We start from the raw sequence: 72089 nt of genomic DNA, 5'->3' as shown, positions 1-72089 counted from the left end.
TTCATTGATTTGAGATTGGTTGTAAATTAGCTTCAGGATTCATTGCATAACTTTAGGATTTCGACCTTTCAAACCTGCTTATGCAATTCATCTTCATGAACTGAGGTTTTTTCATGAAATCTATGTTACCCATCATTATAATGAGTTTACCAAAGGGAGAAGGTGCATTATGGTATGAAGGGATAGAAAAAGAGAAACAATTCGGGAAAACCAATGTTTTTGCCTATGATATTCGAAAGAAGGTTTGATAAGAGTTGTTCATTTGGTCTAATTTGATCATTTCTTGGTTTATTATAGAAAGAGAAATGAAGTCTATTTATATTAAGGTCTTAAAAAAAGAAGTATATTTTATGGAGGAATTCATTCTCCTACTAGAGAGGAGAAACCCTGCAGAGAATAAGAGACAAAGTGTTGTGTTTCTCTTTGCATTGATTATGGCAGAGAGGTGTTCTATTTCAATGATGAGTAACCGATTCAATTTTCCAAGATCATGAAAAATATAGTGGGAGATAGAGTGCAAAATCTGATTGTAGAGAGACAAAGGTCAAGGAAAATAGCATGATTGCAAAGAGACAAAATTCATGGTGAAGACCTGTATCAAATCAATTATGGGTAGAGATCAATAGCTAAAAATTTGTTCATGCAAATGACATGCTTCAGTGACTCTTGTAGATTTTGATGGACAAAGTATAATTTTGTTGTATGTGCATGGTTATTGTATACTGATCATACTTATGTTTCTATCATATGTTTATATGGTTGTCCATCGATTGTTGGAAATGTGGATTTGTATGATCATATTAACGTTATGATGATGCTAATGTATTTGTTTAATTTCTTGTGTATTATTATTGTAGATTTGATGTCAGAGGAGAGTTTGGTTTGGATAGTTTTGCATTGCAGTGACATTCTTATGCCCATATGTACATGGGGTCTATTTTTAAATGTTATGAAATGTGGCCCTAGAGACAATGAGAAGTTAGTGGCCTCTATTTAGTGGTGGATCCTTCTAGAAGAGGCTAGAGAACTTACATATGGAGTAGAGGCTTTCTTCCAATGCCGGATGGAAAACTAGTGAGGTAAGTGGCGCTCAACAGGTGTTGTCCTTCATGGCTTATGGGAGTGGTGGCTTCCTAGCTAGTGGTGGCCATCAAAATGTATAAGGTGTTGTGGCTTCTAGCTGCTAGTGGTTATATGAATATGTAAATGAATTTGATTAAAGAAATAGTACAATAAGAGAAACAAAGGATTAGTAGTAGTGTGTCTTTTCTCCTGTTAAGGGTTTCTGAAAGATATATATATGTCCCTATATGATGTGATGATTTATGTCTCATTGTGCATGATTGATTTGTGTTATGGCTCTTATGTGCTAATTCTTAATGAATTTTCATATTCATATTTATTTATTATATATTAGGTTATTGATTATTTAATATATTAGTTTTTTTTTAAAGATGGATAGATATTATCACTACTAACTCACTCCCGCCTCTCATTAGTGACCTTAGCTTCTAACAAATGGTATTATATCCTAGTTCCTTCTTGTGAAACTTCACCACTAGGAAGTAGATCATGGGTAACTAGAGAGAATTTATAGCAAATGGAGTTTGTTTTCTTCATGGACTATATTATGCACTGCGGAAGGTGAGATTGGAAGGATACTTCATATATCTTGATCTGAATATTATTCTTTCAATAGTGTATGGTAAGTAGGATGGATTTAATGAGGAGTCCAATTAGATAATTTTGAAGGGATTTTCATATCATGATATAGCTAATGTGAGCCATTGCAATATTGCAACAGATATTTTGGACAAGGTTTTAGGATTCAGAAGCTGTTGAAGGACTCCACTACATTCTTGAGGAAAAGGAGAATAATGAATAATATTTTACATTCCTAGCAGCAACATATCTAGACTTCTCTTAAGGAGAGAGTGAAAGAAATCATGATAGTAATGATGTTCCAATCATTTATATAAAGAGATAGAATGAAGAAGACACCAATGTAAATGAGATATTAATCAATCAACTACAAGACCATGAATTTAATTGTGAAAAAATAGAAGCTAAATTACTCTCATTGAGATGTGAACTAGAAAAGGCTAACAACTGATTATCTCAATCTCGAAAGATAAGGAAAAGTACTGGAATTCTAAACAAGACCTCCATCAGTAAAATATATCCTCTTATTAGGATCATCTTTGGTTTTGAAGGAGAATCATGGTACATGAAAGAAAATGAGAAAGCAGAGGAAAACCATACTGCAAAAGCACATGAGTCAACTGGGAATGAAGCCCTAGGAAGCAACATCAACAAAGGAAATCAAATAAAAAAGGAAATTATTAACAAAAGTAAATGAAATCATATCACAAACACATGATGCAACAATATTCAAGAAGAGAAAAGAAGTAGCCAAGCCCTTATTCTTCTTATGCACCAAGAAATTAGAAGCTAAGGTGTGAATGACTATTTTATGGGTATTGTTTTTCTTGCAATAAGTTGGTCATCTAACTGTAGAATGTAAATATATTTCAAGAAAAGAGAGATCAGTGGATAACCATTATTTCAAGTGTGGAAATCTTAGCCACAAAGCAGTAACTTGTAGATATCACAGGATCAAGCCTATCAAAGGAGCAAGCACAACATTAAAGGCAAAGAAGGTATGAAGGATAAAAGATGAGCTATAGAGAGATAGTATTATTGAACCTTCAAAGGAATTCAAGGAAGGGAATTTTGTTATGTAGAAAGATAATATACTTATGGGGATTAGATCCTTGGCCTATGCCGAAAATAATATGGATTCAAGAGAATATAAGCATGATAGATGCATGCGGTAAAATTAAGAAATTCCAACATCATGCCTCTAATTATTTCCGGTCCACAAGATCAGTATGAGGCAATGATGACGATTTCATGAGGCGAGGGGTAGTTCTACAAGGTTTGAATAGTTTCATACCACTTCTATTTTTTCATCCTTTCTCACACATAAACCGCAAATATTTCAAGAATAGTCTCAAAACATCAATGATCTATGCATGAAAATCTGTTGGCCAAAAGCACTGAAGTATTAAGAAAAAGTTCCAAGATACATGAGTACAATGAACAACAATAGATCCAACAATGGAGCATTAGATCCACTACTTGTTTTCCAAAAGGACTATCTCTATCTCTCTAATTCCTTGTTAGAGAAGCCAAGGTAAAAGTATTTTTCTTGAGTAATGAGGCTTCTTTTATAACTAGAGGTGTGACTTTTCATATCCCCATGATTCTTGAGTTTCTCATATGAATTTTAAACTCCTAATGACCTTTAGGAATTTTTATAACCCTTGGACTTGTATATGACCTTTGAGCTTCTTTATGACTTTTGAAATTATGTATGTCTTTTGGACTTCTCCACGTGACTCTTTTTTCCATATATGACTCTTAGACTCCCACAACTTTGTATTTATAATAATTACATCATTATGTGGTGATAACATGACACGTCACTAATATTAGTGACTTACAGGTCTATAGTGACTGATGACATGGGCTTCCTTGAGAGTTGACAATGTTGCCACTTGTGTCTTCAATCTTGCATGCAAATTTAATGTTGTTGTTACATTAACCCTCCAAATGGTCATGGATGATATGGAGTCTTTATGGAATGCTTTGATCATCAGGATTCCAATGTTCTTCATCTTGTCACTTCATGTTTTCTTCGTTCTTGAATGATTCCTGAACATTCTCATTTTGATAGATATCTTCATGCATCCTCGCCATGATATTTTGAAACGCCTACAATTAAAATCATTCATAGAAAGTAAAGATCATCCTAAAACCTCCCATTCTAGCATATTTCATCCTAAACTTTATAATTATGGTTCATTAGTGTGCTCAAGGAGAAAAGAGGAAGCTTCTGCATGCAGGGGATACAATCAAGGGACAAGGACTATTCATTGAGGCTTGAGGATGCACTATGCACTTTATTGGGAAGATAAAACTTGAAAAATGGACCATAAGAGAAACATTCTCATTCTTTTGATGTCATTCAAATTGGTACCTTGCCTCGAGGCCTTTTTGGAAGACTTATTAATAGGTGCATCAATGTTAATATTTTTTTAATATGGATCTATTCATTGCTTTTCCATTTCTATGCATCTCTTGGGATATGATAAATATAATAAAACCTTCCAATAGTAGGAGAACAAAGAGGTCTACAAGGATAAATTTTATAGAGGATAGTAGGAAACTACCAAGCTCATAGGGCAAGAGTTAATGCCTTCATTTGGGAAACTTGTCATAAAGGGAGCAACTGGAGTATGAGAATGGGACTCATCATGAGAGTATACATTTGTGAAAGGCATGGATAAAAAGGTTGTGTCTCTCTATACCTAAAATATTGAATACAAGTTTAGTATTCGACCTTTGATCTCCTACTAACCTCGACTCACAAAATGATTCATTACTAATAGTGGTTGATGATGGAAGGTTATTGGAGATAAATTATGGTTCTTATATATGGATACTAATGAATGGGTCCTCTAAATATCTGACCATATCTACTTTAATTTCCTTTGTTAGATTTCCAAGTGAGCTACTACAACAAGGGTGGAGGTGAGAGAGGAAGATCCACCTAAGAAATCCTAGAAGGCACAGGAGGTGAGACTAGGCTTTCACAACTTCATAAAAAACCCCTTAAATTTCCAATATGTTATTTAGAGGAGGGGATCTTGTTTGAGAATGGAACATTCTATATAAATTTGAACCCAATGTATATAATAAGGCTTAATGTAAGTTATTCTTTAATCCATATTGAGTCTTAATACATGATAAAGTGGATGTTAAGATGAATTAACAATATGACAATATATAACCTCAACAAATGATTCAATAACAAGGTTTTGAAACTATCTTCCACTCTCTATGACTTGTTTTCTAGTTAATGGTTCTTCAAATGAACCCAGCCTATAATTGGATGTTGGGATCCTAACTTCTCATATCATCTAAAAATTAGATCCATTAATACCCTATTTATAACTCGTAACATGATCATAATCAAACGAAAAAATTGATTACTTCTAATCTATCACCTCTAGGGTATATGTCTATCTCTATAGAATTAATATTCAAGATATGATTGAAATAATTTCCTTGAAAGAATGTTAGCATTTCAATTCCACATGTTGCAAGAAAAATTAAAAGGACTACTCATCTTGCCTTTCTCACAGGGTAGAGGACCATTATCCACAACCATGTTTAGTGTGGCCAAGTCAAGACAACATTGAAGTTTGAACTCAATGAAGGAACTAATAATGATGAAACAACTATTTAGAATCACGTTTATGCATCTATCAACAACTCTCAAGCATAACTACGTGATATCATTAAATCCATATTACAAAAATGTATATATCTTTTTTAATCTAACCATTCATAATTTCATACCATTGGTAAATTGACTAACCATTATAAAAACGTATTTCTGATTTTCATTTGTATCAGTAGTACATGGGCCTCTTCGTTGAGGATTTTTCTCAATCCCTTTAACATTTGGTTACAATATCATATGATGCCTCGGTTGACTCCATTAGTGTACTCATTTTCTACAATATTGAATAAAGCATTTTTTCATGTAACATGAATTATGTTCAAATCTAATACCGATTGAGATGAATAACCAAAATGTAGGGTAGTGAGATGAAATATAGATTACCCATATTAACTAAAATGTAGATTATTAGTGAGGCATGAATGCTCAACATATTACTGGCATGGATTTGAATCTAGATGGATACCAAAATAATTCGTTTTAACATTTTGTAACTGCGACATATTAATTTTATGTTAAAAATTAAATGAATTACATATTCCCTCTTATTATTTTTATTAGGCATTGAAATAAATAAATATATATATATATTTCTTTGTTATATAGATAAATATCAAGTTGATATTAAAATAAATTAGTTAATGTTGATAATCAAATATTCTATCTAAGTATTTTATTGAAATATTTTTAATAGTATGAGAATTACATATTTTCCTAACATTTAAAAGTGAAAATATAATGTGTTTTATTTTTATTTTTTAATGTTAAATAATATATCTCGCATACTTAGTAATATAAAATTATGTAACTTCACATAGACATCAAGTTCTTTTATTTATGGCTTAGAATGAGAATGGAATATTTTTACTATGTTTTGTATAATATTTTTAATTAAAAATAATTAAATATATATATTATTTTTGTTTATTTATTATAGTAAACATTATTTTTTTATTTTTTATTTAAAAAAACACATATTTTGGAAATTGAGAATAAAAAAACTTATTATTTCACTCATCCTATCCTGTAAAATATACTTTTCAATATAATAAACTTCACTGTAACAAATAACATTTACATATAAAAAAATCACATAAGAATAGCAATATACTCTAAAGCTGACATTGTATTAACTACAGTCGTGAAACATCATACTCACTTTCATCACACAACACATAGGACTTGTAATATAGCATTGACGTGTTTAAAGCAATATTTTCACATCATATTAATTATAGTAATGATACATCAGACTCTTTTGTAAGAATAAACTACATGGGGCTTATAATATAGCATTGAATAAAATACATGGGCTTTAGAGTATAGCATTGAGGTGCCATAACAAGATTTACAATATGGCTGATTGGTTCAACAATTTCTATGACTATCTCGATAATTTTTCTAATATTTGCGTAAATATTATACTGTATTAATCATAGTAATGATACATTTCATCAATAGATTACATGAGGTACGTAATATAATAGTTAGGTGCTCATAACAACATTTTCAATACAATTAATTGATTGAATCCATTTCCTAATTATTTCTCGAATATTTTTATGAATATTTTCACATATATCTAAACTAATTTCATGTGATCTCTATTACTAGTTTCTCTCAAATTTTATGTATTTAATAATATATAAATTTTTATTACTTATATTTATTATGTCTATTTTGAAATGAGGTGGGGTTTCAAGAATTTAAGTAGAAATTTATCTCAAAAGTAGTTATGTCCTTTTTACCTTTTTACTTAAATTGATTGAAACCTCTACATGTTTAATGGTTAACATTGTGTAAATTTGGCTAGGTTCAGATCCTCTTATTTATCATGTGAATCATATATAAGATATGTATAACTTCACCTAAAAATTTAGCACTCCTCTACACAAAATAAAAATAAAAATAATAATTTAAAATAAAATTATACTTCTTTTTAATTTTACAACCTTTCCCACAACCATTTAATATATACAATTGTTCTAATCTAATTATAAATATAAAATATTCCTCACATTTAAACTGGTTGAATTACAAAATTCAACTTCATACAAAATGTCTCAATTAATACAAATATCTACCAACTAGAAAAATTCGCATTTACAAATACGGCAACCATAAAAGAAAATTGTTTTATTATAAACATACTGCCTGAACCATGTGAACAAGGGACTCTCGGAACCTATTTCATTCGCCAATTATGTTGGGAAACTATAACTTTGATAGCGAACGCACTGGCTGAAATATGTGAATAAAAGTCTCTCCAAACCCACCACTTTCGGCCACCCAGTTTAAGTTATGCCCCACAATATTTTTGGGCATGCCCCACAATATTTTTGGGCCTGTCAGGCTTCCAGATGCTTTTAGGTTGGAGGAGGACCTTCGGCTCACGTTTTGAAGAGGGATACATGTTCAAAGGATGATCAATGGCCAGAGTTAAAGCCGTCAAGGTTGTTATTGCGTTATACTGGCTACAAGCTTTATAGTTATATATTTTCGAACGAACATCTGAAAGTGGACACTTATCATCTCAATTAAGTGACTTTTAATGGTCACTAGCGGTACTAAAACTGCAATAACATGGCATATATTGGTCCTGGTTTCATAAGTTTTAACGGCAATAAATAAAAGTAGGCAGGTTTCAGCCACATAGACCATCAAGAAAATACAAATTTTTAAATCAGAAACGGTTCATATGCTTTAATAGATGTTAGAATAGTAAGCAGATTCAATGTATAAATTATAAACCATTCAGAAAATATCACTTTCTAAGTCTGAAAATTTCATAAATTTTACCAGCTGTAGATGACATTAAGTAGATTTCAACTAGACCATCAAGCAAATACCAGTTTTTAGATCAGAAAGCGTTCATATGTTTTAATAGATGTTAGAATAGTAAGCAGGTTCAATGTATAAATTATAAACCATCAGGCAAATATCACTTTGTACTCAGATTTATAATATATTTAGAAGACAAGAATTTATTTTGGTTCTTAATAGGTTAGGTATAAATTCTATATTAAATCTAACATGAATGACACATTTTCTTTTTATTAAATAACAGGTTATTCAAATATTTGAAATAAGATTTTTTCCTGTTTTAGATTAAAAAAATATTTATTACTCAAATTCATTAAATAAATGACGCATCTCATCTAAATTGTATTAGGAAGTAGAATATATATATATTTCATTATTTACAATTTTATATTGAATATGAAAACATTTTTATATTTTTCCTGTTGGAGATGTACAAGTTTTCTCATGCCAACCATGAAATGTATATAGAAATGATATTAGAATATATTGATTGAAATCTAATAAAATTTATAATAAAATATTTTAATCTTAATATTTAAATATTTTAGTAAAGCTAGAAAATTAACATTAAATACTATACTTAATATAAAAATTCTCTATAAAAAAATAATTTTTGATTTTTGATTTACCTTAACTTTATTTTTATTGAAATAGGAGTTCCACCACTTTTCATATTAAATTTGAAAAAAAATATAACCTTTTTAATATAATAAATATCTGATTTAACAACACAAAACAGGAAAAAATATTAAAAAGTATAAAAATTGATTCATAATTTATCTAAATACTTTTCCCAAAAAAAACTTTTTGATATAATAAATATCTGATTTCACAAACACAAAACAGGAAAAAATATTAAAAAAAACATAAAAATTCATTCATAAAATATCTAAACAAAGAAGGGAAAAAAAGCGATAAAAATAGACAATTTTCTAATGTTTGAAATTTACGATTAAACGATTTTACTGCAGGTGTCAATAAATTTAACGATTTTAATGCAGGTGACTGTTGGGAGTACCTTTCTATGCACAGAACATATTCTACATTTATCAAATAAAAGATAAATCTAAAAGCGACAAGATTTATTTTAACGTGTTAGTGTCATTATTGTCTTCCGATATAATAATTCAGTAAGGATACGATATGGGAGGCCATGGCAAAGGAAGTGCGAGTCCTTGCAAAAGCCAAGAAAAAATGTTACTCTTTTAGGCAATCGTGCTTATTAATTCGAAGATTTATGGACATATGCAACGCGGTGAATATGACGATTAATTCATATTAAACCGAAATCGGTAAATTCTAATAAAAATCTATTAAAGTAGAAAGGAGAGTGTCTAAATGTTTAGAGAAAATAAAAATCTATTAATGTAGAAGGGAGAGCGTGTAAATGTTCAGAGAGATGGTTTGTAAGAGAGAAGAGATTAAGCATCTAGTTAACCAGACTATGTTTGTAATTGTGATGTATGAGAGTTCTTTCACAATCAAGAAGAGATGTTACACGGTTAGTATGATTCATCACAAACAGCTAAATTATTTGTCTTTTGGGGCAATCTAAATGTCCCAATACGAGAAAGGTCCCCATTTGCAGTTGCCATACCATTGATGTGTTGAAATTATAATTTCAACTTCGAACAGCAGCAACTACTTTATTCATTTGTCGTGATCCGGCGCCCCACATTTTTTCTAGATCTTTTAAGTCACCGTCATTACCATTTTTTGACTCTAATTATTTTTGAGTTCCCGAAGGATGAAGATCAGATACAGCACTACATCATTACTTCTCAACAACCATGTTAATGAGCAAAACAGCTGAAAGAGAAAAGAACCAGCCTCGAGCCGACGTAGCATTTATCAGTCATAGATTTTATCACCACCGACTCAATAAATACAGCAAAATATCAAATTTGTTAATCATGAGCAGCAGAGACTTCATGAGCAAGTTAAAGCGGTGAAGACCCTTTCCCGCACTATAAAATGCAGACACAACAGTGTAGAAAAACATAAATAGATTGAAAGTTCTTTTGTAACACAGAGCAGTGTAGAACAAGAGAGTTTTTTTTTGTATTGCACAGCAGTGCTGAAATTTTCTGACATAGTTGTTTTGTGGAACTGAAGCGTTCGTGTTGTAATCCCTCTGTCAAGAGAAAGATGCTCTTTAGCATAATATTTTGTGAAGATCCCTCTACGTGAGGAAGACTTATTTTATCAGTTAGTTTATCGTTCATAAATAGAAGTTTCTTTTTGCGTGTTGCTGTTACACTGTAAGTCGAAAAATACTTGACGTCAAAAATCCCTGTTGTTGTTATACCGTAACTCAAAAAATATTTGACGTCAAAAATTTACGTTGCTACAACACAAGTTACAGCAACTGAAAAAAAATTGTGTTGCTGCAACACCATTTCCAAAGAACGAATTTTTCTGTTTTTCTGAGTTAAAAACAAAGTATTTTTTTGTGTCAAAAACAGAGTATTATTTTGATCAGTTTTTGATCCAGAGGCAAAGTAGACTATTATTTTATGCTCTGTTCTTGTGTTTTTGAATTATCAGAAAACAAAGTATTACTCTCTGTTCATATTTTTGTTGTTTCAGAATTTATCAGAAAATTCTCAACTGTGGAAACAGAGGATTTTTCCACTGTATTTTGTTTGGAATAACCAGAAATTCCCGACATGGTATGAGAGCTTGTCCAGGCTCTTTGAAGACATCAAATAAGCTGAAAGAAGATTTGTTGATGCAGCAAATTATCCAGCATAGCGAAAACGCTGTCAAGGTATTTTTCAGATTAGTTTTTTGTGTAGCTCTTGAAGACAATTAGGTGATTTTCTTTACAGTCAGGTATTGCAAGAATGGCCAGCACCAGCGTGGGTATGTTTAATACCCAGCTCCCACAGTTCAATGAGAAAAATTATGACTACTGGGAAATAACCATGAGAGCCATGAGAGCCCTGTTTGCCTCACAAGATTTATGGGAACTTGTTGAATATGGATTTGAAGAACCAGCAAATGAAGAAGAGTTTATTGGATTAACTTAGGCAGAGAAAGAGTTGTTGAAGAGCAATAAGAAGAAGAACTCAAAAGCCTTTGTACTTTTATATCAAGCAGTGCATGAGACTGTGTTTCCGAGGATAGCAGCAGCCAAGACATCCAGAGAAGTATGGAAAACTCTCAAGACAGCCTATCAAGGCATGGAGAAAGTGAAGACAACAAAACTATAGTTGCTGAGGAAAGATTTTGAGAACCTGCGTATCAAGGAGTCAGACAATATTGACTCATTCTTCACACAAGCAATTGGTTTGGTCACACAGATAAGGTCTCATGGATAACTCTTGAAGAAAGGAGGATTGTGGAGAAACTATTGAAGTGCCTACCCTCAAAGTTTGATGTGATTGTCACCACCATAGAAGAGACAAAGGATCTCTCAAATTTTTCAGTTGATGAACTTCATGCATCACTGATAAAACATTAGCAGAGGTTGAGTAGAAAAGAAAACTCATCTCTAGAGCAAGCCTTCAAGACCCAGATGTTATTTGGAAGAGGAAGAGGTCAAGGCAGAAGAAACAAGAGACGAAGAGGCAGAACCCAATACAGAGGCGGAAGAAACAGTCCAGCAAACGTTCAAGGAAGAGGCAGCAATCCAAATCAGAACCAAGGCCATGGCAGCAGTCAACAAAGTGGACAACATCATGCTCAAGGACAAAGGTATGAAAAATCCAATGTCCAATGTTATTATTGTAAAAAATATGAGCACTATGCAAATGAATGTAGGAAGAAGCAGCATGATATGAGTAATAGATCTAGTGCAAATATCACTAGAGAAAATATCAGTCAAAATAATGTGTTGTTAGTTTGTAATATGGCTGAAACAAACAGTGAAGATATATGGTTTCTAGATTCTGGTTGCAGCAACCATATGACAGGAAACATAGCCCTGTTTTCTGTTTTAGATCAGAGTGTGAAGTCACAAGTCACACTTGTGACTGATAGTAAAATTTCTGTTATGGGAAAAGGAGGAGTTAAAATATTTACAAAGAAAGGTGAAAAGAAAACCATAGCAGATGTCTATTATGTTCCTGGAATGAAGTGTAATCTCTTGAGTATTGGACAGCTTGTTCAGAAGGGTTACAATGTTTTCTTTAAGAATGATGTATTCACCATCATGGACAGATTACCCAGCAAACGTTGTATTGCTGAAGTGAAGATGACAAGGAACAGGATGTTCCCTCTCAGAATAAGAGCAGATTTGAAAAATAAAGAAGTAGTTGCAGCAGTGACACAAGAGGCTCTCCAAAGCGTACCAAAGAATGAAAATTGGTTGTGGCATTTGAGATTTGGACATCTCAAATTTGGAGGTCTTAATTTGTTGAGTAGAAGAGGAATGGTAAGAGGATTACCATTGATAGAAAAGCCAGACAGCCTTTGTGAAGGTTGTATATTGGGAAAACAACACAGAGAAAGTTTTCCAACTGGGAAAAGCATAAGGGAAAAAGCACCTTTAGAAATTGTCCACTCAGATTTATGTGGACCGATGCAAGCTCCATCACTTGCAGGCAGCCAATATTTTCTAACATTTATTGATGACTTTACCAGAAAGACTTGGGTTTATTTTCTGAAGAATAAGAGTGAAGTGTTTGAAAAATTCCAAAATTTCAAAGCACTTGTAGAAAATCAAAGTGGGCTGCGTATCAAGGTTTTGAGAACTGACAGAGGAGGTGAGTATATTTCGAAAGAATTTTTATATTTTTGCAGAGAAAGTGGAATTCATAAGCAATTTACAGCAAGGTACACCCCGCATCAAAATGGAGTTGCTGAAAGGAAAAACAGAACAATCATGGATATGGCGAGGAGTATGTTGAAGGCAAAGCATTTTCCAAATGATTATTGGGCTGAAGTTGTACACTGTGCAGTATATATTTTGAATAGATGTCCTACAAAAGCAGTGATGAACAAAGTGCCAGAAGAAGCATGGAGTAGGAGAAAGCAAGGAGTCACCCACATGAAAGTTTTTAGTTGTGTGGCTTATGCACACATTCCAGATCAGCTAAGGAAGAAATTGGACAGCAAAGGGGAGAAATGTATTTTCATTGGATACAGTGAAGAATCCAAAGCTTACAGGTTATATATCCCATCCACGAAGAAGTTTTTTGTGAGCAGAGATGTTCAATTTATTGAAGAGGAAGCTTGCGATGGAAGCATAGAGAAAACAGTTAATGTTAAAAATTGTTTGTCTCATGATGATGATGATGAGGAGTTGGCTGAAACACATCCCCAAACAACAGCGCCAACAACAGAACAACAAGAGACACCCTTGAGGAGAAATGAGAGTGCTTCTCCAAGCACACCACAAGGAGGAAATTCAGGTTCATCTACAAACACTTGCACACTCAATGAAAGAGGTAAGAAATTCAGAAATTTAAGTGATATTTATGATGAAGGAATGAATTCTTTGTTTGCCTTGTATTGTCATGTTGATGACCCTGTTCATTTCGAAGATGAAATTAAAGATAAGAAATGGATAGAAGCTATGGATGAGGAGATGAATGCCATAGAAAGAAATAAGACATGGGATTTAGTTGAGCTACCAAAAGGTAAAGAAGTCATTGGAGTTAAATGGGTCTACAAGACCAAAAGTAATGCTGAAGGCAAGATAGAAAGGCACAAGGCAAGACTTGTTGTCAAGGGATACAAGCAGCAATATGGGAGAGATTATGAGGAGACTTTCGCACCAGTTGCAAGAATGGAAACAGTAAGAGCAGTGCTGTCCATAGCAGCACAAAAAAAATGGAAAGTTTACCAAATGGACGTGAAGTCAGCATTCTTGAATGGAGTACTAATGGAAGAGGTTTACATCGAGCAACCTCTACGCTATGAGAAGAAAGGCCAAGGGCACAAAGTCTGCAGATTGAAGAAAGCTCTTTATGGGCTGAAGCAAGCGCCAAGAGCATGGTACAGTAGGATAGATTCCTATCTACTGGAAAAAGGATTTGAGAAGTGTGAGGGAGAACCCACTGTTTACATCAAAGAAAAGGACTGTAAAATTTTAATTGTTTTGTTATATGTTGATGATGTGATTTTTACAAGTAATGATGACTACCTCATTGAAAATTTCAAATCAGTCATGAAAGAAAAATTTGAGATGACTGACATGGGTTTGTTGAGATACTTCTTAGGAATAGAAGTAGATCAAAATGAAAATGGAATTTTTATTTCACAGGCAAAATATGTAAATGAAGTGTTGAGCAGATTTAACATGCAGGACAACAAGGCAGTAATCACTCCCACAGTGATGGGATTAAAACTCAGCAAAGAAGACAGCAGCAAAGATTTTTACCCTAGTGTGTACAAGAGCATAGTTGGCAACCTTATGTATTTGACTGCAACTAGGCGAGACATAATGTATGTTGTTAGTTTAATTTCCAAATTCATGGAGAAGCCAAAAGAAACACATTGGCAGGTAGCAAAGAGAATTCTGAGATATGTTAAAGGTACAAAAAGGTATGGAATATTTTATATTGTTTCAGAATGTTCAGATTTAGTTGGATACACAGATAGTGATTGGGCTGAAACTGTAGATGACCGGAAAAGCACATCTGGTTACATTTTTCACATAGGTTCAGGAGCCATTTCATGGGCTTCCAAGAAATAGCCAATTGTGGCATTGTCTACAGCAGAAGCAGAGTATGTGGCAGCTACAGCAGTAGCATGTCAAGAGGTTTGGATGAGGAGAATGTTGAGAAGTCGATGTCAGGAGCAGGCAACATCAATAGTTATTTTTTGTGACAATAGCTCAGTTATTGCATTATCCAAGAACTCTGTATTCCACAAGAGAACGAAACACATAGACACAAAGTTTCACTACATCAGAGAATTGGTGAACAATGGAGAAATCATTTTACAACATTGCAGGACTCAGGAACAGGTTGCGGATATTCTGACAAAGCCATTGGATCAGAAAAGTTTTGAGTTTTCAAGGAAACTTCTGGGTATGACTGATAACCCAGAAGTTGAAATTAAAGGGGAGTGTTGAAATTATAATTTCAACTGCAATGAACAGAACAGCAACAACTACTTTATTCATTTGTCGTGATCCGGCGCCCCACATTTTTTCCCGATCTTTTAAGTCACCGCCATTACCATCTTTTCACTCCTTGACTATTTTTGAGTTCCCGAAGGATGAAGATCAGATACAGCACTACATCATTAATTCTCAACAACCATATTAATGAGCAGAACGACTGAAAGAGAAAAGAACCAGCCTCGAGCTGACGTAGCATTTATCAGTCATAGATTTTATCACCACCGACTCAAGAAATACAACAAAAGATCAAATCTGTTAATCATGAGCAGCAGAGACTTCATCAGCAAGTTAAAGCGGTGAAGACCCTTTCCCGCACTATAAAATGCAGACACAACAGTGTAGAAAAACATAGATAGATTGAAAGTTCTTTTGTAACACACAGCAGTGTAGAACAAGAGAGTTTTTTTTTGTATTGCACAGCAGTGCTGAAATTTTCTGAGATAGTTGTTTTGTGGAACTGAAGCGTTCCTGTTGTAATCCCTCTGTCAAGAGGAAGATGCTCTTTAGCATAATATTTTGTGAAGATCCCTCTACGTGAGGAAGACTTATTTTATCAGTTAGTTTATCATTCATAAATAGAAGTTTCTTTTTGCCTGTTGCTGTTACACCGTAAGTCGAAAAATACTTGACGTCAAAAATCCCTATTGCTGTTACACAATAACTCAAAAAATACTTGACGTCAAAAATTTACGTTGCTGCAACACCACGAACACCGTTGCTGCAACACAAGTTACAGCAACTGAAAAAAAACTGTGTTGCTGCAACACCATTTCCAGAGAACGAATTTTTCTGTTTTTCTGAGTTAAAAACAGATTATTTTTCTGTGTCAAAAACAGAGTATTATTTTGATCAGTTTTTGATCCTGAGGCAAAGTAGAGTATTATTTTATGCTATGTTCTTGTGTTTTTGAATTATCAGAAAACAAAGTATTACTCTCTGTTCATATTTTTGTTGTTTCGGAATTTATCAGAAAATTCTCAACAATGGAAACATAGGATTTTTCCACTGTATTTTGTTTGGAATAACCAGAAATTCCCGACATGATGTTTACTTGAATGAAGGCGAGGTACATATATCTAAATGATTTGGACTTTTTTCCATTTGGAATTCCATCTATCAATTCTGTCTTTTGTATTTGGGTTCATTTTGAAAAGGTTTGATGTAAATGTTTGTTTAAATGGTGTAATCTAAGGGTTTCACATCATGCTTTCAAAACCTCCTTTTAATATCCTATTCAAGTTATTTTTCATTTTTCCCTTTTAGAGAAGTCTTTCCTTCTATATTTAAAATTGAGCATTCCTACTGAATAGTGTAAGAGAAATTTAGTTTTTTTAGATCAATTTTCATTTTGAAAAGGTTTTATTTATTTTTAGTAAAGTATTATAAAGTTTTAAGTAATAATATTGAGAAATCATAAATTTTAATTTTTATATAGAAAAATTATGAAATTTTGGTAATAGAGAGGAGGAATTTATTACATTCTTAGTATGTTTGGGATTTTCTGGTTTATAGGTATATAGAACCAATTAATATAATAGTCTAGAAATATTTGACAAACTATCAAAACAATAAAATCACATATAACAAGAAAGATTCAAACATGCTCTATGTCATTCAATATGGTTTGGATGAAAGTATATTTCCTAAAATATAATTAATGAAATTTGAAGATGAAGGAGTCATAGTTAATAGACCAATATGTGTCCATGTTATAGATATTGTCAACTAATTACAAATGAATAGTGAAAAACATTCACATTATATATTCACAGAAAAAGTTGCTTAAAAAGTTCGTAGTGGTTATACCCATTGAAAGATCCAAGGGCTTGACATGGCTATCAATAGATGATATATTACTATCCTTACTATCCCATGAATAAAAAACAAAGAATAATTATAATTATTTGGAAATTGTGACCAAATTGTAAGTTTCAATCTCAACAAGCAAAGAATGAGCAAGGACAAGTGTCTCGTGCACAAGCCATAAAATCATCAACCAAGAATATTTTCATAACACAAAAAGAGATTCTATAAAATCCTTATATTTTAGAACCTATCATTAGCACAAGCTCATAACCAAACCACACGCATTCCAAATCAAAGTTAGGAGCTTTGTAATAAGTTAGGTCATTATGCACATGATTGTAAGGAAAAGAAGATTAACCTTAGCATAAAGGATGTAATTATTCTTTAAGTGTAATTCTACTTAGGATACTACTAATGACATTTAGTTTATAGATAGTGGATATAGTAATCAGATCATTAGAAGTATCCTAAATAGTAATACACATAAGGAATAATGAATTTTCATAGTTCGTAGTGTGAAAAGAAAAAGATCGCGATTAAATATTTTGATGATTAGCAAGTATTAAAGTCATGTTGGGGTCAAAAAATATTTTAAACATTATAGGAAATGGAATGGTTAACATCTTGAGAAACCAAGGTTAGAAAATGCACATATAAAATTTGTCATATTCCCCAAATTTGATACATAATCTCATCAATAATTTCCAAGGGCTATACTATTATTTTCAACAGAAATGATAGTTTCATATATTATAGACCTCCTAGTAAACATTGATTGCTAAGATTAATATGATAGAAATGGAATTGCATGCTCCTTCAATGAATTATGATAGATAATATACCTCATTAGCTAAAAAAGAAACTTGTTTGATTGAACTTTTGTGATGAAATTTCAAATTTTCTCATTTGCATTTTGTTGCCTAAGAATACTATAGTAGAAGAAAATGGTTAAAGTTTTTCCTTCCATTTAAAAGTCATGTATTTCATGTGAGAGCTACATTCTAAAAAAGTTTAACAATGATGGTTTTCTTAAAGTAGTGGCTTAAAGAGAAAAGGCACCATTGTAGGTGGTTCGTACAAATGTTTATGGAGAAATGTGCACTGAGTCGTTGGGAGGAAGTTACTATTTCCTAGCACTCATAGATGACTACAATGAGAAAACTTGGTTTATCTTCCTAAAAAATAAATATGAAACATTTGACAAGTTTAGAGAATTCAAGAAAATAGCAGGGAAACAAAGTGATCATTAGATTAAAATTTTAGGATCACATATAGGAAGTGAATATGCTTCAAATGAGCTTCATGAATTCTGTAGGAGGCAAGGGATTTAACTCATAACAAAGTATAAACCTCAATAAAATGGTGTAATTGGTCATTAGATTAAAATGCTAGGATCACATATAGGAGGTGAATATGCTTCAAATGAATTTCATGAATTCTGTAGGAGGCAAGGGATTTTAATTATAACAAAGTATAATACTCAATAAAATGGTGTAACTAAAAGGAATAATAGAACCATTATGACCATGAATAAAAGAATTTTAAAGAAACATAATTTGACAAATGATTTCTAGGAGAACCAATAGCTTGCTCTATTTATGTTTTGAATAGATCTCCCATAAAAGTGTGACTAAAAAATTATCACAAGAAATATGGATAAGTTTAAATTGTAGTGTAGCATAATTCACACTTTTTATTGTGTTAGCATATTTCCATGTGTGTAAAGTGTTAAGTAGAAAACTAAATGACATAAGTGAAAAATAAATCTTTGTTCGCTATAGTGATCACTCCAAGGCATATAAATAATAAAATCCATTCACAAGGAATGTAATAACCAACAAGGAACTTAATTCAAATAATGGGAGTAGCAATACCTCGTCATAAATCATATGCTAATTAATAATAAATCCAGGTAACCATATTCAAGGTAAGGCATCTACTCCAATAGCCTAGTTTCACATACTTCTTAATAAAGTAATGAATCAAATACTAAATTTTCTTCCTTAATGCCTATAAAACTTCTAGTAATGAATCAAATACTAAATTTTCCTCTTTAATGCCTATCAAACCTGGAAGTTTGATAGATATCTATGAATATTTAGATGTGCATTGAAATTTGTCATTGCTTAGTTATCAACACACATATTGTTAATGAATGATCCATGGGATCTAGTGTAATTAAAGAAGGATAAAAATTGCATTGGTATTAAAATGATATGGAAAATATCTTGTAGTTGATTATGGAGATACTTTGTAAAATTTGTTAGTTTGGAACTACTTAAACCTAAGAATAGATGGAAAGTTAGTAAAATGAATGTAAAAGTATAAATATTAAATGATGTTTTAGAAGAAGAGTTAAATGTTGGGTAGCTAGTAGGTTATGTGAAAAAATGACATAAGAATGAGGTGTACAAGTTGAAGAAAGTTATTTATGGACTTAAGTATGATCCTAGAGTTTGGTATAGTGGGATTGATTCTTATTTGGTTAGTGATTGATTTATAAGAGCTAGTAGTAAGCCTATATTATATACAAAGATGAATAAACAACAAAAAATCATAATTGTTGGTTTATATTTTGATAACATTATCTTTATAGGAAATATGTCAATGAACAAGTTTAAATGAAATAAAAAACAAGTATTCCAATGAATAAATTGGAGTTAATGAGATAACTCCTTGACTGTAAAGAAATCCAATTAGATTGAGGAACTTTTGTGTTTCAAGAAAAGTATTCTATGGATGTGCTGAAGAGATTGAAGATGATCAATTGAAAACAACCAACAACTTTGATTGTGATACATGCAAAGTTAATACAAAGAGGATATGGAATATAGTAGCCATGTGTCTCTCTTTCCCACTAGGTCAAACATTTTGTATGTTCTTGGTTTGCTTTCCAGGTTAATGAAGTATACAAAGGAATCTTATGGTCAAGTTGGTAAATCAATGTTCAAATATACTATTGGAACCATAAGATATAGTATATTATATTGCAAAACTAAAAGTGTTTTACTAGTTGGATATATTGAAATGATTTTGTTAATATTATGGATGACAAGAAGAGTATCTTTGATACATTTTCCATCTTGGTTTAGGTGTGATATCATGAAAATACAAAAAGGTTCCTATTGTGATAATATCGTTTACTAAAACTAAGTATGCTACAACAATAATAGTAACTTGTCAAGTTGTTTGGTTGCATAAAATATTAAGTGATCTTTAACCAAGACAAGAAAAACCAACTCCACTGTATTTTGATGAATCTCTCCAAAAAAAACCATGTATTTCATAAAAAGAAAAATCTAAATATCTTAATATGAGAGGCCATTTCAATCTCTAAATGATAAAGAAGGATACTTTGAATCTTGTAAATCAAAATACCATTGAGATGGCATATTCCGGGAGAGTCTAGAAAGATATATGTTTGAGTAAAAGTAGATGTTGTAAACACTAAAGCTTTTGACCGTTGTAATCATGGGGTCATGTTAAAATACATGTGCATACATATACTAGATGCACGTAGAATAGTTTCATTTATAATTAGAATATTTTGAATTAGAATATAAATATCTATAAGAAATAAACCTGGGATATTATTAGAAAACTAGAATATATACATATATTCTTAAGCAATTAAATCATTTTAAGCTTGTAAGTTATAGTTCCTTCTGAAATTTGTGTGAGTATTTAAAGTTCTTTTTCCCTATTCATCATAGAATGGTATTGTGTTGTGAATCAAGATCTATTTCCATCATTGTAAAACAACGAAGAGTTCCCTGGAGCAATACCATATCATGTGCATTCATATTGGTGGATATATATTGAGAAAAAATGAAACAATATATTGAGCATATAAAGGGGATAAAGAGTTTTTATATTGGATGATATAGAAAATGAAACTCAAATTTAATGAAAAATATAAAGTGGTATAAAAAAATAAATACCTACAACATCTAATGAAAATAAGTATTTCTAAATTGAAACACTATATTGGATTATTATTAATAAAAAGTTAAAAAAAAAATGTTAATTTTAGAAATATTTTTCAATATGTAATCAAGTTAAAAATATTTGTCAGAAATTTATTAAATAAAACCCCTAATAATACTACATTGTATACTAAATTTATGTTCTTAAACAAATTATAAATAAATATAATCATATCGTGGCAATATAACAATATCTCACGTTCACCCGTACTCACAAGTACAACTGGTACTGCAACAAGACATACGTTAAACTCAATTGCATAATTTTTTAAGAAAATAAAAGATAGTAAATAGAGTATAACAGTACAAATCAGTTAGAAAATATCACTTCTTAAATTAAATTAAAAAAAAAAAAAACACTCTTCAAAATTATACTATACATGTATATATTAATTTGTCACCGTACAAACACGGGTGGGACTATTTATATAAAATCTATCTATATAAGTAATAACAAGAAGACTACCTTTTCCTACTTATTCTCAGCATTGCTGAGAGGATCAAGTTCATCCTGGACTTAAGGAAATTCATGAAGGTTCATCGTGTTTGTATTTATAGGAGTTGATTTACATATCGTTGATCCATGTGCCACCCCATACTCTCCACTACATAATTTTTCACATCGATCATCATATCTTTTCTCCCCTTCTTGCTTCAAGGTCGGGTGAAATTGTACTACGAAGAGGGTGAACTAGAAAGAGATGAAGGTAAATGAACACGGGTTGAAATATGAAATAGTGCAACTCAGGAAAGGATATTGACATAATAATCATCAAAATATTAGCACAACAATCTTCAAAATTTTGGTGTTTTTGGCGCAAGTGGATAAATATTACAATATGGTATGAAGAATGTTAAAATCATGATTGTAGGATAGATTTTGACATTTACATTTTTATGCATATGGCAGGTTTTGGAAATTTTTTATAATTAATTAATTAATTAAGTTTTTTGATTATTGAATTTTTTAATATTTTCAAAATTTACAAATTTTTAACATAACATTATTTAAATAAATAAGAATTTTTATTATTATATAATGAATACATCTATTACATTTCAATTTATATGAAAATCTTATCAAGACCCTTGTGATTGATGTCCTTATCCTTGCTTGATCACGTGATTGTAGGAATTTACAGGGTAAGTTCCTCAGACAGAACACCAAAGGACACCGTACACACAGATCATAGATCAATATATCAGTGTTTTGACGTGGTTAAAACCCTCAAAGAGGGAAACAGTCCACGGCCTGAGCCAACGCGCCACTTCAGGCAATTTATCAATAAAAGAATGAAATTTTACATAAGCTTCTCTCATGAACAGTTAACCTACAAATGACCCTCCATGCTCTTTAAATAGAGATCATGGACCAATCGGGTGTTAAGCCAAGGATCAAGTGTCGGTAATACTGAGGAGAGAATGAACCGTCGAATCACTACATATCGTGACCGTCACATTGTAAGTTACAAAATGTACATAGTAAAGAAACACACTTTACCTAACTCTATACTAGACCAAGTTATACTTAACTATTGCCTTTTTAGTCACTGAAGCTTTGGGTTGCGTGCTTGCTTGAAAAAACTCTTTTTTTCCCTACAAGACAAAAAATACAAAACCCAACATGGACATACAAAAAAAAACGAACCTTACAGCTCGAAGTTAGCTTTAGCCGGAAACTAAATATGTTCCTCAATGTTTCTGATTTTCCGAGATCACACTAAGGTGCAGCGGAAAAGAGCATACACGTGAGAAAAATCCTTCCTTTCTGTTTCTAATTTGCCCATATCGCATAGAGTCGCGGGGCAAAGAAAATACGCAGAAATGAGAGGTATAGATCTGGTAATAAAAAAAACAAAAAGCTAAATAAACTGAAACCGAAATAAACAAAGAGAAAATAACTGTAAACTGCAAATAAACTGTATACCTCCATATCTTAAAAATGACGTAGCTAGGGCTACCGGAAACCTTTTCGCGTGAAACGAAAGGGGTTCCTCACTAGAACAGATGCTCCCAACACAATAGAGCAGTCATCTCGGCCCGAAAGTAGTCAGAAACAGTAGATCTAGGAAACGACAGTTGGATGCAGTTCTATCGGCTTCAGATTTGTATCACCAACGGACGCGGCCCTCAAATAGCTATGGTACCATGTATGAAGTTACAGGGTAAGTTCCTCAGACAGACCACCAAAGGACACCGCTCACAGATCAATACACCAATATTTTGATGTGGTTAAAACCCTCAAAGAAGGAAACAGTGCACGGCTTGAGCCAACGCACCCACTTCAGGCAATTTATTAATAAAAGAATGAAATTTTACATAAGCTTCTCTCATGAACAGTTAACCTAAAAATGACCCTCCATGCTCTTTAAATAGAGATCATGGACCAATCGGGTGTTAAGCCATGGATCAAGTGTCGGTAAATGAACCGTTGGATCACTACATATCGTGATCGTCAGATTGTAAATTACAAAATGTACATAGTAAAGAAGCACACTTTACCTAACTCTATACTAGACCAAGTTATACTTAACTATTTCCTATGTGTGGGAATATCCTAACATCCCCCCTTAAGAACAACTTGGGATAGGATTGAAGGATTTACAAATATGACACAATAGGAGAAGGAAGGAAGCACTAGAGCCTATAGTGATCACTTCCAGATTTATCCTAAAATTACAGTAATCATGGCATAGTTACCAAATTCTTTGAAATTGGGGCAATAGTTACCAAAGTCGTCGGAATTAGGGTAAAAATTAAGGAATTTCCCCAATTCCGTTTGAATGTCAATTCCTCCGAAATTGGGACAATAGTTACCAAAGTCGTCGGAATTAGGGTAAAAATTAAGGAATTTCCCCAATTCCGTTTGAATGTCAATTCGCTTCGATTCGATCCGATGCTTAGGATAAGGGGTTAATATAGCATGTGAATTCTCCTACATAGGCATAGATTAATTAGTAGATCATGTTAATTAAAAATATGGACCTCATCCAAAATTATTATTCGTTAGACGGTTATACGTTGCCCCTGATCCGGTTCCTACGATAAGGGGTTTTTGATATAGCAGGTGGATTCTCCGAAATAAGTTAATTAGTAGATTATATTAATTAAAATTTTATAGTTAATCATTCTTTGGTGGTTGTTATACGTTGCTTTCTGAACAGAAATAGACATAGATAGAGAATGGCATATTACATAAAAACTAAAATAAGAGGAAAAAGGAGGGAAAACAGTGATAGACATAGATAGAGAATGGCGTATTACATAAAAACGAAAATTAGAGCAAAACGGAGGAAAAACAGTGGAAGTTGAAAGCGAGAGTGAAATTAGATTTTATATATATATATATAGAAATTAGAGAAAGAAAAAATTGTGAAGTTGGTTTATTTATATGAGTGGTTGTGTTTATTTATAAAAATATTATAAATAAATTCGTTTTGAATATAAATTTTATAAATATATATATCTATTTTTTTCCGAAGAAAAAAGCAAAACTTTTTATTGAGAAACTATAAACATTTTACATTCTGTTGAGATCTTGAGCCGATCTAATGGCTCATTTAGTTGTTGTTTTGTTCCTCATATGACCTGATACTGCTGATAAAAATCATGTAAAGTCTTCCTCCCGGCTGGAGGCTTATAAACAAGCTGAAACATTCATACTTTGGGGTCTCCTTCAGAGAAGAAAAACAACCCCTTACAGGATTTATAAAGAGTCTGAGTTACATAAAAAAACTGCATAAAAGAAGATTTGTTTACTATTTATACAGCTCATGAAAAAAGATAAAAACAGTGATATGATATAAGAAGCTGTGAACAAAAAATCAAAATGACCGAGGAACTGCTGACAAAAAAAATATATGTGCTGTGATCACTGAGGCGGAGCATAAGGGGGCTGATGTGAAATGGATGAATGCCCCTGTCTGATTTCTTCTACTGTCCAGCTGCCCAAATCTTGTTGTAGACCAGCCTTAGAAAGCTGGTCTACTTCCTCATTCTTATCCCTGTAAATGTGGCAAAAGGTAACCTTATTAAAAGATGTCTTTAAAAAGGTAATTTCATCAACAAGAGTCTTCAGAATCTGGTTTTGACAAGATGCATTTCCATTGACCCATTTTATGACATTCAATGAATCCTCGAAGATTTGAATTGTGAAGATATTTCTGTGAAGTAACCAGCATAGGAGAAAGCGCAAAGCAGACAACTCAGCATAGTTATTTGTGCCAGGTCCAAGCCCTACAGATGCTTTTAAAGTATGTTCAGGATTTAAGTGGATGCACAGGTGTTATAGACATTTTTGTGCCTTACAGCATAGAGCATGAAATGTCAATAATCTGAGGGATCCAAAGTCCCTAAACATGTTGTTCTTACCCTTAGAGGAACAAGGTCAGCAAACCACAGCACTGCAAATCAGTTCTCCACTGAAAAACACTCAAAAACAGGTCAATGTTGGATCAAAGCAGCTGCTCCACTAGGCATCTGCGCTGAAAGTCAAAAGCTCTGTGGTGTACCTGCGCTGCATAGCAAGTGCAACAAAGGCTACCTGCGCTGGGCGTACTTTGACATGTGGAGGAATCTTTTCTCAATGTGCCAGTGCCCAGGAAGCTTCCAAAATGACACTTGGATCAGAAGATTCGCCTACTGATGAGTTAAGAGCTTCTAAAACTCCAAGTGGAAGATAGAAACTCCGAGTGAAGGACTGAAGAACAACTGGAGTTGAAGAGGACAACAAGTCACACATCAAGCTGACTTATCTTCACTCCAAAACTCTATATAAGGATCTCATTCCATGGGATCTAGAGGGCGGAATTCGGTGCAAAGAATTGCTGTTGGTTTACAGTTGAGAGTATTGGGTGATTGCTTGAGGGAGGTGAAGAAGAGATTTCTCTCCGTCGGGAAGGTGATGCTGGATTGGACCTTTCATGGTTGTATCATCGCCTGAACCTTACTTCCATATATTAATAAAGCATTTGAGGTTCTTCTATTCGCATGTGTTTCAATGATGTTTTGTCTTACTTGCGTATTTGATTTATGCTAATCCTTGAATCAGTTATGAATGCATGCTTCTTGTAGTTTCCTTTCCTTGTCTTGTTTGCAGGATCTCGTGTAGCTGAGCCCGTGAAAAGGCTTGGAGCTGGGAGCAAGCGGCAAATAGAGGAGATTGGATCGACCATTTGCGCAAGACATCGGTAAGTGGATCTCTTCCTTTTATCTCTTGCATGTCATAAAGAAGTAACTTTAGATAGCTTTTCTTTCAGCTGTTGCTAAGGAACTGTCACCCTTAGAGTGGGTTAGGGTTATTCCGAGTTGGATACTTTCCCCCACAACAGACTGGCGACTCCGCTGGGGATCGTGTCTTGTTGGTAGCTTGTGTTTCTTGCTATTCATTTCTTAAACAAAGGGAGTACCGAATCGAACTGCATTCGAGTCCTTCGAATGCAAAGTAGAGGACAGCTACTCTAGCCCAGTGCTGGGCATGTTTATGATTTGAAGAGCTGATCCAAAAGGACTCTTTTTAGCTCTTTGTGATAGTGTTCATCTTCCTTTAATCATCCTCTAGTGTATACTTGACTGACAGCCTCTGATTTGGCCAAAAACCATTGATTTTTGAGCAAACTGTGACCCGGAATCTGAGAGAGACGAGAGTTGTCTCTTCAGTGCAGCTGCAGCAAAGGCTACCTGCGCTGCAACGCAGGTCCCGAAGGGGCTACCTGCGCTGCATCTCAGATTGACAGTGCAGCACCTGCGCTGATCCAGTTTTGCCTTGTGCAACTGGGATTCCCCAATGTCTGTTGCCCAGTTTTGAGTATTGCTTTTGCAGCCTGTTGTCAACCTGTATACCCAGCTGAAACTACCTTTCTTTGCCTTCATTCCGCCTCAGTTGTATGAAGAAGCCGTGATTGTTCTTATTGCATTTCTTGCTGTCATTCACAGTTTCCCATAGCGAAAGTGAACTAGTCTTGCTATGACCTCTTGGATCTAGACCTATGAGAAAGGGTCGTTGTGATTCTAAGAGCTAGTTTATTGCTGTTCATAGCTGCTTTAGCATTTGCTTTCGTTATATTGTTTGAATTTCAGTATTTCTTGTGTTGAAACAAGTGAATCTTAAGGTGTTCTTTTGATTATTGGACAAAACTTGTTTGCTTTCGCTTGAAATTGAATTCGAAATTATACAACAGCTTTCTTTTTGTAATACATCAACATTAAGGAAGAAGAAAAGAAATACTTGCATTGTGCATGTGCATTTTGACAGTTTGCATGTCGATTTAGGAAAAGTGCATCAGTGTGTGCTCTATGATCTGTTTGAAAAGATGATTTCTTTCTTTTCCTTTAGTAGTTAAGATTTTCATAAGTTGAAAGAATTGAAAAAGCTTGCTTATCATTCTTAGACTGCATTTAGGAGTTGTATCGTACATCACGTGGTGATCCATAAAGGCAAACTGCTAAGCAAGATCAACCTAAAAAGAACTGAATTTATCTAACAACGCTTTGAAACATAACGAAACACAGTAGAGGTCTAGGTAGAGACGTGAACCGGCGTCGTTAAACATAGTGACTGTCGATCTCTACGAAGGTGGGTGATTCCTCCTGAGGGACGATAGCACTAATACGGACTTGTGCCCCCGCGTACCGTTGCGTATATTGGGGGACCCCTATAGGAACAAAGCCTTTATCCATAGGAAGCCGTGTCGGCCGCCCTACTGATCGCGATGCAGTGAACACAGCATTCACGAAGATCGACCACTCGTACCGTAAAACGTATTCTGTGGTTTCGCGAAAGGTTTGGCACACCCTCTGCCTAGAACTCCAGAGTAGTTTCTTTTGGCCTTTTTCAAACTCTATAACTGAAAAAGTCCATCCGAGCATTTGTCACTTCGGGCTCGTTAATACATCGAAGGAGACTAGAGTCATCTTTAGCTTTTTCTCGACTCTTAAAAAGTGAAAAAGCAAGTTGTGTCTAAAAGCGTCGTCATATAAAATTCATCTTAAACGGAACATAATCACCCCTTATTCCTACGTTGATCTTTAGGTGAGAACATGGAACGCACCAACCAAGGGATTCCACATGATGGGACCCCTAGCCCTTTCTCCTCTTGGGGAGAAGTTGGTGCGCCCCACATGGCCACATTGTCGCTTCCAGGACTGACGATTGGCCTGCCAGTTTGGCTATTCTCAACCGCTGTAGTTCAGACCACCACGGTTCCTGAACAGTCGAGTCAACAGTTAGACCAGTCTAGAGCTACCCTCCAGCCTTCCACTTCTTATACGCATTCCTCCGATCCTTCTTCTTCGAAAGGTCAAGCCGCCAAAAGCGGAGCTCCCATAGAGAAGAAGAAGGAAAATAAGAAGAAAGAAAAGAAGCAGAAGGAGCCAAAGGCGCCTGGGGGCAAGCAAAAGGCATCTAACGAAAATCCACACACATCACGGACCGGGCCCAAATCGCCATGTGTCATATGTAGAGGAGGCCACCTCCACCGTGATTGTCCCAGTATTCCTCGGATACTAAGGGACTGGTCCCCTCGTTTGCACAGTTCGGAAGCGTCAACCTCTGACAACCAGGTTGAATGCTTACCGTCGACCAACGAAAGTGAAGGTCCCAGACGACGAAGGGGAATGAGATTCCCCTGCGAACTGTGTGAAGGCAATCACACCCTTCGCCGTTGTCCCTTTTTAGACGAAGCAAAGAGAGTTTTGGAAGATCAACCGATTGCACCGTTGCTACTTCCTCCTGGATACCAAAAACTCGCGCCAAGTCCTTCGTTGGTCGAAAATATAGCTGCCCCGCTTATAGGGCCAGCTGAAGTGTCAGTCGCTGAAAGTGAACCTACTGAATCCGGACCGGACGAAAGTCCAAAGGTCGAAACGGCGGTTGACCCGGTTCTCCCTTCAGAAGTTTCATCTTCACGTACCACAGTCACTGAGGATTCATCTTCAGTTGACACCCCTACCGAAGAGAGTAAGGACGACACCATCCAGATTCTTTTCATCAACACCGATTCTGATGAACATCAGGGCAATGTGCCCACTCCTTTATCGCAGGAAGGAGCATCGTCAGGGTCATACCCGGCCGTATATTCGGTCCCACCACCAAGCAACTTGGTTGTGTCCTTTGATTGGAACCAACTACGCAAACCCCGGTTACCAGCCAGTATACCATTTAGAATTATAGTCCAAATATACAAAATGGTGATGGCTGGAACTATCATTGATGAAGGGGCATCTGTGAGTATCCTGTCCTTTGTTGCTCGGAAAGCACTGGGTTGCCCAGCGCTTTTACCTGAGATAAGAAATCTCTCGGGTTTTGACAAAGGAACCAGTCGACCATTAGGGATTCTACCTAATGTGCCTATTACCTTGAAAGGGAAGGCTGTCAAGATGAATTTGATGGTCGTCCAAGGACCCTTGGATTATAACCTACTCCTTGGACGAGACTACATATATTGCATGGAAGCAATAGTCTCCTCACTCTTTCGAATAATGTGTTTTCCATACGAAGGAAGAATGGTCAAGCTCGTAGACCAACTTTCATTTCCGGGATCACGCATCGCAAATAGTCACATACCTATCCTGAATGGTCTATTTGATCAAGAAAGGTCTCTACCTCCGGTTCTTCTTCCTGATGAGCGCGAGTGATTCGGGAAAGTAGGGCCGGAACCCAGGGGGCATGCATCCTGGTCTGCTCTGGAGGCAGAAAAAACCTTGGGTGTAAAGTAGAATTTCCGCGGGAGAATATGACTAGTCCGTACCCCGTCCCCCCCTTCATCTTCGTAAAACAGAAGGGCCGGCAAGAGCTCTCATGCAGAAGAAGGGGCAGTTAGGAATGGGGTTGTTCTGGAAAAGGATTCTTTTGTTAAAGTTAAGTGTGTGGCGGAGCGTCGTCATTCACCTTTGTCTAAATAAGTGGGCTCTGCCAAAGGAGGGGATCCGTTTGCGGCAGCAAGTAGTAACCATCTTTGGGTAAAAGGCAAGCCTCACCCATTAAAACAAATGTTTTAAAGGATAAGTAGGGGCAGCCCCCAAAGAAAGAGATTCTATTGCTGCAACAAATTGTAACCATCTTTGTGTACCCTAATGATAGACATCGCCGAAGAAAGAGTTTCTTTTGCGGCAGCAAATAAAACCATTCTTTGGGTAACCAGAAAGAGGTAAGCCTCACCTGTTGAAAACAAAGGTTTTTAACGGAAAAGTAGGGGCAACTTTGAAATTAGACTTACACCTGGGGGCATGCAAACCTCTTGGAATGCAAGCACGGGCGGCTATTTTGTTTTTTAGTTTTTTAGGTCCTCCCTTTAAACCTGTAGGTCTAACCCGTTAAACTCGTAGGATTAGCCGATACCCAGCTTGCATAAAGAGAGGGTATGGAGCAAAGCGTAGGGAGATGAAGCTCCTTAAAAAATAGCAATCTTCCAGGAGACCTTCCTACTTTATGACTGGTAAAAACGAGCAGTTTTGGCAAAGTTCATGCTCGTTAAAAAATAAACGCAAGATCCGAGCATTTTTAACGCGGACTTCATGCTCGTTAAAAAATAAACATAAGCATGTGAGCAAGCTTCGCCCAGAGTTCAAGCTCATTCAGAAAAAATGAACCGGTAAATAACCATTTGAGACCGTAAATTCATCAGCCATAAAAGCCTTGGTCGTGTTTGTGCACCGTCACCTCCACTTTTCATTTGGCCGATCATTCACATCCACTTGATTGTTTACCTATTTTGAGGAACAGCTGCGAAGAGTGATCCCACCTAGCCATCCTTGTAATACTGCCGTGATTGGAAAATTCCAACCTGTACCTGGAATCTGCTGCTATCCCTGTTTATCACTCGTTCCTCAAAATACGAGTCTTCTTTGAGCTCTTTTCACTGACTCGTAAAATATGAAAAGTTTGCCGAGTTTTGGCCTTCCAGCTCGTTAAAAGGACCGGAAGAGCTATCCCTCCTCTAGATTTTAATCTTTTTGGACCTGAGGGATTATTGCACAAAAAGATCGAGCGCTTGTCTAGTTCGGCTCGATAAAGCTATCGAACATTCATCCCTTCTGTATTGTTTTATACTTTTTCGGACTTAAGGGATTAGATGACGAAAAAGACCCCTGGAGTCTACTCTATGTAACCTTTTCAGACTCTCTAAAAATGAAAAGGACCGAGTTGTCTTTGTTGCTGGGCTCGTTAAAAATATTAGATAGCGACAAACTTGTCTTTAGACGAGAACGAGTTTCCCTATCGTTAGGCTCGTTAAAACATAGCGATGGGCTTGCCCGAAGGGTAGGTTATAGAACAAGCATATGTTATCCTCCTCAAGCTTGACAAAAATAAAGAGGTACTGGTCAGAAATGACTGGGGAAAAATTGGGAGAACCTCAAAGCTTAATGGTAGCAAGTCGCTCTTGAACATGACACTCTTGCCTCCGTAAATATCGGGTTGGGTTATTATCATTCACCAGTCCTTTCACCATGGTCTCGCCATACCATCCATACATGGGGTAATGCTACCGATCCATCACATGAGTGTTGTTATATGTTCAAGAGATGTCATTCAGAAAGTGTCAACCGGGTCCCATCCACTACCATACATCATCTTTCATCCTTCCATGACCGCCACCCTGAATCATATTTCACAGATCGTTTTCACCATCATCACTAGCTCCGTTCCGTGTCACTGATGTGGGATTCATTAAGGCCCTCCTTTGACGGATCACTTCTTGTCGACATCAGCTCATTATCCAAGAAGTTGGTCTAGGAACACCCCCTCAGTACTTTGAAGCTTGCATGCCTCAATGGCAAGTTTCTCACTCCCGACGATAGGTATACATTAATGACCTTCGACCAGGAGACTTTGCGTGGTGTTCGACGTCAGATCCTATATTCACACCACGTGAATTGTGCTGCAGTACCTTGAGGGTCATCATCATTATCGGTGATTCCTCTCGCGCTTGTTAACAGTTTACATTATTGACTGGTAATCAAGCGATGTCTTTCCATGTTCGACTTCAAGAAATTCTCACATGGATCGACTTGTACTAGAGTGAAGATCGGACAAGTTTGAAGACCCCGGATCTAGTTTCATCCATCCGGGCTGCGATATATATTTAGGAGATAAAAACATAGACATGTGCAGCAGATGATCATCCTACTAAAAGGATGATAATTAAAAGCAGAGAATTATCAGTCTATTATCAGACGATCGTCTGTTTATGTACAACAAATGTATTTATAAAGCTGAGCATGGGAAATGCCCGCATCAGCTAGATCGTGAAAAGAAAGTATGAAAAGATAATGTATTGTATTGTATTTTGTTACAGGTCACCTCCCGACGATTGAATGAACTTCGGATCCTCCTAATAAAGCATTTCACCCGATAAACGACCTCATACTTTAGGGGGCAACTGTTATAGACATTTTTGTGCCTTACAGCATAGAGCATGAAATGTCAATAATCTGAGGGATCCAAAGTCCCTAAACATGTTGTTCTTACCCTTAGAGGAACAAGGTCAGCAAACCACAGCACTGCAAATCAGTTCTCCACTGAAAAACACTCAAAAACAGGTCAATGTTGGATCAAAGCAGCTGCTCCACTAGGCATCTGCGCTGAAAGTCAAAAGCTCTGTGGTGTACCTGCGCTGCATAGCAAGTGCAACAAAGGCTACCTGCACTGGGCGTACTTTGACATGTGGAGGAATATTTTCTCAATGTGCCAGTGCCCAGGAAGCTTCCAAAATGACACTTGGATCAGAAGATTCGCCTACTGATGAGTTAAGAGCTTCTAAAACTCCAAGTGGAAGATAGAAACTCCAAGTGAAGGACTGAAGAACAACTGGAGTTGAAGAGGACAACAAGTCACACATCAAGCTGACTTATCTTCACTCCAAAACTCTATATAAGGATCTCATCCCATGGGATCTAGAGGGAGGAATTCGGTGCAAAGAATTGCTGTTGGTTTACAGTTGAGAGTATTGGGTGATTGCTTGAGGGAGGTGAAGAAGAGATTTCTCTCCGTCGGGAAGGTGATGCTGGATTGGACCTTTCATGGTTGTATCACCGCCTGAACCTTACTTCCATATATTAATAAAGCATTTGAGGTTCTTCTATTCGCATGTGTTTCAATGATGTTTTGTCTTACTTGCGTATTTGATTTATGCTAATCCTTGAATCAGTTATGAATGCATGCTTCTTGTAGTTTCCTTTCCTTGTCTTGTTTGCAGGATCTCGTGTAGCTGAGCCCGTGAAAAGACTTGGAGCTGGGAGCAAGCGGCAAATAGAGGAGATTGGATCGACCATTTGCGCAAGACATCGGTAAGTGGATCTCTTCATTTTATCTCTTGCATGTCATAAAGAAGTAACTTTAGATAGCTTTTCTTTCAGCTGTTGCTAAGGAACTGTCACCCTTAGAGTGGGTTAGGGTTATTCCGAGTTGGATACTTTCCCCCACAACAACAGGCCCGCTCCAGCCTTATTATTTTGGGAAGCCCCATCAAAAAAAGCCCAAGGAATGCCCTCCAGAATATTAACAGGCTTTTGATTATTTTTTGGATTTTTTGCTTCAGGGATCGGAATGGCAGAGTATATAGCAGCACAATTGATAGCAATGGTGGAAGTGGGAGTGTCCTTGTCTTGAAATAGACTTTTGTTCCTAGCTATCCAAACTCCCCAAAAGAAAATAAGAGGCAAGTTTCTCATGTTTCCCTCCGGGTAGTTTTGCCACCATTTCCTCCAGGCTTCTTCCAGAGGATCATCACCCCACTGAGCCTTCACCTTGAGAATAAAAGTTACTTCCTGCCAAATTTTTTTTGAGACTGCACAGGCTGTGAACAGATGACTGATAGATTCCTCTTCAGACTTGCACAAGGGGCATCTCCCAGGCCCGACTAGGAATCTGGCTTGTAAGATGTCCCAGGTTGGGACCTTCCTTTTTAGAATGCACCATAGGAAGAGCCTGGCATTGGCTGGGCATTTTAGTTTCCATATGTTTTTTGACCAGCCTTTCTTTCCCATTAAGAAAGTATACCCATCTTTTGGAGAATAGTCCCCTGTTTTGCCTAGAGCCCAAATCAATCGATCTGGTTTGTCTTTAAGCCTGACATTTGAGCGTTGCAGTTCTTTGACATAAGCCACCCACTCGTTCTTCCATCTGACATTTATCCCTAGGTCTTCATCATTCTGCCAAGCCTGTCCCCAAATGGTAGATTGGCCTACTTTCTCCACCTGATTTAGAGTTGTAATTCCTTTGCTGTCAAGATGTCTGAGAAACCCAGGTGACAGGGCAAAAGCTTCATTGCAACCTACCCAGGGATCTCTGTCGATTCTGATCTGTCTTCCATCTCCCACTTTCCATGCTAGTCCTTGTTCAATCACTGAAAAGGCTTCCACCGTGGCCTTCCAAATAGCTGAAATATTCTTCATTTTCTTATCTTGACTCCGAATCCAGTCTTCCACAGGAACTGGATCGATGTACTTCCTTTTCACCACCCTTGTCCAAAGATTCTCCATGGAGATTAATCTCCAGCCTGATTTAGCTGCTAGTGAAAGACTGAACTCAGGAAGTATTTTTATTCCCCATCCTCCCCAATCTTTTGGTCTAGCCACCTTATCCCATGCCACCCAGGGTAAGACAAAGGACTCTTTTGTTCCTGCCCATAGAAATCTGCAACAAATTCTTCTGATTTTCTCCATCACTCCTTTAGGGACCCAAGTCAAAGTAGCCCAGTATACTGGGATGGCTAACCATACTGATTTGATAAGTGTCAATCTGCCAGCTCTGGAGAGCCACCTGAAACTCCAGTGTGAAATTTTGGCTTCTATCTTTGCTATAAGCCAGTTCCAGTCCTCTTTTTTGTATGCTGCTGGCTTTAGCCAAAATCCCAGATATTTGAAAGGAGAGTCCAGTGGCTGATGGGGGAAGGGGAAGAGATTAGCCATCCTAGTCCTTTCTCTTCTGTCAAAATCTGCCACACAAACTTGAGATTTCCTAAAGTTTATCTGCATTCCAGTAGCTTTCAGAAATAGATCGAAAATGCATTTTAACTCCTTAAGTTCATTGAAAGATCCATTGGTGAAAATCAATATATCATCGACAAAAAGCAGGTGAGTGATAAAAAGATTAATTGCTACCTCAATACCTTTTACCTTCTCCTCTCTTCTGGCTTTGTGAATCAATCTGCTTAGCCCTTCTGCCACTAGAAGAAACAGGAGAGGGGATAACGGACATCCTTGCCTGAGGCCTCTTTGGCTGTTAAAAAAAGGGGATGCTGCTCCATTGATCAGAACTGCAAAACTGACATTTGAGATGCAGCCCATAATCCAACTAATAAAAGTATAGTTGAAACCCACATGAGTAAGCAGCAACCGGAGGTAGAGCCAGTTTATTCGGTCATATGCTTTAGAGAGATCTATTTTGAGGACCGCTCCCTTCTTTTTCTTCAGTCTGACACTATGAATAACCTCCTGGGCTACTCTAATGGCTTCATGAATTTGCCTTCCAGCCAGAAAACCAAATTGTTCCATTGAGATGTTTCTAGACAAGATAGGAACAATTCTGATAGCAATAACCTTTGCAATGATCTTGTAAATACAATTGCACAAGGAGATTGGTCTGAAATCTTCAAAGCTCTCCAGATCATCCTTCTTTGGTATGAGGGCAATAAAAGTTGAATTGAAAGGTCTATAGACTTCTCCTTTCTGTCTTGACTCTTCTACTACCTCAGTGATTTCAGAGCCTATTTGGTCGAAAAAGAAGAGAAAAAGTTCTATGGTCCAGCCATCAGGGCCTGGACTTTTATCCTTGGCCATAAGCTTCATGGCTGCTTCAACCTCCTCCTTGGAAACAGGAATTGTAAGCTCTTCTGCTTCATCCTCCTCCATGAACCTTGGAAAACATTGAGCCGTTCTTATGACTTCTGCAATGGTAGCCTCTCCCGGGTCAGAGAAAATATTCTGCAAATGTCTCTGTCCTAAGCCAGAGAGATCTGAAAAAGAGTTTACTTCCCTCCCTTCTTCATCTTTAAGGCTCCAGATAGTATTTACAGATTTCCTGCCTTTGGCATAGTTATGAAAAAAACTAGTATTTTCATCCCCTGATTTTAGCCAAATTGCCCTACTCTTAAGCCTCCATTCTTCTTCCTTCTCCAAGAGTATTTTGTTTTGAAGCTTCTCCAGATGAAGGATTCTGTCCTTTGAAGCCTGCGAAAAATATCCATCTCCCTCAGAGCTTTCCATAAGCTTCAGCTCCTCCTTAATTATATTCAGTTCTTCATTCTGTTTCAATTTCTGGTCCTTTGCCCAGGAGATAGTTGCTTTCTTCAATCTTTTAAGATTCTCCATGAACAGGTAGCTCTTATCCTCTCTTGCATTTCTGTCAGGATGGATCCCAGTTTCGTTAAAAAGGTTATTGTAAGAAGGGTCTTGGAGCCAAGAAGAATTGAATTTAAAAGGGGTAGGAGGTTTTGGGGGAGGAAAAGAAAGGTCCAAAAAAACAGGGAAGTGATCTGAATTGCCTATTTCCTCAACCCACTGCGTGAGAATATGAGCTTTGGAAGTTAGGTCCTCAGATAATAGAAAACGATCTAATCTTTTGGCAATCTGATCCTCCCCTATCCTTCTGTTCCTCCAAGTAGGCTTAAGTTTGTTCGGGGAGGGATCTATGAGGTTGTTTTCCGAAAGAAGATTAAGGAAGAAAGCCGATAGAGGATCTTCTCTAGCTGATGGACCCCATGCTTCATCTCTGCCTATAGAGAAATTTAAATCACCCCCCATAATCAGCATAGAGGACTTCAACACGGATTTTGTCATTAAATCATCCCAAAAAGACTCCCTTCCTTGACAGGGACCATAAATATTAACTAAAGAGATGGGGAAGGTGAAATCAGGAGAAAAAACCTCCATACCCATAACTTGTTTCATCCCCCACTGATTAATGACCTTAATGCGCCCTTCTTTGAATCCAATTGCAAGGCCCCACGAGTGTCCAGATGAATCTATTGCAGAAAAAGTCCATCCTGGCAGAAGGGCTTTTAGCATTGATTCTATCTCGGAAGCCTTCCCCAAGGTTTCTTGCAAAAAAATAATATCAACATTTGAGTTAATGATCCACTCTTTCAAGGCCTGTTTTTTAGGTTTGCTAGCCAAACCTCTACAATTCTAGGATGAAAAAATCATTTAATAACAGAAACAGGGGGCTGCATAGCTCTAAGAACCCCAGGGATAGAATATTGTTTACCATCTCCTACATCCAACATTGCTTTAAGTTTTGCCTTGGACATGTCCGATTTCCTACCTCTCTTGTTTTTGGCACAGCTCTGAGAGGGTGACTGTCCTAAACCTCCAATAACCCCCGACATACCAGGCTTCCCTCCCAAAGATCTAAGGTTGTATGGACATGGGGTACGAGGAACTGGGTGAGCAAGAGGGGGCCATATATCTTCACAATTCAAATCAAGAGACGGCATGGCCGCCGATATAGAGTCTACATCCGGGGAAGTCTTTGCATGTTCCATGTTTTCATTTATGATATTTATATGAGATGGAATATTTGAAGGCGAAACATGCATTGAAACAGAAACATGCTCAGGAGAATTAAGAGAGGATAAAGGGAGCCCTGAGCACATACCCTTTTCATCTTCGCAGAGAGGATTTTTTTCGGTAGGAGCTTTCTTTGCGTTCTCCTCCACAGCTTCCACCAGATTAGATACATTGGTCTGTGCAACCTCTTGGTTTTGGAAGTCTTCAGCCAGAGGTTCATTTGTTGTCTCCTTGATCTCCATTTCCTATGTACCTTGCTACGCTGGAAAATCTTTCTCCTTGGGCATCTGAGAATAGTTTGGAACAGTTTCGATGAAAGCTGTAGTCCTCCGAAAACGTCTCCTTCTTCTAAGCAGCGAACAGTCTTTTGCCAGATGCCCATACTCATGGCAGCGATGGCACCTAAACAGCAAGTGTTCATAATCCAGTAGTTGTTCGAACACATAGTCTTTGTACTGTAAATTGATTTTTTGTGCCAAACCTCTGCTCGGGTTGAGGTATACCAGGATGCGGGCCATCGCTCTATTCTTCGTTTCCAGGAAGGACATATCTGCTTCCAAGAAAACACCCAGCCTGTTCCCGACGGATTTGAATACAGCTTCTGTCCAAAGAAACGATGGTAGACCCGGAGCTCTCACCCAAACTGGAAACTCATCAGTTCTCTCTTTGATAGCGTCAAAAAGGGGTGTCCATTTTTTCAGCAGTACTGGAATGTTCCCAATATTCCAGTTTCGATGAAGCACCCATTCTGCCGACTCCTTCTCTTCGAAACTGAGCTTAAACCACCCTTTCGCTAAACATTGAGCCTCAAACTGAAAAGGTCTATCAGAAACAAAACAATTTTCACCCCATGCTTGAAGAAATTCCGATGTGAATTTCTTACCTCTTGCCCTTCCGACTAGGGTACAGTCTGCAACGGCTAGGGTTTCTTCTATGGAGACCTCCATCCCTAGGACAAGGTTTCCTTCAATCTCCTGAGATCCAATTGGCCTTTGAGTTTTCCTTTTCGCTCCTTTGCTCCTTAACTCGTCCACAGAGGCACTAGTTTCCCCACGTCCATCAGTCCGTTCTGGGTCCTCCTGTGCCAAGTCCACAGGGGATTCTATCTCCGACTGTGACTGATACTGGGCGAAGAGACCGGGATCGGGGTTCCCTGACAGTAGAAGACCAGCCGCCGTTCCATCGAAAACTTCCTGCTCTCCTACTAAACTGTCACCGTGACCTCCTACAGAACCCTCTTTTGGTACAGGGGAATCTCTTGGCAGAGAAACCCTAGAGATCGTGGGGAAACCTCCAGAAACCCTTGTTGGACCGATGCCGGAAGAAAGCCCCAAATTTGTTATATCTTCGAAACCCTTTGATGGCGCAAACCGACTTGAATCTGCTTTGCCCTTTGTATCAGAAGAAAAAACATCTGCTTTCGACCCATCCCCCGCATTCTCCCTTACCACCTGCTTGGGAAAGGCTGGATTACTGGATCTGAAGGCCTCACTGCCAGAACCCTTACTTTGATGCAGAAAAGATGGTTTTGCCTCCTGGTATAAAGACTCCAACCTTGAAAGTTCGACAGCTCCAAAATACTGTTCCACGTTTTGAGCAGTGGTATCCTTCCCCCACATGGAGAGGATATCTTCCAATTCTGGGTCCAGGTCCACTAGTTCGGAGGGATTAACCATGGTTAAGGGCCGTTCCGAGAAAAAACGACAGCCAACAGACAAAATGATAGACACCCTTACACGACTTCTTGAGAACGGAATGAAACGGAAAAAACTGCAGCTGCTGTAGTGTGTAATTCTTTAAACAAAAATCACTTACGCCAAAGAAAAAGTCCACCTCCACCTGCCAGTCATCCAGAAAGAGAAAACCCCTGCGCCTAAAACTGCTCATGGAACCTGATTGCGTTCTTCCTACCCGTGACCTGAGCGCGGTTCCGCCCGAAACCCTCGTTTCAAAACCCTAGCCCAGTCCATCCCCTTTGGATTCAGTGATCTCAGGTAAGTCATAAATATATATATCTATTACATAAAAAAAGTTTCCAAATTAAAAATAGATATTACAACTAAATTTTGTAAAAAAAAAAATTGTATAATAATTGTTTTTAAAAGATATAATTGTATAATTGTTATATTATTTAAAATTAATTAAAATTATTCAAAATTATTCAAAATTTAAAATAAATCATGAAAAAAACTAAAAAAACTTAAGTCCATAAAATTTCTAGTATTAAATTTTTTTCTTTAAAATTCAAAAAATTTCATTCAAATTTTTATAATATCAAATTTGAATTCTATCAGTTCGAACTTGGTAATTCTGATCCATTGTCCACAAAGGAATTCATCATCACAACCTTAATTTTAAAAACATCAGGACCCTATTTTCCATCAAAGTAGACGCGTAAACTTTTTTGATATCCTAGTACTCTGTAATTCTTCTTGTGGCAGCCCTGCATTGGCTACATAACACAGGAGGTCAAATGAACAACCACTGAACAACGATTGAACATCAACTGAACAACAATTGAACAATAGCTGAATAGCAATTGAATAGCAACTGAACAACAATTGAACAACAACTAAATAACAATTGAACAACAATCGGTCCCATGTTGACTTTTCTCTTTTTGTACAAGTGCTTCACTCTATGCCATTGATCAAAGCGTGTTGGATCCAATGGTTCACAATAATATCGCACAAAGAACTTGCACGACACTTACCCACCTCATGGAGTTAATATGGTTTATAAACATTGATTTATAAAAATTCGGGTCCAGGTTTAGACTTAAACTCCGATCACTTTAAACCCCGATATCCATTTGATAACAAAGGCCATCAAATCCTATGGCCTGCGGGTCTACAACCAACACACAGGTTAAAAACATGCCTAACCCTGCCATTGACTATGACGTAAGCAATTGAAACTTAGATCGATGGTTAGGATGGAGTACGGGCCTTCAACCACGATCAAGCCTTTCTATGCTCTTCTACCCCTGTCCTTAATACTAATGACCGTGATTAACACATAAACACTGAGATTATAATTAAAATATGAAAAACAGAGAAAATACCCAAATGAGTTTCAGAATGCAGATCCGTGGAAGTAAATGAGAGTCTTCACTAGAATTGACACGCAATCAAACACTGAATCAATTTCTTCAATATAATGATAATTACAGATTCTTGGCCCTCTCTCTCAATTATAGCAATTTAACAGACTTCTATCTTAATATAAAAATCTATCTATCACTCAACTCTCAACTCTCACCTCTCGCTCAATCCTCAATCATCTCAGTTAATCCCTTTTTCTTGCCATTTTTTCTTTTTATGAATCAAATCCTATTCTAACTGTACTAACAACTCGATCTCTATTTTAATCATTCTAACAATCAAATCTCTATTTTCAAGTTCTATTACACACCTATGCTAACAACCTATCCTTTAATCTAAAATAAGACAATTTCCTAACTATTACAGTAATGAAGTACAGATCATTTTCGATAGATCCAACCCTCTCGACTAAAATTGACTTTTGACCAGTGAAATTCAACTCATTTAGCCACAACATGTGAATAAACCATCACATTACTGGTTAAGTCCAGATGCTCCTGCATCAGACTTTCGGGGAAGAAAAGAATCATCCCTCATACTTTTAGGGTTTAATCCATACTTTTGCAACTCTTTTGTTGTCAACCAACTAGCATCCTCCACTGGTTTTCCTTTCCATTTGACTAGATATTGATAGTAAACTTATCCTGTGGTTCTTTTGGATACTCTTTTCTACAAAACAACTTCCACCTTTCTCTTAACTATCTTTGGCATTTGTTCTTCCCAATTGAAAGTTTGAACTTCATCTTCTATAGTTTCCTCATGTAGCGCTGTCTTTGTCTCTTTGTATGGATACAAATCTACAACATTGAAGATAGGTGATATTCCAATCCCTTCTGGTAATTCAATTTCATAAGCATTAGTTGAAAAAAGTATTACAATTCTACATGGTCCTATCATTTTCATTTTTAGTTTATCCTAAGTCTTAGCATGAAATATTTCTTTTCTCAAATATACCATCACTAAATATCCCACTTGAAATTATTTCTCTCTTCTTCTCATATCTACTCTCTGCTTGTATTTTCCACTGCTTTCTTACAATCTGCCTTTGACATCTTCTTGTAGTCTTTGCATATGCTCTCCAAACTCTTCAGCGTTTTCACTTCTTGTCTCCTGTTTACCCAAATTTCTGAGCCCATACACACCTCTTGGATTCATCCCAAAAACAATCTGAAATGGACTCATTCCAGTGCTTCAGTTTGGAGTGTCAATATAAGCAAACTCAGCCTGAGCTAGCGCTAAATATCATTGCTTAGGATTTCGATACACTAAGCTTCACAATATATTTCCCAAGCTTCTGTTTACTAGTTCAGTCTTTCCATCTATTTGAGGATGGTATGCTAAACTAAAAATGAGGTTAGCTCCAAGTTGCTTCCAAAGAGTTCTCTAAAGATGCCCTACAAATTTGGTATCTCTATCAAACACAATACTTACAGGCAATCCATGTAATTTTACAATTTATGAAAAAAAATATTAGCAATATGTGTTGCATCACTAGTCTTTTTACATGTAATGAAATGTTCCATCTTTGAAAATCTATCTACCACAACATAAATGGAATCATTTCCCCTTTGAGTTTTAGGTAAGCCCAAAACAAAATCCATGCTAACTGTATCCCATGGTCAGTTCAGTATTCGCAATGGCTAGTACAATACTATATTCTGGCTTCTCCCTTTAACTTGTCATATCTTGCACTTATCAACAAATCTATTAACATCAGTCTACATCTTTGGCCAATAATAGAAAGAAATTACCTGAGCAAAGGTTTTGTCTTGTCCAAAGTGAACAGATAATCCTCCACTATGTTTCTCCTTTATTATGTTTTCACTCATAGAACATTTGGGAATGCACAACTTGTTGCCTTTAAACAATAAACTTCCTTGGATAAGATAATCTAACAACTGACTTCGATTATGAACTATTGAATTTTGTTATGTTGTGTAAATATCTTTAAAATTTGCATCGTCTTTATACATTTCAACCATTTCTTCAAATCCTATAGCACCAACATTTAATTCTTGAACAATGAAATTTACCCTGCTTAAAGCATCAACGACTTTGTTCAACTTCCCACTTGTGTGCTTTATCACAAAAGTAAAGATTTTCAAAAACTCTACCCACTTGGTATGTTTCTGGTTCAATTTTGGTTGGTTATTTATGAACTGTAATGCATGATTGTCAACATACAATATAAACTCCTCTGGTAGAAAATAATGTCTCCATTTTTTTAAGGCTTGTACAATAGTGTAAAATTCTTTATCATAAGGAGAATACTTATTCTTTGCTTTATTTAATTTATCACTGAAGTATGCTATTGGTCTTTGTTACTAACTCAAAACATCTCCAATTGCAACTCCACTAGCATCATTTCAACTTGAAATACTTTCTCAAAATTAGGAAAAGCCAGAATTGGTTGCTTCATGTTTTTCCTCTTCGGAAACTTAAAATTCCTTTCTGTTACCTCTATCCACTTGAACAACTAATTAGTCTTCTTGATTGTTTCAACAATTGGTACACAAATCTGGCTAAACGCTCTAATAAATTTCGTATAAAAACTTGCAATACCATGAAGACTTCTTACCTCAAATATATTCCTTGGAATATGCCAATTCTAAATTGATTGGACTTTCTCTGGATCCATTTTCAACCCTTATTTAAAAATTACAAATCCAAAGTAAATTAATTCTTCTTTCGTGAAACTACATTTCTTCAAATTTATCAGTAGTTTCTCTTCCTACAGAGTTCTTAAAACCAATTTAAGATACTCTAGATGTTCTTCCTTACTTCCACTAAAAACTAGAATATCATCAAGATAAACAATAACAAACTTTCCTACATATTCCTTCAAGACTTCATTCATCAATCTCATGAATGTGCTAGGTTCATTAGTGAATCCAAAAGGCATCACTAACTACTCATACAACCCAATGTTTGTTTTAAATGTAGTCTTCCATTTGTCTCCTCCTCTAATTATTATTTGATGATATCCACTCTTCAGATCTATCTTAGTAAAATACTTTGACCCACTCAAACAATCCATCAAATCATCCATGCGTGATAAAGGAAATCTATACCTAATAGTAATCTTGTTTATGGCTCTGGAATCTGTACACATACGCCATTCACCTCATTTCTTTGGACTGAGTACTATTGGTACAACACATGGACTAAGACTCTCTCTGATTAGTCCCTTATCCATCGGTTCTTGCACTTGTCTTACAACTTCTACATTCTCTTGAGAAGTTAATCTATATGCTGCTTTGTTTGGCAAACTTACTCCTGGTATTAGATCAATATGATGACTAATACTTCTAATTAAAGGCAATGCATTTGGCAGCTCATCCACAATAATGTCAGCAAAATCATTCAAAATAATTTTGATTTCTTTAAGTAAATCATCTAAGTTTGTGGAAGTTAAAATTACCTTAGGTCTCCCTATGATAGTTTCTTCACCTTTCCCAATCTCTTGTAATAACTTATTTCCACTCATCAACATAACATTGTTTCCAGGTGCTCCTTTGTCAGCGTAATCCTTAATGGCAACAATATATGTTTATTTCCATTATTCTCCAGAGTATAGATATTTTTCCTCCCATCATAAATACCTTTCCGATCAAATTTCCATGGTCTTCCCAACAATACATGGCATAAATCCATTGGCATTACATCACATAATATCACATCCTGATACGTACCAACCTGTATTTCTACCTTGCATTGTTCTATCACAATAATTTGATGTCCTTTCTGAAACCCTGACACTTTGTAAGGAGTGGGGTGTACCGTCTTCACTAATCCTACCTTGTCCACCATCTCTAAGAAACAAGTTTATTAGTGCTTCCACTATCAGTTATCACTTTACAACATTTACCTTTGGATTTGCACGTAGTTTTGAATAAACTCTTCCTCTGAGCTGCTTCCTCTGTCTCTTTGTCTGTCTTAAGCAATGCCCTTTCCAACAACTGGGATTCTCCTACTTCAATGGATTCTTCATTTTCTATAATTTGAGATGTTTCCAGCTTTGCCTCAGCCATATTCACATTCCTCTGACTTTTTGTTCTATTATGACGATATTCCTACAATACATGTGCCCATTCTCCGCAAGTGTAACACCAAATATCTCTTCCCCGGCCTCTTCCTTTGGATGCAAATCTTCCTTTATTAAAATCTCCCCTCTACAGTGGTCTGCTACCCGAACTCCCTGCATCTTTCTGATGTCGCTGAAACCTTGGTCTGGTAAGTCCTCTACCTCTTACTGAACTTTTCCCTCTATTCCTCTGATTATGTTTTCTGAACATCTTCTCTTCTGCTTTCAAACTTGCTTGATAGGCATCTTCAATGCTCTTCAAACTCAGCAAGTTGATCTCATCCTATATGTCATATCTTAAGCCATTGATATATCTGGCTATCTTTTCCATATCATCCTCTGTATGTCCTACTTTAATACTCAATCTATAAAACTCTTTAGTGTATTCTTTAACAGACATTCCTTTTTGCTTTAAATTATGTAACTATTTGAAAATATTTAACTGATAATCTTTTGGCATAAATGTAGCTTTCATTTTACTCACCATTTCGTCCCATTGCTTGATCTTGGACTTTCATTTTTTTGTTCTGGATGTTTTTAGTTCATCCCACCAAATAGATGCATGACCCTTCAATCTGATAACCACAAATTTCACCTTCATTTTTTCATCAACCTCTTCATAATCAAAATATTTGACCAGCGAACTGATCCAGTCCATTAGCTCTTCTGCATTGAGACTCCCCTCGTACACAGTAATTTCCACTTTTCATTTTCCACCTACTTTAGCCAACATCTTGATAACTTTGGTAGTTTCATTTTCCTCCTCTTCCTCTTCCTCAGAAGATTCTTCTGCAACATTGGCATCTCCTTGATCAGGTTTTCTCCTTTGCGCAGTCTCCATTGTATCCATCCTTGTACGCAGACTCCAGACCTCCTCTAGTAGAACTGCATTTGCTTCAGGTCTTCCCCAACCTATGTCAGCTCCTCTCCTTGGCGGCATGTTTACTGCAGTTAAACTCAATCTCTGAGATCTGATACCAAAAATGATGCAGGAGGTCAATTGAATAGCAACTGAACAACAATTGACCAACGATCAAACAACAATTGAAAAATAATTGAACAACAGTCGGTCCCACGTTGACTTTACTCTTTTTATACAGGGGCTTCACTCTACGTCGTTGATCAAAGCATGCTAGATCCAATGGTTCACAACGATATCGCAGAGAGAACTTGTGTGACACTTACCTACCTCACTGAGTCGATATGGTTTATAAACCTTGATCTATAAAAATTCGGGTCCGAGTTTAGACTTAAAATCCGATCACTTTAAACCCCGATATCCATTGGATAACAGAGGCCATCAAATCCTACTCCCTGCGGGTCTTCAACCAACACATAGGTTAAAAACAACCCTAACCCCACCATTGAATTTGACGTAAGCAGTTGAAACTTAGATTGATGGTTAGGATGGAGTACAGGCCTTCAACCATGATCAAACATTTTTGTGCTCTTCTACCCTTGTCCTTAATACTAATGAGCGTGAATAACACATAAACACTAAGATTATAATTAAAATACGAAAAACAGAAAAAATACCTGAATGAATTTCAGAACGCAGAAGTAAATGAGAGTCCACCACAATTGACGCGCAATCACACACTAAATCAATTTCCTCAATATAATGATAATTACAGAGTCTTGGCCTTCTTGCTCAATTACATCAATTTAACAGATCTTTGTCTTAATCTCAAAAATTATCTAACACTTAACTCTCACCTCTCACTCAATCCTCAATCCTCTCAGTGAATCCCTTTTCACTACCATTTCTTATTTTTTATGAATCAAATCCTGTTTTAATTGGACTAACAACTCGATTTATATTTTAATCATTTTAACAATCAAATCTCTATTTTCAAGCTCCATTACACACCTATTATAATAACTTATCCCTTAATCTAAAATAAGACAATTTTCTAGTTATTATAATAATGAAGTACAAATCATTTTTGACAGATCCAACTCTTTCGACTAAAATTGACTTTTGGCCACTCAAGTGAGTGAAATTCAACTCATTTACCCACAACATGTGAACAAACCATCACATTGCTCACTAACTCGAAATGCTTCTGCATCACTGCAGAGAATAGAATATAAAACATTGATTTGAAAAAAAAAAAACATTGATTTGAAAAAAAAACATTTCATGTTTTCACTTTATACATGTCACCGAGGGGTGTGGTGTCGGCATTAGAAATCATTGTGACGAGTCCGTTTAATGTTTGTTTTATCACCCTGATATTTTGGTGCGGCCTTTACCTTCAAATGCTTAGCTACTCTAAAACCTATGAACACGTTATGAACCGGCAAAGTCTCTTAGAGTTAGCATAAAGGCGACGGATGGACGGATGGATATTCATTACGTATAAATGATTGTTGCAGGGATGGGTCCCATACTAGTCGACGATCTACCAAAGACCATTGTTTGGTCTTGTCATTGTCTATGGTCTAGTCTTTTCATTGTCTATATTAATGTGTGTAAACGGGATCTGGTATCATTCACTATATTCCTTTTCTAATTGAATTTATTTCAGTTTTGTGAGATGGCATGCTTCAAAACTTTATATTAACGTGTGGAAAATAGATATACTATCATTCCAGAATATATATCTTTTCAAATGTTGAATTTATTTAACTTGTGTCACGTTATGTTTGAAAATTTTATCCAGGACGGATATTATTTCAGATTCTTTTTAATTTATGTTTTCTATCATGACTTAAATGTAAAATATTTTGTTCTATTATCCTGGCTATCCTCGGTTTTATCACCGTGAGATTTTGGTAGCGGTCCTTACCTTCATATGCCTAGTTACTCTTAAAGTTATCAGTACTTTATGATACAGTGATGTGTGGGGGACGATTAAGTTTGTTAGGTGAAATTCGTGATTTCAAGGTTCAAATTGTATATTATCGTGTATTGTTTAAGGAGTAGACTTCTTTTATTTGTAAGTTTAAGTTTTTGTCATTTAAGTTATTGTTAAAATCATAAAAAAATTAATATATCTACTTACAAATTATTACATGTATTAAAAATAGCAACAATAAAAATGATTAAATCTCATAATTACCACTTCACCACACTATCAAAAGAAAAAATATGAATACACTATAAACCAACAACCTTTCAGGCAGGAAGCGAGGTAAGAAGGACATGCGGCGCAAACTCCAGGAGGCCGAGGCTGCTTACGTTAACGAAACCCATCACCATATTCGGAGGATTATCGACCACCTGGAAGAAGAGGCGATGCAGGACCAATCAGACCCTGAGATGGCAGACTGGGAGAATTTTCTCCCGGATCCGGGCCACACCAGAGGAAGGATGTCCCTCTACAAGCAGTCCTTGCATGTATATTGGGGAATGAAACGTCTACTTGCCAAGGCAATGGAACAAGTTGCAGTTGAAATGGTGGAGATTGCCCAAGGGATGCCTAACCTGAAAAAGGAAATGAAGAATATGCAAGTGACTCTCATGATGCAGGACAAGAAGATGGACCAGCTGATCCAGATGCTCAAAGACAGTGGGATAGTCAAGGCAGAACCTGATATCCAGACTGACGCCATGAAGCAGTAGATTATGGAGGTTATTATATGACTCTTTTTGTAATTTTCATATCTTAGATGGTTTAGTACCAGTCCAGCACAGCATGATTATCTTTAGAGCTATGCATAGTATGTTTTTAGGTAGAATAGAGGGTTTCTTAATCAGGTTTGATGAACTGAACATATACTTCTTTTGGATGGGGCTTATATACTTTCGAAGGCCACCCGGTTTCCCTTCTGGGCGGGTGGCGCAATGTATATGTACATAGTTTTTCTTTCTTTGTATAGTAATAGAATCATACCTCAGCTTACAAAAAAAAAAAACCTTTCTTACCTTAACATAAAGGATGGATGGATATTCATTATCTACACATGATAGTTGCAGGAATTGGTCACAAGCAAGTCGATTATCTTCCAAACATCCTGGTCTGGTATTTTCATCGTGTATATTAATGTGTGTAAACTGGATGTGATATCGTTCGAGTGTATATGTTTTTCATATCTTGTGTTTATTTAATTTTGTGACAGTGCTGATGTTATGTTTCAAAACTTTATATTAATGTGTATAAAACTCATGTGGTATCATTCCAGACTATATATATATATATATATATATATATAAAGTTGTGTTAGAGTGTTGATGTTAGGTTCAACAAAAAAATATTTAAAAGATTTTTTTGAATTTTTTTTTTTTTCTCTTTTACTATAAAATTTAGATTAATTTTGATTTTAAATGTGCACAAAAGTAATTATTTTAATAATATTTAAATATTATTTTTTGTTTGTTTGTTATGTATTTTGATTATTAGTATCTTTAATTTATGGGTTGGGTAATTTAGATTACATTGGGCTTAATTCATATTAGTATAGATTCATTTTAAATATAGATCTAATATGAGATAAGAGGAATCTAATTTTTTCACTTATATTTTTTTTTTTATCGGTAGACATTAAATTAATGTTTCGTATAGTTATTTTATGTTTTTTTTTTTTAATTTTATTTTGGCTGACATGAGTAAAATTTCAACTTTGATGATAGAAGGACAATGTTACACATCATACTCGGTTGTAGAATAGGCTTCTAAGCTCAATCAACGTTTACAATAGATAAAGTAAAACAAAATACCATATTTGATTATAGATGCCAAATACTTTAATAAAACACATTTTCATAGTATACTCTAAGCCTAATGGAATATTTTAATATAATCATATTCATTTCAATTGAATTGAAGTTTATATATATATATATATATATATATATATAACGCATTGATTTTAATGTCTAGATTTATAATATATTTTTCAGTAAATGTATTTTAATGTAAATATAAAATTAACTATTTATTTAGTTTTTATTTATCATTATTTTTTTAAGTGAAAAATAAATGTAATTATATATATTATCTAATAAAATATTAATGCGATGAACTTATTTTTCAGTAATATAATAAAACTAAAATACTTTTTAGGTTTGGAATTGGAAAGAAGATATATTTTTAGAAAAAAATGAAATTTTATGAAAATTCAATGGAAAAAATCAATAACAATATCAATCAATAAAGTACAATTTCCAAAAATACTATATTAAAAAACTTTATATATATATATAACAATCTCATACCTTATCACATGAAAAAAAAAAAAGATATTTGGTTGGGCATACCAAGATCATCACCAAAAAAAACACTATCATAATAACAATAATAAAAAAAAATATTTGAAGGAGGTTATTTAAATAATTAAATATCTCAAGAATGAACAATGTCGCACCTTCGCACATGCAAAAAAAATCTATGAAAACAAAATAAAGTATTTGGTTGTCAATGCCAAGATCATCATAAAGACACACTATCGTAAAAAAAAAAAAAAACGTTTTAGGGAGGTTATTTAAATAATTAAATATCTCAATAATTCAAATAAAAATAATATATCTGAATACAGATAATTAAGTTTGATTCTTCCCCTACAAGTATATCGACTTGTGCTGCTGATGAGAGGAGATAATGGATGATAGGTTGAAGGAGGGATGCTCATCTAGGGCCATCAGCGATCGATAACAGTATCAAGAAAAATCAAGAGACAGAATTTTCTGAAACAGAGCCATAGAGACGGGGTCTCGTTTATCTGGATTCATTATGAAATGTTATGACATAAGTGAGGTCCTTTTTAGGGTGCAAGTCTATGTCGGCCTCCTTAACCCAGGTAACAACAAACCAGAAGTCTTACAGGGACGGCTGGAAGGTGGGATCTTCATCTTCCTTTAGCCCATGTGCCGGAAACAAGATTTTCTCGGCAAGCACAAAACCCTCGCTTTTATTCCTATTATAGCTTTACTGCCCTCGGGGTGGTTTCCAGTTTATCGCATGCTCATTAAGATAGAAGAGGTTTTTCACAAATGGCAGTGATTCCACTCACCATGTGACACGTGGCTAAGGGTGGGAAGGAATTACCGCCCTCATCACGCGATAACTATTGGTGCTTTTAGTCCGAGTGATATGATCACTAACCGTTGGATCAAGCGAGGACAATCAACGACCAGGAATGAGCATGCATCTTGGTGGGCTTGAAACAGTGGTTATGTTTCGAGCTATTTACATGACCTCATGGGAATCGCGCACAAATGGTGGATTTTAGGTGGTAAAAGTGATTGCAGGTTATGTCAAAAATAGACCCTATATGACTATGAATTATGGTCTACAGGGTTCATCGGGTCCGATGTGTTTGTTAAAAGGTGAGCTTGTTGTCCACCGGATATGTTTTTAATCCACTGGATCTTTAGCTTAGGATCTAACAGTGAGTTTTGGACTGCTTGTTTGATTTGGAGGGCCCGTGTCCCTAGGTTTGCTTTGTTGTATTGGGACCATGGATTGGGGTGGGCCTGTCATATTGGTGGGCCTCACTGCCGAGGTCGTTGTTTGTACACTATTTCTCCCTTTTCTAATTGAATAGAAAGATCCACTCTTGCCTTAGCAAAAAAAAAAATTGATTCTTCCCCATTAGGTTCATATGATCATGAATACTTCTTTCTCTCTTTTACTTTTGTTTCTTAATTTATTTTTCTATTTTCTTTTCATTTTTCTCATCTCTACGTTTTAGATTTTGTCTCATGATGCGATCAATATATCATTACCATTTTCCTTATTTTTGTTTCTACCTTTTAGTTATTTGTATGTTTCACTTTCTATTTTCTTTTTTCTTTTTTCTTTTACTCATAATACCTATGTCATACAACTCTATTATATTATAATAAATGAAATTGATAGTATGTTATTATATTAATATTTAATATTATTTTATTAATATATAATACTATATCAAATTCTTTTAATAATTATCGTTGTTATAATATATATTACTATTATAATATATATATATTATAATATGATTTAGTAGACCATTAATAACATTATCATTACTATTATATTTAACATTTATTGATATCTTTACATATAATATTATCATTACCTAATTACCATCCATGTTAATTAGTACAAAATGATGTCTATTACTATTATATATAATAATTAATACTTTTAATATATTATTATTAAGTTATTTTTACCATTATACTTATTATAATTTTATATATATATATATATATATAACTTTTTTTTCCCTTAAGTGTTTATCAATTTTATTAAATAATATTTGTGTTTTACATTTGATACTATCTTTTACTTTTATATATTTATTGAAAAAAAATTCACTCTTTTTCTTTATTTTGACATAATGCAATATAGATGGCTATTCATGCAAGGTAGATAATCCTATTTGTGCATGTAAATATGTAAATGACAAAATCTAGAAACAATCATTATTGTAATATTTAAATTCATTTTTAACATAAGTGGAAATTTTTTAATTTTACTATTATTATTATGCCTAAGATCAAACTTTATGGATATTGTTATCATACCAAGAATATATTTAACAACCTACATCAACAAACCAAATATACTCATAACTTATGACTTACTAAGAGATGAGATACCCCAATCCTACAATAGTGTAATCTATTCCACTAGAAGGCTACTCATTGACTTTTATCACAATGGGTCAAACATATCCTTGAAATTGAAGCTAGATTGCTGAAAACAAACCACACTTTCAACCCCTACAATTACTAACTCAAAATAACCATATTATTGTTTATAAACCAAACAAATTTTTTAAATTAAAGTAATAACCTTTTATTTTATTATACCTACTAAAAGAAGAGTATATTGTCATTCCTTTGGGTAAAAATATTTTGAGTGGTAAATTTTTTAAAAATATTTCTAAAGATTATTGAAATTTTTGTTAAAAAAAAATATTTAATTGATTTTTTTGGAAATTGAAAATTAATTTTTGAATTTTAAAAATTTGAATTTCTAATTTTTGACTTGTGCATGTGTAATTTTGTGTCGTTTAAATTCAATTTCTCAGAATTAAAAATTGATAAAAAAGAAAACCTATAACCTCAACTTTCCTCATAAATTCCAAATATTTGACACTTTCCGTCCATCTTTTTCATAATCAATATAATCTTTCCATTTATTATCATACTTATTTTTAAAAATACAATTAGTCATAAGTATTTTTGTTTGCTTTTCCTATTTTAGTTTATTGCGTTCTTATTTTAAAATTTATAATTTTAAGGGAATTCCTAATTATATTTAATTTCACCATATGTTTACTAGTTTCAAAGGAATTTCACAATATGTTTAACCTCTCACATAGTAAAATGTTGACAAGTATAAACTTTTTATATTTCTATAATTCTAATAAAAACTATCCATTGCTCTATTGATTTGGAGTTAATATATTTTTAAAAAGTGCTTTTAATACTAGATTTTAGGTATATATAGACATGTCACTATGGTTTTATGCATGAATAATAGAGCAACTAATATGAATAACATCTATTATCAATAACTTTAGTTGTCAATTACTTTTTACTTTTCGCATATTAAACTTGTTCATATAATGATAATTAATAATTAAATATACACATTTCCCAAGTTGTGTTTGTCATTAAAAATATATCCAGGGTATAATATATAATAAATAACGACATACAAAATGAAAACGAAATTAATATCATAATAAAAAGAGAATAAATATAATATAGGAAAATTAAAATATGGGAAATTAATATCATAATAAAAAGAGAATAAATATAATATGGAAAAATTAAAATATTTTTGATTATTTGTGTGAAATTGATTAATAAGAAACATTTTAAAAATATATTTATTTATTTTTTTTAATATTAGTTTTTTATTATTTTTAAAAACCAAAATTTGAATGTTGAAGAGACAAATTAATTATTTCTAAAATAAAATATTATTTTTAGTAACACAATAATCAATTTTTAAGTTAATTTGATTTTATTGTATTAATCAAATTTTATGATTAGATTTTTAGAGTTTTGTTTTGTAAGGTGGACAATATTTGAAATATAATGTTATTGGGAGGAGCCATAAAAAACTTAAGCCATATTAAGTGTTGGTATAGTGAAGGATGAAAAATATCCTTGCATAATTTGGATTATCTTTGTATAATTTTGATGTCATATGTGCCAATAGGTCGTAGCTTCTTAGACCACATGGTCCCCAAAATCATGAACATACTAGTCCCCATTATCTCATTCCAATGATACTTGTTGAGATTGGGCATCAAAGGATACCACCGATGATCCTTTACATTATTTATTTTTGATAGGCATTGTAGCCATAACATACTAAGAAAGAAAAAAAGGACACCATAAATGACAACATCATATAAAGGAGGGGAGTGGGGAGGGAGTACAGGGGGAGTTGTAAAGTAACCAGCATAATCATGCATATGAAAATCAATATGTTCCACCCACGTTTCCATATTGTGAAGGTGTTCATTTGTGTGATGGTGGTTGTGGTGGAGACTATTCAACTATTCCAAGATTTCATTGTGATTATATTGAATATAATTTATATAAGCCACTAACTCATTTTGGTCTTCATACCTGTGGTCCCTGAGAATATCCATATTAATTTGGATGTTTCAAAGTTGCTCTGCTATGGATTCCATGGTTTTTGGAGCCACAATACGACCTGGGGAATGAGCAGGAGAAATATCTGCCTCGCCCTCGGGATCCAGGCTGGTCGAGTTCCTGTAAGACAAGTTGTGGCTCGACACTAGATGGGCCACTTTTTGTTGCTGACCCCACACTGTAGCGAGGTCTACCTTGTTAGCAAGGCATTATGTGCTCTGTGTATATTGATGAGTTAGTGGCAAGCAAGGTCATGGAGAAACCTTCAAAAAACCTAAAGGGAGAGGGACATTCACCTAAACCAAATTAAAAATAATCTAAACTGAGACACACTAGAACCCAAACACAACGTACTTTGGACCAAGGTGGGAAAGCCTCCCCCAAGGCTAAAGAACTACCCAGGATAGATGAATCTCGTCAATCCATTAACGCTCTAAGAAAAATGACAATTCCATAGGCAGTCAAAGAGCCTGTCCCATTCAAACCCAACCCGGATAAGCACCAATGTAGAAAACAAAAATTACTAAAAGATAAAATAGAACAATCTCGAAGAAAATAAACACCATAAACAACCTACATCAAGAAACTGGTGGCGGGACACTGACAACAAACCAATAACCAAGTCCTCTCCTTCAACTAATGAGCGGGGTAACAAAAAGAGGCTACGGAAATATTTTCCTTTTTCTTGCACATAGCAGGAGAGCTCCAGGAGCCTGTTGGTCCAAATTGTATGTTGGTGGTGGGGTTTCTAGACAGAGGTATGGAGCTGACCCAAAACACCATCCATGGAGGTTCCTCGATCCCAAATACAGGATTAAAGGCAAAATTTAAACCAAACCAAAGCCCACTGAGCTTCCACTTCACTTCTCATCCAAGACCATGACCCGGATGAGTTTCCATGGGCGTTGTCTCTCAGACCACAACACTCCCCCTAACCCAAAATCATTGCCCATAATTCCAAACTAGAGAGGAACACTCACTTTCCCTTAAATAAAACTAATGTTTTAGCTATAATGATCATCACACAAGTGGAGTAAATGTAGGCATGGGTCATAAACGCTAGCATAATGACCGCAAGGAGGAGGGGGGGAACTCTGAGGGCCTCTCATGTGCCAAGTGTTCACTCAATTGTTCAACCCCATTGGGGGAAGGCGAATGGTCTTCAAGGAGGTATCAGAGTGCCTGAACTTCACCAAGATCTAGCTTAGCGGTACTCAAAGGAGCATGGCATGGGATGGTGAAATTCTTGTGTTGATATGTCGATCATTGATTAGCCATATAGTCTGCAACTTTATTACCAACACGAAGGACATGGTCAGTGGTAGAGTACTCAAATATTTCGAAGATATTTTTTATTCTCTCTAGTTGGGACTCTAGATGCCAAATTTTCATGATTTTGGATGTGGGGGAGCCATCAATGATATTCTGGGTCATCTAAACAACTAGTTTGGAGTCCCCCACGATATGAATCCTTGAGCATCATTGCGTGAGATCTAGAATGAAGCCATTCTCTAGATTGGTTAGTTGTACATCCACAATATCCAACATATATATTGTCTGGGGATCCCATGGAATTGCACAATACACCACCATAGTTAGCAAGACCTAGATTACCCTTAGAGGATCCATCAAAGTTGATTTGAATAAAACCTGATGGAGGTCATAATAAGACTGAGGGAAATGATATTGGAACTTCCACTCATGGTTTTGAAATGGGGGGAATCATATTTTGGGGTAAATTGAGAGATAAAAGAATTGCTACCTATGGAGACCCGGCTTCCAATTGTTAGGATCCCATTTCTCTAATATTATTGTATCCCTCATATTCTCTTTGACTTTGCTCCATATGCAAGCACCTAAGGGGGTATGGTCTTGAAAGATAGCACTATTCCTTTCTTTCCAAATGTTCCAAAGAATAAATCCAAGAATGAGGCACCAAGCTCTATTCACAATTAGGTTTTTGAATCGATTATTTGGCCAATATTCAATTGTCAACAAGATGAGATCCTAATTATGATCAAATGGACCAAAGATGACAGATGCCATATCCCACACTTCTCCAAAAATGAGACATGAATTCAGAAGATGAGGCATAGTTTCCTCATGTTGTTTGCATAGGGTCCATTGAGAAGGACCCGTAAAACCTTTCTTCAACAGTCAATCCTAGGTGAGAATTCAACTGCGATTGAATAACCATAGGAAATGCGGTACCTTTTTCCAGACTCCCCCCCCCCCCCCCCCCCCCTCCAATTTTTCTCCAAATTTTCTATTGTGGAGTTGTGTGAGTACCAACCTTAATGAGATAGGATACTTTGAGAGAGAAGATTCCTATTGTCGAATAGCCTCAATCTTAGTTTTTCATGCTCTTGAGAGAAAGAAATTATCCTCTATTGTAGTTGATGTGATAGTGTCTTCCAAGCTTCCAAAGGTACATCCATACACTATTCAGTAGTTTATTTCCACTACCTCCAACCCTCGTGGTTGGTATTCCCAATCCAGTAGTGAGACACTCACCCCTCTCTTTATTGTTGTAGATGGTTTTGAGGTCCAGAATGGAGGAATCCCTGTCTAAACGAGGAAGTTGTTGCCATGATTCTTCCCAGAATAGAGTAGAATTACCATCCATAATTTCTCAGAAGAAATGATCACGAATGATGTAGGTGTTCTGGTTGGCTAAATTCCATATGGCAGAACCTGGAGGAAATGAGGGATCTCGTAGAAGCATGTACTAGGACTTTCCTTGACCATATTTTTTAGCTCATTTCTGTTTTCATTGCCCAATGCCATCCCGAATCCAATGCCACCATATCTTGGCCCCTTAAGTCACATTCAATCCTCAAGATCCTGCAAGCTCAGACCCCCTTTTAGCTTTGGGAAGGTAGGCTGTGTTCGAGGCCACTAGAGTCCATTTCTTTTCAAGCATGGCTCCATGTCACAAAACAATTCTAAAGATGATCATATCTAAATATAGGATTTTCGTGGTGAGAAGGACAGAGAGTTGATAGAGAGGTCCAGTTAAGCAATTTTTTTAAGAGTTTGGAGCATAAGTCTTTCTAGCATGCAATACACAAAAGGTTTGAAAGAAGAGAAACACCCAAATATTTTTAAGGAAGAGATTTGGTGGATAAGCCTAGTATGCAAGATATAAAGAGTTCAATAGGATGAGGAGTATGAAAGAAGTAGATATTATATTTTTCCTTATTTAGGAGCATACCTGAGGTGGCCTAGAATTCAATGAGGATCCCATTGATCATTAAAGATTCCCTGACCATGGGCTCTCCATACAAAATATTATCATTAATGAAATGCTGGTGGGTCATGAAGATATCTATGCCACAGAGGCATAATGCTTTCAATTCATTGCTTTGTTTATCTTCAATAATCATCTGACTTAGCCCCTCAGCAGCTATGATGAATTGGAAACACAATTTCAAATCTCATTGCCTAAGACTCCTTAAAGATCAAAAGGTGGTTGACGGTGCACCATTTAGAAAAATGGATAAAAAATGAGTGGATATAATTGAACATATCCAGCTAATCCAGTCCTCTACAAATCCAAAAGCTATCATGATCAAAAAGAGTTATGCCTAATTGAGACAATTAATTGAGGCAAATCCATCCTTAGAAAAATCCCTTGTTTCTTGTGTCACTTAAGCGAATGAATAATTTCACGAGAAGAAACTATTTCGTCCAAGATTTGAGTCCATTCTACAAAGCCTAATTGTTCTGGTATAATAATTTGATGAACAATAGGTTTTAGCTGGAGGACGAGAATAGAAGAGAGGATTTTATAGATCACATTTCATAAGAAAATATGCACGAAACCACATGGAGTATTATCCTCCTTTGAGTTTGGAGTGAGGGTGAGGAACGTGGCATCTAGACTAGACCAAATGTTCCCTTTCCGTCGGGACTCCACCACCAAATATACAATTTCTAAGCCCGGGAATGACCAAAACGATTTGAAAATTTCAGAAGTATAACCATCAAGACTTGACACCCTGTTATATGGCATCTCTTTGAACATTATTTCCACTTATTCATATAATATTACCATCTCATTAAAGCCTCATTTTTTCTCCTCTGTAATCAATTTGGGGATATCGCAAGTGATTCAATCAATATCCTCTGTGTGGTCCAAAACTTCTTCAGACAAAAGGGACGAGTAGAAAGATATTAATTCTTCTTCCATGTATTGATTATTTTTGAGACAGACCCCATCTCCTGAAATGAGTGAAGTCGTGCAATTTTTCTCCCACTGGCTAACCATGGATTTATGGAAGAATTTAGAATTCTTCTCCCCCTCCTAAATCCATTGAATTCGATATTTTTGTCTCCATAAGGCTTTTTGTTGGAGTCTTCATTCTTCTAATTGTGATAGAATGTGTCTTTCCTCAATTGCAAAATCCTGAATGCATCCTTCGCATACTATCCGCATTTGGGTCATCTCCATTTTTTCCTCAAGCTTGCGCTTCTCAGTAAGATGTCTCCAAATCCTTCTGTATTCCAAATTTTAATTTTGAGTTTGAGAGATGTAAGTTTCCTCTATATTATTTGCATGCATGATCCTTTGGGAACCTCTAGGGTATTGCACCATTCTTCTAACTTCCTCACAAAATCAGGGTGTTAAAGCCAAACTCTTTCGAAGTGAAAGGGTTTGTTCTTTGGGGGTGATTGGGAAGCCATATTGAGACAAATAGGCCAGTGCTATGAGCCTAGAGATGGCAGAATTGACGCTTCAATGAAAAGGTCCTTTAAGAGTAATTATTTTGAGATGAGAAATATATCTAAATGATAGGCCACTTGCTATTGTCTGCCTCTCCTATTGTTCCAATTATAAATCCTTGTATCTTTTTTCACATCTATTAGTTGAAGCTTCACTATCAACTGATTGAAGTCCATGGAGCTAGATTCTAGCTGTCTCACCCCTCCACATTTTTCATCCAAATTGTGGATCATGTTAGAGAATCCCCATATGACCCTATCATAGGTAGATATATTGGAGCGAAGGACATGAATTTCCTTGAGAAAGAGATTCTGGGATTGAGGGGTAGATGGCCCATATACAACTATCAGACTAAGCCAAATATCAGATCCAATAGACTGGAAGGTGCCTCAGAATGTGTAACAAGTGAAATTCTAGTCCTTGAATATCACTTGATTATGATTCCAGAGGAATTCCTTGCCTCCAACCATCCTAATAGCATCAATCATCATTACTTAACTGTGTTTCCAATAGAGCTAGCTTGCCTCTAGTATTTTATTTGCAAACATTTTGGTTTCCTATAGTAATACACTATCTCATTTAACTTTAATTATTTTTTCTTTAAAACAGAGAAACATATCTTTGCTATTTAATACCCTAATGTTCCAAGAGATGACTTTCATTGGGAGGGATGTTGGGAGTCAAAGAAGTAATTTGTCAATTGTTCCATTTGGCTACAGTTGAGTAGAATCTCACTTGCTTCCCTGATGACATCCTTTGTCATCTTCCTACCCTTTTTTCCTTTCTCTGGAAGGCCTAGATTTGGGAGTGTGATGGCAAAGATACCTCTGTCTTTATTCAAGTTAGAGGGTTTGTGATTCATGTCCTTTTCCCCTGATTGGGCACTCCGTTGGTTGAAGATATTCCCAAAATTTGTGAGTTGATTTACTGGGATGTATTTGATGTATGCTTTGAGCCACACCCTATACATTTCAATCAGTTTCCTTTCCTCGAGCCCAAGTCTATTATATTTCTCCTAAGCTTCTAGAAACCTACCTTTTTTTATTGAGGAATCTCCTTCAGTCTTCAATCATCCTCTGTAGTTTCGGGCATTTTTTGTTTGGGTGTGACTTTACCCATCTGGAGTGGGGTTTTTTTTATCTACCTCCATTGCGAGAAGTCGTATTTGAGATGGAGTTGCAAAATATGATTGATTTATGGTCAAAGACTCAAGAGTCTTCAAGAGGGCGAAATGCTTTTCATCCCTTGAGGAGGGGTATTTCCAATTGATAGGGGCATTGGACTGGATCTTGGAGCCAACAGGTTTGGACAAACATTTGGAGGCATTGTTTATGTCTATGGTTGGTGATTTCACCTTCCTCCTACTTGTTGAAAGTCATCATTGCCTTGGTGATGGGTTGTATGTTAGGCTTCATTGGTTATGGCGAGAGGACATTCTCTGAACAGGTTTTCGTATTCGTGGCATCAACGGAATTTGAATGTTATGTGCTCGCAGTCTAGTGGTTGTTTCTATATGAAGTCATGATAAACATGATTGATTGACTCTTGGAGAGCTTGGGAGATATTCATATGGACACAGATACATGCGGCGGTTGCATGCCATCTTCTCTTGGTTATCTCTGAGTCTTTCACAAATATTTGAATTTCATTCTCATTCCCCTCCAAGATGTCAGGTTCCTTGAAATCATACGAGGGTGAGAATAACTGGACCCAGACTGGATCTCCCTAGAACTCTTCCTTGTAAGAGGTGTAGCATTCTTCCTAGCATCTCAGAAAAAATCCCGCACTATTGATGAAATATGGCCCATTCTCAACAATTTGCTTTCTATCTTCTAGATCTACAAAAATCACAGTGAAGAAGCCCTCGGCTCTAAGGTGAAGCTTGCTCTGACCCTAGGCGGACCGCCTCTTCCGGATCCACTAGAGAATGTACTATTCTCATGGCCAAATGCCCAAAAATTTGTAGATCAAGGCCTGATATCTCATGTATTGATGAGATTTCTCCAAACGGTTGCTAGGAATCACAAAAATTGGGGTTCTTATCCACTTTTAGGGGGCAATGATTACAGCCACAAGCTTACCATTGCGCCTCCATGAATAGTGTTTCCGTAGCTGCTGATGAAAATCTTGTTGGGTCAAGTTAGCTTGATTAGAAAAAGGGTGTGTGGTTGATCGTATCTCCAAAGGAGCAAGCACCCGCCCCAACCCAAGTGGGGGTCACTCATGGGGATTTTACTCCTCAACAACAAAATGAGAGAGGCAGATTGAAGTACAATCCGAAAGAGGTGATATCGCTAGCCGGTCGGAGCCAACCAATGCAGATCTTGCAAGGAATTCGATTCAAATTTGCCTAACCCTAAGTTATAGAACCGAGATCTATTTTTAATATTATAATATTATATTGTTTATGTTAATTACAATGTATAACTTTTTTTTTAATTGTTCATAAATTTCCATAGGCATCAATTCATATTAAGCACAAAACACTTACTTCATCATAGATATGAAGTTTTCAAAATTAAAATAAATCATAAGAATTAAATAATTTTATCTTTATTATCATTATTAATGATAAGATTAAAAGAATCATAAGAATTAAGTAAGTTTTAACTTTATTATTATTATTATTAATGATAAAAATAATTAAAACATTAGGCAAACATCTATATATATATTTAAAAAAAATATACACCAAGATTCTTATCCATGGATAATCATAATTTGTAAATAGGGTTTATTACAATACCATGGGCTAATACCATGACTTATGAATATTAGATGCCACAAAAGCCATAACTCAATTCATATAAAAGTTGCTCATATGACATTTTTTTAATTAATTAATTTAATTAAAAGAGAAAAAAGACATAAATACTTTATTGAATGACATTTTAGAAGAAGAAGTAATAGTAGGATATATGATAAAATGACATGAGAATGAGGTGTACAAGTTGAAGAAAGTTACTTATGGGCTTAAATATGATCCTAGAGCTTGGTATAGAAGGATTGATTCTTATTTGGTTAGTGATTGATTTATAGGAACTAATAATAATCCTATATTATATACAAATATAAATAAATAATTACAAATCTTAATTGTTTGTTTGTATGTTGATACTATTATCTTCATAGGAAAAATATTAATGAACAAGTTTAAATCAACTAAAAAACAAGTATTCCAAATGAATAAATTGGAATTAATGAGATAACTTCTTGATTTTAAAGTTATCCAATTAGATTTAGGAACTTTTTTGTTTCAAGAATAGTATACCATGGGTGTGTTGAAGAGATTGAATATGATCAATTGAAGACAACCAACAAATCCAATTGTGATACAAACAAAGTTCATACAAAGAGGAGGATATGGAATCTAACAACCTCTTCACTCTCTGAACTTTTGTGTTTCAAGAAAAGTATACCATGGGTGTGTTGAAGAGATTGAATATGATCAATTGAAAACAACCAACAAATCCAATTGTGATACAAACAAAGTTCATACAAAGAGGATATGGAATCTAACAACCTCTTCACTCTCTTTACCACTAGGTCAAACATTTTTTATGTTGTTAGTTTTATTTAGACGTTCATGAGTATCCAAAAGAATGTTATAGTGAAGTTAGTAAACCAATATTGAGATATATTATAGGAACCATAAGATATTGTATGAGATATATTATAGGAATGATATGATATTGTATATTATATTCCAACACTAAAAGTGATTTACTAGTTGGACATAAGGAAATGATTTTGTTGGTAACATGGATGATAAGAAGAGTAGCATGGATGATTTTGATTTCATGGGAATACAATAAAGTTCCCAATGTGATAATTTCATCTACTAAATCCAAGCATGCACAAAAAAACGGTAACCTGTAAAACAATTTTTTTTTTTTTGTAAGCTAAGGTGGAACCATTTCTATTATAACAGGTTAAAACCAGTGCATACATACGATGGCCTCAACCCGCCCCGTAGGGAAACCAGATCTGTTGGCCATCTAAAGTTCTTAACAGCCATTCAAAAACAAAATTTAACTAGTCTGCTTGTTCATGCTATATAAGCTATTCATTCCAAAAAACCACCACTATTTACTAGCTGCATTATGAAAAATAAACAAAGGGTGGCATGCTTTTCTACTTCCTAACTAAAGAAGAAATAGGCATATCTTGACAAAGTCATTCTTCCATTGCGCTCGACTGATGTTCCTCCTCTTTAACCTCCTGAGTGAGCTTCTTGAGCTGCTGCTGTATCTCGTCGAGCTTGCCATCTTGCATCATGATGGTTATCTGCAGTTTGTTTATCTCCTTCTTTAGATTAGGAATGCCTGGGGCTAGTTAACCCATCTCCATGGCTACCTGCTCCATAGCCTTAGCTAGCAGTCACTTCATGACCCAATACACATGTAAGGCCTGTTTATACAGAGACATGCGACCTATGGTATTTCCAGGGTCTGGTAACAGGTACTCCCAATCCTCCATCTCAGACTCGGACTGCTTCTGGGTCGCTTCCTCTTCTAGGTGCTGAGTTATCCTCCTAATGTCTACATGCGTGTCTTTGCAATATGCCCTCTCTTCATACTGCACTTGGCAATTTATCATTTTCCTTCCGCGTTTGGGCCCTACTGTCCTGGTTCGTCCCTAATCCTGTCGACCTGCTTGCCACTGTCCCCTTCTCCCCCTGCAGCCCCTTCCTCATCCTGCTCTGCCTGCATTGTATTCCCTTGCCCCGCTTCCCTGTCCTACTTCTCTGGCTGGTGCTCCGATGTCGGCTTCCTCTTCTCGGTCTTTGTCTTTCCTTTCTCCTATATCCTCCGCTGCCTATCTTGTATTCTCCTGAATTCTCCCTTTACCTCTATCACTTCTCCTTACCTGCTATTGCCTATCCCGTTCCAGGTCAAATGTCTCCTCTATTTTTGTGCGGGTCTGTTCCTCTTCTTTCCATTGTTCTAACTTAGAATGTTTTGCTCGCACAGGTCTTCATCCCCTGTTTCCCTGCATTACATTCCTCATACCATCCTCAATTTTCCTGCTCTGAGTTTTCCCCAGATCCGAAGGTCGATCCTGAGTAATTACACCTACTCCGTCTACCACCTTTCCTTTCCTTCCTCCGTTCACGTCAAGAGCGCTCCTTGCATGCTTACCCTTATGCCTCCACCCGTATCTATTCCCGCTCACCTACCACCCTCCTCTGATCTGCTGTACCACCTTTCTCTGCCGCCTACATTCACCATAATAGCCCACTTCTCCTCTACCTTCCCTTGTGCGCCCTGGTCCTTGTCCCATCACCCTTCCACCGTCACCTCCACCACCTCCGTGTTTAAGTTTATTCCTCCGTCTTCAGTTTAACATGATGCGAGTCCACCTACCTTGTCATCCACCTGCCGCGATCTCTAGCTGCAAGGTGGCTCATAATTGCCACCCCGCGTCCCTGTACTGCCTTCCCGTCTCATCATATTAACCACCCCGATCGGGGGAACCTGTAAAACAATTTGATTGCATAGAGTATTGAGTGATTTTTAACAAATACAATAAAGTTCCGAGTGTGATAATTTCATCTACTAAATCCAAGCATGCACCAAAAAAAGTAGTAACCTGTAAAACAATTTGATTGCATAGAGTATTGAGTGATTTTTAAGAAAGACAAGAAAAACCAACTCGACTATATTTTAATGATTCTCTCCCCCCAAAAATTAACGATTCTCTCCAAAAACCGACGTATTTGATAAGAAAATCCAAACGTATTAGCATAAGAGACCATTTCACTCTCTAAACCATAGATAAAAATACTTAACTCTTGTAAATCGAAATACTATCTAAATGACATATTCTTTAAGATATTGGAAAGGGATTCGTTTGAGTATCAAAGAAAATAAAGTAGATGTTGTAAACACTGAAGCTTTTAGCGTTGTAATAAGGGGCAAGTTAAGATACGTGTACTAGATGCATGTCGAATAGTTTCATTTAGCATTACAATCTTAATGAATGTAGAAATGTCTATAAGAGACAAAACTTGGATATTATTAGAGAACTAGAATCCCTAGAAATTTTTTTGGTCAATGTAAATCATTTTCTTGAACAATTAAACCATTTTAAATTTAGGTTAAATTTATAAGTTAAAACTATGTGTGAAATTTGTGTGAGTATTATGTGTTTATCTACTTTAACAATTTCTTCTCTTCCTTCTTTATTTATCATAAAATACTATTGTCTTGTGAACTAGGGACGAATAATATTGTGTTCTGAACCAGGAACGAATAGTATTGTGCTATAAACCAGAAATCCATTTCCATAATTCTAAAACACCGAAAAGTCTAAAGGTACATTGTATACTAAATCCATGCTCTCAAACAAACTATCAATTAAGTAGATTCATATCATTGCAATATAATGATCTTTCACATTCACAAGCACAACTGCTACGGACATATATTGAACTGAATTTCATAATGTTTAAAGAAGATAAAACATAGTAAATAGAATATAACGGTACAAATCATTTAGAAAATATCACTTCTTAAAATAAAAAACAACTATTCAAAGTCATAGTATACAGTTACATATTAATTTTCACCGTACAAGTAAAATCCATGTATATAAGTAATAACGAGAAGACTACATTCTTATTCTCAGCATTGCTGAGAGGCTCAAGTTTGTATTGTAGTCCATGCAAGGAAATTCATGAACATGTAAGGAAATTCATGAATGGTTCATCGTGTTTGTATTTGGATGAGTTGATTTACATATTGTTGATCCATGTGACACTCCATACTCTACTCTGCATAATTTTTCACATTGATCCATCATATCTTTTCTTCCATCTAGCTTCAGGATAGGGTGAAGTTGTAGTATTAAGGGGCTGAACTAGAGTGAGATGGAATGGAGGTAAATGAATGTGGGTTTAAATATGAAATTGTGCAACCAGGGAAGGAGATTGAGAAAATAATCTTTAAAATATTGACGCAACAATCTTGAAAATTTTGGTGTTTTTGGCTGAAGAGAATAGATAATACAATAATATAATTTATGAAGAATGCTAAAATCATGATTATGTTAGATAGCTAATTCTTAGGATTAATTTTCTGTCCGTTGGGGGTAGTTATTGGTGTCCAAGAACTTCCGGGAACGAATTCAAACTGTTTACTCTATGTATTTGTATGTATAACAGGTGCATAATTCTTTGAGATCATTTAATATAAAATTTGTTTCGTTTCCAGTCTTGTATGTCCTTGTATGTCCTACAGTGGTATTCGAGGTATTCGAGCATAGAGCAGGTGGTGGGTTGTGGGTTATTAATCCATCCCAATGACTGAATTGTGCCACTCGTTTTGTGGCCATTTTGTGCGCTCTTGTCCTGGCCTGCGGGAGAATGAAGGATCAACATCACTGACTTGTCAAGAAAAGTTTCCGTTGCTTCAACAAATTGACGGTCCAAAACTTTGCAGGGCTGTGTACAAAGGAGTTTGTCACCAATAGTGAACACCTGCACAGAAGCCCTGATGAAATCCGTTGTGAAGCAAGAGGCGAAGACTCGAGAACGTCTGACACAAATGTCGAAGTAGCATTGATACCTTTTTCTGCCTGTATAACTCATTAAATTCGTGGAGACATCCGGTTGAATTGAGCATTAAACCAACGGAGTTATAATCTTCCGCTTCTTGCACGTTATAAAGCGATTCATAGGGTCTAAAAAGACGCAAATCCAGATATGAAGGCGATTCCAGGATTGATTCAAGTCACGAAGAAGAAAAACGAGGAGAAGGAGAGGCAGGTAGGGTTTCAATTTTCTTTTATCATTCTCCAAATAGTGAACTAGGGCTTTGCATAATTGTTTTTTCTTCCGGTCATTTGACCATAAAAATACGAAATACCAGAGGTTCCTCTGCCATTGCACATGCCCCCATCTCTGCACTGTTGTTGGATCCATACATTCATTATTTTAACCTTGGTTGCGTCTCTAATCTCAGTTACAAAATCCACCTTCTCCTTTTATCTTGCATTTATGCCATCTGAAAATCCTAGGTAGTTAATGCACCTCGGCAGAAGCCAAGATCTCCTTCAGGCTTTGCTGAGAAATACCAATGGATTGAAAGAAATTTTGAGAAATAAGAGCAGGAATTGAATGGATTTTAAAACTTACAGAATCCTCTGACATGGGGAGGGTTTTTTTGAATGGTAGCGTGCAGTTTTTAATTACAATTTGGTGTTGTTCCCTACTCATGCAAAAGAAGACGTGGTACTGCCATTGAATTCTCTCAACAAGATATTTTCTCTAATACACTGATGTGATGAGCCGTCAAGCTGTCACAATGTTTATTTGTGCTTGTCACTATATTCTATATAAGACGTGGTACTGCCATTGAATTCTCTCAACAAAATATTTTCTCTAATACACTGATGTGATGAGCCGTCAAGCTGTCACAATGTTTGAATGGGTGAAAAACACTTGAATTAGACCGTCCATGTGTTATTCGTCCAGGTTCCTTTAATGATCTTCCATGGAAAAACTCATGTTATCAAGTTTTTTGGCCAAAAGGTTTCAAATTTCTTTGATTTATTTATCAGTGCACTGGTTTTATAATTTGGGGATATTCTGGCACAATCTTAAACAAAGCAGTTAAAAAGCAGTTAACCTTCGTGTAGAGGAGAAAGTATTAATTGGACTGTGTCTAAGGCCACCAATGCTGGTTTCTGTAGATATTGAAGTTTTGAGATAATCCTATTTGATACTTGCTTCATCTATCTTTTGAACAATGTGAAACCAACATTGTATGCCACTGTGATAGAGATCCATCATTTTTCTATCCATTGAATCGCAATTTTATTGTATCTGCAACACCCTTTCATTGCCAGTTCTATTATTTACGCTAAGTCTGCCGAGCAAACATGAGAGGCTCGGTACATGGGAAGACAATGAATGCACATGGGAAGACAATGAATGCACTGCTCAGAATTGTGTTAAACTTTAATTTTGTTGAAATTTCTATCCTCTTCCCACCATATTTCTCATAATTTTTGAATTTTTGCTCTTATGGTGCCTCTAAAAAGGAGGAAAAAGAGCGATGAGGTGGTGATTTCAAAGTGATAGTTTCAAACTCTGATTTTATTTTTCATGAGGGGTGATTTCAAAGTGACTGTTTTAAAACCTTTGCATCCGTGGGTTTTACAAGTAATTCAATTTTTTATTTATTTCTCATTCATTGTGTTTTCGATGGTTTCCACAAGTAATTCAATTTTTTATTTATTTCTCATTAATGCTATCAAGAGTACCATATTGCCAAGGAATTAATCAGAAGATAAAATTGACTGTTGCATAAAAATAAGAAAATGAAAGGGCATTGTGGTTAGTAAAGTTTATATAGCTACCATATTGCCAAAGAATTAATCAGAAGATAAAATTGACCGTTGCATAAAAATAAGAAAATGAAAGGGCATTGTGGTTAGTAAAGTTTATATAGCTCTTTGAGACTTTGATAATAAATCAAGTGAAAGGATATTTGCAAAGTTGATTGAACTTTATAAAAATAAGAAAATGAAAGGGCATTGTGGTTAGTAAAGTTTATATAGTTATTTGAATCTATTGATGGTCTGAAGTTCAAATATTTGTAGACATTTTTGAAAGATATTCTTCTGGAAGTTGTCGCAAGAAGATGACATTTTGTTTGTAGCAATGTGATAATTTTTTTTTCCATGATGTTGTAAAAAGGTGCATTTTCGGTTGAATCTAACACTTAGTTAAATAATCGTAAATTTGTTTGTATTGGATGCATTTTTGGTGGTAGCCGACACCCCTTTTTCAAAGTTGATTTCTTAAGAACATGGCCAAAGTAGATGATTTGTTGTAGTTATTACACACTTTAATGTAATCCAGTGTTGATAAGAGTGTCCAAGTCAGCAAGGACATCAGTGTTGATAAGAGTGTCCAAGTCAGCAAGGACATGCTCTTTGACATCCAAATATCTTTGTAAAATGCTCTTTGACATCCAAATATCTTTGTTAAATGCGAAAAGGAAAATTGAATTTTTAGAACTAGAATCCGAGCTTCAGCAAGAAGAACTGCAAAAGAAGAATTTTGAACCGTTCTTGTTTAGAATAATAATTTGTTTGAGCCCGGTCATCAGAGTAATGTTTCTGCAGGACCAAAAATTGTTCTTCAAGAGCCCGTTCTTGAGCCCGTTTTTCAAGATGAGCAAGCATCACAACCACTTTAGCAACCTTTATGAAGAACTACAAAAGAAAATGAAACTAAAAGTTATTATGAGAAGCCTAATATTCCCAAAACTTTTATAAGGCCATGCGAAGAGATTAAAAAAAATAAACACAGAGCTGGTTTGTGTTACAAGGAGGATATTATGGATGCATCCTTTCACATACCAGATTTTGCTAAACCGATACAATTCCGAAGTGTTGGATTTTCTGGACGGTGTTGTTCTAGAACAAGTTGATAGATGCCAACAGTGTAACAGAGTTGGAAATGTGAAATATTGATGTTTTTATCTTCATCCATGTGAACATTGAGGAAAGCGAAATCATCATACAAATAGATGTTCTAGAAAGAAGTCTATTTCAAGAGAGAAGGTGAATTTCGGATGGATAGCTTCTTGGGATTGGACCAAAACAACCAAGATGAATTACAGGGCATATCGAAGAATATTTTCCATAGTGATGAGCAACCTTGCAGTAATGAAGAGTACTCCTCACCTTGTATCCAACAAAGGGGGAATGGTTGATGGTGTGCTACATGTTCGAATTCAAGATGTCAAGTGAGTCTCAGTCAGATTTGAGTTGATTGAGTTGATTGAGCACTTCCATGTTTGGAATTAATGGTCTCCTACAGGCTTGAGTTTGAGATATCAAGCGAGCCTGAGTCAGATTTGAGTTGATTCAGATGATTTAGCACTTCCATGTTTGGAATTGTTCGTGGAACTGCTATGATAGTTCTAGATTTTGTGGTCACCTTAAAACCACACTTTTTGTTGTTCTGAGTACTACTATGAAGGCTCCAGAGTTGGTGTTGGATGAGACCTTGAGTTTTCCCATATTGGTTTGTGGTTATCCTTAAAAACCATTTCTTGAGAGACATTGAGCTTTTGGTTGATATGCATTTCTACATTTTGAGCTCTTGTTCTTGGACTTTGGTATATCCCTTCGGATTAAGGGGGATACTATTAGATAGCTAATCCTCAAGATTAAACTTAGGTTAGTTTGGGTAGTTATTGGAGTCCAGGAACTCCCAGTAACTAATTCCACTGTTTACTATATGTATTTATATGTACATGTACATAATTCTTCAAGATAATTTAATATACAATTTATTTGGTTTCTAGTCTTGTGTGTCGTAAAGATTATATGACAAGCTTCTACATTGACATCTGGATGAACTTATGTATATTGCAGATTCTCAGAATATTTGAAAATCAACCAATTGTTTTTTTTTTAACAATTAAATTCCTGGATATTCCCATAATTTAAAATCTTGTAAAGTGGCATTACCTAGATCTTGCATTTCAACCTATAATGAGGTCATGAAAATCCTATGAAAACCTTTGTGATTATGTCATTATCCATGCTTCATCCCACTACCCACTACATAGTTACCAAATTCTCCTGAATTGAGGCAAAAAAAAAAATGGAAATTCCCCAATTGGGCTTGAGTGTCTAACGATTCATAGGATAAGGGGCTAATATCATAGTTACCAAAATTCACCAATTCACTCACACCCAAATATGATCTGATTTGCAATATAATAGGGTTAATTTAGTTGGTTCATTCAATCGCATAGCACACCTTCTTAATACAATATTAATCATTTAAGGTAAGAAATCATATTATTAGAAAATTTATGATTCAGATTACTTATTACCGTCTGAACATAAATAGATAAAAGAGGGCATATATAGAAAGAAAGAAGGTAAAAAATGAAATTAGAAAACTCTGGTTTTTCTGTCATGGAAACTTAGAACCGTCGTGGAAATTTAGAAACGAGGAAAGGAAATCATGTTTCAAAGTGATTGATTGTTTTATTGGTGATTTTTTTTATTTATGGAAAAAATATAGATAATACCAAAATATTATAGATAAACGAGTTTATGAAATTAGAAAACTCTGTTTTTTTGAGTCTTGGAAACTTAGAAACATCTTGGAAACAAGGAAAAGAAAGGTCAGAAAGTGATTAATTGTTTTATTGGTTATTGTTTTTTATATATGGAAAATTATTGATAATACTGAAAAATTATAGATCATTTAGTTTTAAATATATATTTTATTAATGTGTAATGTGCATCTATTACATAATAAATTTTTAAATTAAAAAATATTATATTTGAGTTTTTAAAAAAAAAAATTTGGAGGGAAAAAATGAATGGTGAATTTTTTAGATGAATTTTATTTGTGGTTAACATCCTATAAGACCAAATTGGTATATCGGACCTATAATTTTTTTTTTTTTTAGTTTTTAATTGTCTGGCTCCTCGTTTTTCTTGGCAAGATTGTTGTTGTAGTTTTCTTTTTTTTCTCCAGTCTTCCAGCTTCTTTTATCTTGCTATCTCCTTCATCTCTTCTGGTTCTTGGGACATTGGTGTCTTAGCTTTGCGATCTATTGTGTTTGTCCTTTTGAAGATAGTCAGAGAAGAAGTTTGGTCTAGGAGATCTCCTTTGCTATGAAATGAAGACTAATTTTGTGTGGTATTAGAATCCTCATATTTGTTGATGCTTGAGGGGTTGTCGAGTTCACTTTTTTGTTGTTGAGCGGGGCTTTCTTCCTACTTGTCTTGAAAGTTGTTTCTTTCTTGCTCGATTTCTTGTAAGATTGTTATACTATTTAGAATTAATAAAATTTATTTAAATTTTAAAATAAATAAAGAAAAATACTCACGAACAAATCACTCTTTAAGATATCTATTATCTAATTATTTTTTGAATTGAATTTTTTGATTCAAATTTTTCTGATATGGTCTGGAATTCGAATTAGAACTTGGTAACTATGATTAAAATATTAATTAATAAATTATATTAATTAAAAATTTATAGCTCATCCAAATCTATTATTTGTCACCGGTTATACATTTACTCTCTGAACAGAAATAGACAGAGAGTGGCATATACAAAAAACACGAAAATG

The sequence above is a fragment of the Pinus tabuliformis genome, chromosome 3_2 (genome assembly GCF_031772625.1).
Source record: "Pinus tabuliformis cultivar Carrire ecotype Pingquan chromosome 3_2, CPIR1, whole genome shotgun sequence".
Classification (NCBI taxonomy): Eukaryota; Viridiplantae; Streptophyta; class Pinopsida; order Pinales; family Pinaceae; genus Pinus; species Pinus tabuliformis.
This window is presented reverse-complemented; position numbering follows the sequence as displayed.